Genomic DNA, 72089 nt, shown 5'->3' on the forward strand with positions numbered 1-72089 from the left:
TGTGGGTGGAGCAGTTGCCGTACCAAGAGGTGATACAGCCCGACAGGATGCTCTCGATTGTGCATCTGTAAAAGTGTGTGAGTGTTTTTGGTGACAAGCCAAATTTCTTCAGCCTCCTGAGGTTGAAGAGGTGCTGTTGCGCCTTCTTCACCACGCTGTCTGTGTGGGTGGACCATTTCAGTTTGTCCGTGATGTGTACGCCGAGGAACTTAAAACTTTCCACCTTCTCCACTACTGTCCCATCGATGTGGATAGGGGATAGGGGGGTGCTCCCTCTGTTCCCTGAAGTCCACGATCATCTCCATTGTTTTGTTGACATTGAGTGTGAGGTTATTTTCCTGACACCACACTCCGAGGGCCCTCACCTCCTCCCTGTAGGCCGTCTCGTCGTTGTTGGTAATCAAGCCTACCACTGTAGTGTCGTCTGCAAACTTGATGATTGAGTTGGAGGTGTGCATGGCCACGCAGTCATGGATGAACAGGAAGTACAGGAGAGGGCTGAGAACGCACCCTTTTGGGGCCCCAGTGTTGAGGATCAGCGAGGTGGAGATGTTGCTTCCTACCCTCACCACCTGGGGGCGTCCCGTCAGAAAGTCCAGGACCCAGTTGCACTGGGCGGGTTCGAGACCCAGGGTACTATGGTGTTAAATGCTGAGCTGTAGTCAATGAACAGCATTCTTACATAGGTATTCCTCTTGTCCAGATGGGTTAGGGTAGTGTGCAGTGTGATTGCGATTGCGTCGTCTGTGGACCTATTGGGGCGGTAAGCAAATTGGAGTGGGTCTAGGGTGTCAGGTAGGGTGGAGGTGATATGATCCTTAACTAGTCTCTCAAAGCACTTCATGATTACGGAAGTGAGAGCTACGGGGCGATAGTCATTTAGCTCAGTTACCTTAGCTTTCTTGGGAACAGGAACAATGGTGGCCCTCTTGAAGCATGTGGGAACAGCAGACTGGAATAGGGATTGATTGAATATGTCCGTAAACACACCAGCCAGGTGGTCTGCGCATGCTCTGAGGACGCAGCTAGGGATGCCGTCTGGGCCGGCAGCCTTGCAAGGGTTAACACGTTTAAATGTTTTACTCACGTTGTCTGCGGTGAAGGAGAGCCTGCAGGTTTTGGTAGCGGGCCGTGTCGGTAGCACTGTATTGTCCTCAAAGTGAGCAAAGAAGTTGTTTAGTTTGTCTGGGAGCAAGACATCGGGGTCCGCGACAGGGCTGGTTTTCTTTTTGTAGTCCGTGATTGACTGTAGACCCTGCCGCATACCTCTCGTGTCTGAGCCGTTGAATTGCGACTCTACTTTGTCTCTATACTGACGCTTAGCTTGTTTGATTGCCTTGCGGAGGGAATAGCTACACTGTTTGTATTCGGTCATGTTTCCGGTCGCCTTGCCCTGATTAAAAGCAGTGGTTCGCGCTTTCAGTTTTGCGTGAATGCTGCCATCAATCCACGGTTTCTGGTTGGGGAAGGTTAAGGCTAGAGGTTTTAATAGTCGCCGTGGGTACATCACCACCAATGCACTTGCTAATAAACTCACTCACTGAATCAGCGAATAGATCAACATTGTTGTTCTACGCTATCCGGAACATATCCCAGTCCACGTGATCGAAGCAATCTTGAAGCGTGGAATCAGATTTCAACGCTGGTCCGACCAGAGACCTGAGCATGGGCGTTTCCTGTTTTAGTTTCTGTCTATAGGCTGGGAGCAACAAAATGGAGTCGTGGCCAGATTTTCCGAAAGGAGGGCGAGGGAGGGCTGTGTATGCGTCGCGAAAGTTAGAGTAACAATGATCCAGAATTTTAACAGCCCGGGTCGTGCATTCGATATGCTGATCAAATTTAGGGAGCCTTGTTTTAAGATTAGCCTTGTTATAATCCCCAGCTACAATAAATGCAGCCTCAGGATATGTGGTTTCCAGTTTACATGGAGTCCAATGAAGTTCTTTCAGGGCCGTCGAGGTGTCTTGCTTGGGGGGGGGGGGGATATACATGACTGTGATTATAATCGAAGAGAATTCTCTTGATAGATAATGCGGTCGGCATTTGATTGTAAGGAATTCTAGGTCAGGTAAACAAAATGACTTGAGTTCCTGTATGTTGTTATGATCACACCACAACTCGTTAATCGTAAGGCATACACCCCCGGCCTTCTTCTTACCAGAGAGATGTTTGTTTCTGTCGGCATATCCCGAGTGAGCCATGTTTCCGTGAAACAGAGAATGTTACAATCTCTGATGTCTCTCTGGATTTCTGCTCGGATTTCATCTACCTTGTTGTCAAGAGACTGGACATTGGCGAGTAGTATACTCGGGAGCGGTGTGCGATGTGCCCGTCTATGGAGCCCGACCAGAAGACCGCTCGGTCTGCCCCTTCTGCGGCGCCGTTGTTTTGGGTCGCCTGCTGGGATCCGATCCATTGTCCTGGGTGGTGGACCAAACAGAGGATCCGCTTCGGGAAAGTCATATTCCTGGTCATAATGTTGGTAAGTTGCTCTTCCATCCAATAGTTCCTCCCAGCTGTATGTAATAAGACTTAAGATTTCCTGGGGTAACAGTGTAAGAAATAATACATAAAAAAACGAAATACTGCATAGTTTCCTAAGAACGCGAAGCGAGGCGGCCATCTCTGTTCTACAATGTAAAAAATAGTACAAATAAAAGAAAAACCCTGGAATGAGTAGGTGTGTCCAAACTTTTGACTGGTACAGTATATACTCTACATATACAGTATATTTATATTCTGGACTCTGACATTGCTTGTTCTGATATTTCTTAATTTCTTAATTTTTACTTTTTGGATTATGAGTGTATTGTTTTGTATTGTTAAGTGTTACTGTTGGAACTCAATACACAAGCATTTCGCCGCACCTGCAATAACATCTGCAAATCTGTGTACTCGACCAATAAACTTGGATTTTATCATTTTGCTGACGACACGACTGTAGTAGGCCTTATCACCGGCGACAATGAGACAGTCTACAGGGAGGAGGTCAGTGACCTGGCAGTGTGGTGCCAGAACAACAACCTCTCCCTCAACGTAAGAAAGACCAAGGAGCTGATCATGGACTACAGGAAGGGGGGGGGGGCGAGCACCCCCCCATCCACATCAATAGGGCTACAGCGAAGTGGGTCAAGAGCTTCAAGTTCCTCAGTGTCCAAATCACTAAAGACTTAAAATGGTCCAAACGCATGCAAAGTGTCGTGACGAAGGCACGACAGCGACACTTCCCCCTCAGGAGATTGAAAAGATTTGGCATGGGCCCTGAAATCCTCCAAAAGTTTTGAGAGCATCTTGACTGGCTGCATCACTGCTTGGTATGGCAACTGCACCACCCCGATGGCATGGAGCTACAGAGGGTGGTACGGACAGCCCAGTACATCACTGGAGCCGAGCTCCCTGCCATCCAGGACCTCTACAGTGCATTTGGAAAGTATTCAGGCCCCTTCCCTTTTCCACATTTTGTTACACTACAGCCTTGTTCTACATTTTTCCCCCCTCCTCAATCTACACACAATACCCCAAAATGATACCTCGAAAACAGATTGACATTTTAGCAAAAAAATATAATAATTAAAAAAAAAACGTATTTACATAAGTATTCAGACTCTTTGCTATGAGACTTGAAATTGAAATTGATCAGGTGCATCCTGTTTCCATTAATCATCCTTTAGATGTTTTTCTACAACTTGATTGAAGTCCACCTGTTGTAAATTCAATTGATTGAACATGATTTATGGGCTCCCAAGTGGTGCAGTGGTCTAACACACCACATTTCAATGCAAGAGGTGATACTGCAGTACCTGGATCGAATCCAGGCTGCATCACATCTGGCCGTGATTGGGAGTCCCATAGGGCGACGCACAATTGACCCAGCGTCGCCGGGGTAGGCTGTCATTGTAAATAAGAATTTGTTATTAACTGACTTGTCTAGTTAAATAAAGGTTACATTTTTAAATAGAATTGGGAAAGGAGCACAATGAGAACTTGTTCTCAACTGGCCTACCTGGTTAAATAAAGGTGAAATGTAAAATAAAACACACCTGTCTATACAGTGCACTTGGAAAGTATTCCAACTGGGGCGAAGGTTCACCTTCTAACAGAACAACGACCTTAAGCATACAGTCAAAACAATGCAGGAGTGGCTTCGTGATAAGTTTCTGAACGTCCTTGAGTGGCCCAGCCAGAGCCAGGACTTGAACCCGATTGAACATCTCTGGAGAGACCTGAAAATAGCTGTGCAGCAACTCTCCCCATCCAACCTGACAGAGCTTGAGAGGATAGAAACTCCCCAAATACAGGTGTGCCAACCTTGTAGCGTCATACCCAAGAAGACTTGAGGCTGTAATCGCGGCCAAAGGTGCTTCAACAAAGTACTGAATAAAGGGCCTGAATACTTATGTACAGTGGGGGGAAAAAGTATTTAGTCAGCCACCAATTGTGCAAGTTCTCCCACTTAAAAAGATGAGAGAGGCCTGTAATTTTCATCATAGGTACACGTCAACAATGACAGACAAAATTAGAAGAAAAAAATTCCAGAAAATCACATTGTAGGATTTTTTATGAATTTATTTGCAAATTATGGTGGAAAATAAGTATTTGGTCAATAACAAAAGTTTATCTCAATACTTTGTTATATACCCTTTGTTGGCAATGACACAGGTCAAACGTTTTCTGTAAGTCTTCACAAGGTTTTCACACACTGTTGCTGGTATTTTGGCCCATTCCTCCATGCAGATCTCCTCTAGAGCAGTGATGTTTTGGGGCTGTCGCTGGGCAACACAGACTTTCAACTCCCTCCAAAGATTTTCTATGGGGTTGAGATCTGGAGACTGGCTAGGCCACTCCAGGACCTTGAAATGCTTCTTACGAAGCCACTCCTTCATTGCCCGGGCGGTGTGTTTGGGATCATTGTCATGCTGAAAGACCCAGCCACATTTCATCTTCAATGCCCTTGCTGATGGAAGGGGGTTTTCACTCAAAATCTCACAATACATGGCCCCATTCATTCTTTCCTTTACACGGATCAGTCGTCCTGGTCCCTTTGCAGAAAAACAGCCCCAAAGCATGATGTTTCCACCCCCATGCTTCACAGTAGGTATGGTGTTCTTTGGATGCAACTCAGCATTCTTTGTCCTCCAAACACGACGAGTTGAGATTTTACCAAAAAGTTCTATTTTGGTTTCATCTGACATTCTCCCAATTCTCTTCTGGATCATCCAAATGCTCTCTAGCAAACTTCAGACGGGCCTGGACATGTACTGGCTTAAGCAGGGGGACACGTCTGGCACTGCAGGATTTGAGTCCCTGGCGGCATAGTGTGTTACTGATGGTAGGCTTTGTTACTTTGGTCCCAGCTCTCTGCAGGTCATTCACTAGGTCCCCCCGTGTGGTTCTGGGATTTTTGCTCACCGTTCTTGTGATCATTTTGACCCCACGGGGTGAGATCTTGCGTGGAGCCCCAGATCGAGGGAGATTATCAGTGGTCTTGTATGTCTTCCATTTCCTAATAATTGCTCCCACAGTTGATTTCTTCAAACCAAGCTGCTTACCTATTGCAGATTCAGTCTTCCCAGCCTGGTGCAGGTCTACAATTTTGTTTCTGGTGTCCTTTGACAGCTCTTTGGTATTGGCCATAGTGGAGTTTGTAGTGTGACTGTTTGAGGTTGTGGACAGGTGTCTTTTATACTGATAACAAGTTCAAACAGGTGCCATTAATACAGGTAACAAGTGGAGGACAGAGGAGCCTCTTAAAGAAGAAGTTACAGGTCTGTGAGAGCCAGAAATCTTGCTTGTTTGTAGGTGACCAAATACTTATTTTCCACCATAATTTGCAAATAAATTCATTAAAAATCCTACAATGTGATTTTCTGGAAAAAAAAATCTAATTTTGCCTGTCATAGTTGACATGTACCTATGACGAAAATTACAGGCCTCTCTCATCTTTTTAAGTGGGAGAACTTGCACAATTGGTGGCTGACTAAATACTTTTTTCCCCCACTGTAAATGTGATATTTCTGGGGGGGGGTTATACAACTGCACACATTTCTAAAAGCATTTGTCATTATTGGGTATTGTGTGTAGATTGATGCGGATAAAATCTATTTAATCAATTTTAGAATAAGGTTGTAAAGTAACCAAATGTGGAAACAGTCAAGGGGTCTGAATACTTTCAGAATGCATTGTATATCAAGCAGTGTGAAAGGAAGACCCAGAAAATTGTTAAAGACTCCAGCCACCCAAGCCATAGGCTGTTCTCTCTGCTTCCACACAGAAAGCCGTACCGGAGCATCAAGTCTGACACCAACAGGTTCCTGAACAGCTTCTATCCCGAAGCCATAAGACTGCTAAATAGCTAACAAAATGGCTACACAGACTATCTGCTTTGACCCTTCTATTTTATGTTTGCACTATCTCTATGCACACTCACTCTATGCACATGCTACACTCCAACACAAACACACATTTAATTTGCTCTCTCTCTCTCACACACACACACACACACACACACACACACACACACACACACACACACACACACACACACACACACACACACACACACACACACACACACACACACACACACACACACACCTACCTGCTACTCTGTTTATCATATATCTTGATGCCTAGTCATCTTACCCCTATACATATCTAACCCTACCACTCCAGTATCCCTACACATTGTAAAGATGGTACTGGAACTGACCCTGGAACTGACCCTGTATGTAGCTCACTTAATTTATCATGTTCTTCTATTTATTGTGTGTTTTGTTGTACTTGACTTTTTAATTAAATTTTTTTATAGTACTACTGCATTGTTGGGAAAGAGTAAACAAAAAGGCATTTCACTTTTTTAGTGCACGTGACAATAAAAACTTAACTTGTTGGACTGCTTTTCACTGCAAAGCAAGCCAGGATAGACTCGATTCACTTTGAAAATCAGCGCCTGCTAAAACTGAACAGCAAGTTCTGAGAAGTGAAGGCGTTTGAACAGAACTGCTTTGTTTTTCCTCAAGGATCACTACATAACCTAATGTAGTCTACATGTTTATCAATCTAATGCATCATCTATAGCCCTTTTTCTATTTTAGGTGGGTTTGCACATTCATTTTGTGTTTCCATGATGTTCACAGTACTTCTACTTGAGTCAGATAGAACAGTTTCCACCCCTGCCCATATTTATGAAGAGCCTCAGAGCGTTGATACAGGATCATTTTCACCTTTCATAAGAAATAATAATATATGAACAGGGGGATCTGATCCTAGATCTGCACTTCTACTCTGAGACGTTCTCGGATCAGAAAAGACAACACGCAGCAGAACACCTCTCTTAACTTTCTATGATTCACCATCCTCTTATCACAATTCTGCTCTTCGGTTTTCTCAAGGTCATATCGTGTGTTCACTAGAATTCATAATAGGAATAGTAACCATTTCTGAGTGCTTGGGGAGACTAAAATGTATGCATGTGTTATTGTGTTGAGTTATTAGTGTGACAGGGGGAGTCCATATACCATGTTAGAGAGGTTTTATGAGATACAGTGATAGCGAGGGGATTGGTACTGACCGAGGCATCTCGAGATAGACAATAATGAATGAGGACACAGGGAAATAACATTGCCTCACCGTATAATAACCCCTGGTCTGTTTCACACTTTTACCACATGAACTTTAATATCACATCTTTAATGGAGTGCTTACTTGCGAAGCTCTCAGTCAGACAGAATGTGGGGGGAAACTTTGTGAACTTCATAACTCATAATCAATTGCTTGCAAATCCTTCTTTCCTGGAAGGTCCTCAGTGAAATTGGATCCAGTCTTAAAAATGGCTTTTTAACCAAAACATCTCAGATTGGCTGTCGCGCCTCGTTTACACCCACACTGAAGCTGAGGCTCCAAGTTCCACCGCCTGTGTGTGTGTCTGTGTGAAGACGCTTTTCAGCTGCGCTGCTGTACTTCCCATCTTATTCCTCCATGTTAAACCAATCTCCCACACAGCTCCCAGCACAGATTGGATACAAGTACCAGCCTATTAAACTGTTTGGCAGGGAGAAACCTACATTGGCAATGGTAGTGAATTACATCATCTGGCAGGGTCAATGAGAGGGCTGGCCAATGCTTAGAAAGATTGACATCATAAAGACAAAGGCATTTTATAAAGTTATAGGCAAAATAAGATAATATTCTGTGTGTTGTTTATGCACCTTCAATATGAGTGGTGCAGCGGTCTAAGGCACTGCATCTCAGTGCTAGAGGCGTCACTACAGACCCTGGTTCGATTCCAGGCTGTATCACAACCGGCCGTGATTGGGAGTCTTACAGGGCGGCGAACAATTGGCCCAGCGTCGTCCGGGTTAGGGTTTGGCCGGGGTAGGCCGTCATTTTAAATAAGAATTTGTTCTTAACTGGCTTGCCTAGTTAAATAAAGGTTACATTTAAATACAAATAATAATATTAAGATGATAATTAGGGGAAATCTGATAACCCCCTACAACAAATCTTCAAGAAGGCAATTTGGCTAAAAAATGTACCATCCATCTTTATGTTAAAAGGTGATTTCTCCTTTTTACATTCTAGCATATGTAACCTTTATTTAACTAGGCAAGTCAGTTAAAAACAAATTCTTATTTACAATGACGGCCTACACCGACTAGACATAGCTAGTCTCTTTATTTATTGGTACAATGTTACAGGGAGAATTTAAATTAAAAAACACTTGAAAAGAAAAGTATGTGACTCAAGAGTGAACAAAGAGGTTAGAGTTTCAATTTGGAGCACAAAAATGCCAGTTCATTCTTGTAATCAGACTAACATTTCACTCTTTCAAAGTCTCTCTATTCAAGACCACTGAATAGGCAAACTAGATGACTGAGATAAATTACACCCATGCTTATTAAAACACATTTTATACATCTATTAAATCAACATAATATATGCACAATATCCTTTCAAATCTCATGGATATGGAACATAACAGAGTGGGACTAGTGGTCACGACTACCATAAATCTAAATAATAACCTTATACCACATACTGTAATTGCTATAGAGGTCACACACTATATACTTAACATTTCCTAATATTCACCTGTCCACACAGATTTTGCAAATTTGCATAACATTTCGATTTTGGTGTGGGCATGAGTACAATTTCTGTAATTACTACATTATTTAAACAGTAAACAATATTAAAGTAGCATTGTTTATGCAAATAGAAATGTTTGAGTACATAAAAGTTGACATTTTAAATATTTAATTGTTGTCCAACACCACTTCACAACTTCACAACTTTTCTAAAATGAAAGAGCAAAGTAAGCTGTTTTTCATTTCATATTTTCCTAATCACTCAAACAAAATATCAAAACAATTTCAAAAACAGGTGGGTTACAGTTAACCCTGAAAAATGAATGTTACAAAATGTACACAATTGTTACTGTACCTAAAGGATCATGCTTTATCAATTTCACTCAGGGGGAGGGTTTAGTATTATTCTTATTTTAGTCCAGGGCAGGGTCTTGCAATCTGTAACTGATTGTCGTATTGCTCAGGGTTTGAGAATTAGTTGCTTATTATAGTATCTCGATGTGTGCCCCTCATCCCTGATTCTCTGCTGGGTGAGCAATATCAAGTGTGCCTAGTGTGGTTTCAATCAAATGATCCATAGCCTATACTACAGGCTATATGAAGAGCATTCTGGGAGAAGCAAAAGGCAAAGTTATATTCCTAAGAAATGTTCTTCCTTCCCAAACATTTTTGTGCTGCTGGGATGGTGTATATAAAACTAGGCTACACTGCATTACACACCACAATGGAAAAGCGTTCCCAATCATGAGCACTGGCCTGCCCTGCTCTTGCTGATGTAAACCTTTTTGTGCTGCCTAACCTGACTGTGCTGTGTGCAGTGGCACTTCAGGAGGTGAGTCAAAGGCTTCTTCAAACAATACAAAAACTATTTGTCAAAGATATTTAATATCTGTGCGCACGGACTAGGCCTACTGATGTCCTGTCCAGTTTGAGAGGGACAGCGTGAAGATGGGAAGGAGGACCGGAGGTAAGCTTGCTACTGCTATAATTGATTTTAATAAACAATATGTTTCGTTGCCCATAATGAAGCTACTTATCAGAGTTATTGACCTCACAATAAGCCATATTCTAGTAATTTACATAACTGACATTACTATGAAGTGACAACTGCAGAGATGGACAGCGCATGGGTGCTTGGGAAGTAATGTTTGATTCTGTCACTATCAATTGGCGTTCGACATTTCAACAGGCTGTTAAACAACATACTAACTCTAAATCAGTCATGAGCAAGCCAGGAAGCCCAAGAAGGAACAAAAATGAATTATTTAGGCTATATTATTATTATTTCAAGGCTATAGCCTGACATTTAAGAAATCAATTGTGAAGCATTTGTGACACTACAGGCTGGCAGGAGCGCTCAGCATTTCAACAACACAACAGCCCCTCAACAACACACCTATACATTTCGCATTTGCCCTCTATATTTATATATTTTTTAAATAGTTAATTCGAATTAAATAATAATGAAACAAAAAATGCCTTACAGTCATTATATAGTGCCATTGAATTCACTTTTAGAAACACGAATTTGGCCAGTCTAGTTTGAACAGCATGCAGTGAGCTATGCATGCCTAGTTTGTTCATTTAGTCTAGCAGATGCTCTTATATTCCCATGCTCTTATCACAGTCAACACAAATACATTTTGTAACAACAATATCATGGAATAAAATCAATTTGAAAATTACAGTTTCCCAAATTCCAAAAAGTTACAAGTGTATGTAGGCCTACCTGATGATATGCGGCTGCTGTGTTAAACAACAAATGGCTTTTTCTCGAATTCAATGATGATCAGATGCTTCAGTTGTAACTGGTTCTGTTGTTCTACATTTTTACAGTTGATAGACAACTTCAGCACTGTTCCAAACTTAGACTATCCTCTTTTTTAACAATAGCCTGTAAAAAATCTAAACGTGTCCGGTGTTGCTCTGTTGTGGTATTAAAATACATTCTGCTTGTCTACAGTCATGTGAAATTATGTAGAATTGCATGAAATGCATTCATAAAAGGCTCGTTTTTTGCAGACTGCAAATAAGATGATAGATTCATGGAGTGCCTTTATTAAAATTGATATCTTTTCACCCCTACCATTGTCCGCAGTAGTGTGCGAATCCACAACTTTCTGGCTACTTTGCCATGTAATGCTTACGAAATGAATAACAATTTCTAAAATTGCATATCTAAGGCTCTGGTCTGTCTTAGGAGTGAGGGTAAACAGTAGGCATGTTCTCCGCTCTCCACTTTATGTTTCAATTATTATTTTGGGTATAGGGGAGGGTCTATCTTAATGCTACGTCATGCCAGACAAATTTCTGCCTGCTTCAACAGCATGAAAACATGAAAGGACCCAGGGAATCGATAGAACATCGCTCAGAGATGCACAAAAATAACCTAACATTCAAAATTGGTGAATCTTTACTTTAAGACATCTGATCAATGTTTCCCCTTCCTTAACCTCTACCGTGTGCGTCCCCAACAACCAGATATTCCAGTTTTCAGGGGAAATGTAAAGAGCCTATGGATGTTTTGGACGTTAACAAGGCGACACTCCATCTTAACTCCTCCTCCACAATTACTGGATTGGTTGAACAGCGTGGAAGAGGACCTCCCCTGACAGTTTTTTTTCTTCTCGTCAAGACCAGTATGTAGGTGATCTAGTTTCAGGCGTTTCTTTTACTCCTGCTACGTTAGCTTACCCCTTCCTCAACATAAATCTCCGGACTATGCATGGTCCCAGTTGGTTGGAATTATGCAACTTTGTAATCAGTAGCTCTATCTATCTATCCCCCTCCAACCCTTCATGCCTATCTAGGAGTAAACCGATTCTAAAGAGGGAGAATCAAACTTATTTCAGTGTTTATTAGTAAGAGAGTTTATTTAGTAGAAATCACTTTAGCATCATCAGTGGGTCAGATGGTGAGAGTCACAACAACATGGCTGAAAGTAACACAGTAACAGAGTACAGAAATGTATGCACTCACTACTGTAAGTCGCTCTGGATAAGAGTGTCTGCTAAATGACTAAAATGTAAATGTAATATTCAATGGTCCATCCATTCAGTCCTGTTTTAGATATTATGAAGCTGATATTATGAGACCGTATCAATGTTTTTACACTTGTTCATGACACCAGGGAATATTCCACACCTGAGAGGCACTTCACTGTTTTATCCATTCATCTCTCATAAAGGCTGAATAGGGAGAAATTACTGTGTAGCACAGCACTGAGACCATACAAGACATGATTCATCCTGTCCCAATTGTCAAGAGCAATTGTATTTCCATTAACAATACACACATGAAACTTAAAAGGGGAAAAAGGTCAGAAATCGCCAGATGAGGGGCATGATTCAATTAATGACATCAGACAAACAGATATTGTGAGTCATTATAAATCAGTCTGAATAAATATAAAATTACACAGTTGGAGAGAGAGTAGACTACACCCCTACGGTATATCTCTAGTCTAATGTGTTCTGGTCCTTAATATATTAGAAAAAGACAGAGGTGGTCAGAGAAAGAGAGGTAGATGTTGAAAACAGTATTTCTCTCCATCCATCATTCCATCTCTACTCCCATCGTTTCCTCCTACAGTGCGTGCCCCCCCTCCTCACACTACTAGTTGGATGGTGGTGGCTGCTGTTGAGCTACAGAAAATGTAGAAGTTACCCCTTAGTGCAGGTCTTGGACCAGATTTGTTGTTGTAACCCCTAGTGGTTAAGGTTAGGATTGTGATATGAAGCACTGATCCTAGACCAGCGCTAGGGCGGTAACCTCTGCCTCACCCCAGGTTCTACCTCACAGTTTGGCTTTGCCTGGCTGCAGCTGCAGACTCTGGAGCTTCATGGCCATTCCCATGTTCCCTGTGATCTTCAGCTTGCCCTGGAAGAACGCCTGAGGATCAGAAGAGAGAGTCAGTCATTAGAACCAGAACAGAGAGAGAGGGAGACACTTGCCCTGACAGTAAATCTCTGTAAGACAAAAATAATGGTGTTCCAAAAAAGGTCCAGTTGTCAGGACCACAAATACAAATTCCATTTAGACACCGTTGCCCTCGAGCACAGAAAAAACTATACAGTGCATTCAGAAAGTATTCAGACTCCTTAACATTTTACATTTACATTTTAGTCATTTAGCAGACGCTCTTATCCAGAGCGACTTACAAATTGGTGCATTCACCTATAATATCCAGTGGAACAACCACTTTACAATAGTGCATCTTTTTTCACATTTTGTAAAGTTACATCCTTATCCTAAAATGGATCAAATAGTTTTTTCCCCCTCATCAATACACACACAATACCCCATAATGACAAAGCAAAAACAGGTTGAGACATTCTTGCAAATGTATAAAAAAAAAAATGAAAAAAAAATGAAATATGACATTTACATAAGGATTCAGACCCTTTACTCAGTAATTTGTTGAAGCACCAGTGTGCGATTGCATCGTCTGTGGACCTGTTGGGGCGGTATGGAAACTGAAGTGGGTCTAGGGTGGCGGGTAAGGTCGGGGTGATATGATCCTTGACTAGTCTCTCAAAGCACTTCATGATGACAGAAGTGAGTGCTACGGGGCGGTAGTCATTTAGTTCAGTTATCTTTGCCTTCTTGGGTCGTGGAAAAATGGTAGCCATCTTGAAGCATGTGGGGACAACAGACTGGGATAGGGAGCAGTTGTATATGTGCATAAACACACCAGCCAGCTGGTCTGCACATACTCTTAGGACATGGCTAGGGATGTCGTCTGGGCCAGCAGCCTTGCGAGGGTTAACAGGAGGGGGGGGGGGGGGGGGGGGGGGGGCGCGCAGTCCTTGTTAGCGGACTGCGACGGTGGCACTGTATTATCCTCAAAGCAGGCAAAGAAGGTGTTTAGTTTGTCTGGAAGTGTGACGCTCGGTGTCCGTGACGTGGCTGGTTATCTTTTTGTAGTCTGTGATTTCCTGTAGACCCTGCCAAATGTATCAGAAATACAGCGTAGACATTGTTAATGTTGCAAATGACTATTGTAGCTGGAAACAGCAGATTTTTAGTGGAATATCTACATAGGCGTACAGAGGCCCAATATCAGCAACCATCACTCCTGTGTTCCAATGGCACATTGTGTTAGGTAATCCAAGTTTATCATTTTAAAAGGCTAATTGATCATTAGAAAACCCTTTTGAAATTATGTTAGCACAGCTGAAAACTGTTGTTCTGATTTAAGAAGCAATAAAACTGGCCTTCTTTAGACTAGTTGAGTATCTGGAGCATCAGCATTTGTGGGTTCGATTACAGGCTCAAAATGGCCAGAAACAAAGGACTTTCTTTTGAAACTCGTCAGTCTATTCTTGTTCTGAGAAACTGAAGATCTCGTACAACGCTGTGTACTACTCCCTTCACAGAACAGCGCAAACTGGCTCTAACCAGAATAGAAACAGGAGTGAGAGGACCCGGTGCTCAACTAGTCTAAAGAAGGGCAGTTTTATTGCTTATTTAATCAGAACTACAGTTTTCAGCTATGTCGGCCTTCCGCATCGGACCATGTCGGCCTTCTGCATCGGACCATGTCGGCCTTCCGCATCTGCGGTGGAAGGTGACTGAGCTACAGCGGTATTTGTCAGATCATGAGAGATCCTATCCGAACGGTTTGGCTTACAAACTAATATGAACACAATGGAAAGATGACTCTCACAAACCCGATGGTGTTCACCCACAAGTGTCACGGGACTCGTCTGATGGTAACCCATACAAATTAATGGAAATATGGAGGTAGTTTTGTGGCAACAAAAATAAGCGGTTAAATGTGTCCAAAAAAACAAAAATATTTCCTGAGCTTTCTTATATCTCCTACATATAGGACAGACACTTCAAAACATTATGATTTCTTTTAATAGTGTCGTTTTTGCCATTTATGAATGCGGTATTCAATGCATTTCTATGGGAACTTCAATACTTAAAAAATAAATATATATACAGTACCAGTCAACATTTTAGACACACTTACTCATTCAAGGGTTTTTCATTATTTTTACTATTTTCTACATTGTAGAATAATAGTGAAGACATCAAAACTATGAAATAACACATATGGAATCATGTAGTTAAATGAATCAAAATATATTTGAGATTCTTCAAAGTACACGCTTGGCATTCTCTCAACCAGCTTCATGAGGTAGTCACCTGGAATGCTTTTCCAACAGTCTTGAAGGAGTACCCACATATGCTGAGCACTTGTTGGCTGCTTTTCCTTCACTCTGCAGTCCAACTCATCCCAAACCATCTCAATTGGGTTGAGGTCGGGTGATTGTGGAGGCCAGGTCATCTGATGCAGCACCATCACTCTCCTTCTTAGTCAAATAGCCCTTACACAGGCTAGAGGTGTGTTTTTGGGTCATTGTCCTGCTGAAAAACAAATGATAGTCCCTCTAAGCGCAAACCAGACAGGGTGGCGTATCGCTGCAGAATGCTGTGGTAGCCATGCTGATTAAGTGTGCCTTGAATTCTAAATAAATCAGTGTCACCAGCAAAGCACCCCCACACCATCACACCTCCTCCATGCCTCACAGTGGGAACCACACATGCGGAGATCATCCGTTCACCTACTCTGCGTCTCACAAAGACACGGCGGTTGGAACTACTATCAAATTTGGACTTATCAGACCCAAAGACAGATTTTCATCGATCTAATGTTCATTGCTCGTGTTTCTTGGCCCAAGCATGTCTCTTATTATTGGTGTCCTTTAATAGTGGTTTCTTTGCAGCAATTCAACCATGAAGGCCTGATTCACGCAGTCTCTGAAAAGTTGATTTTGAGATGTGTCTGTTACTTGAACTCTGTGAAGCATTTATTCGGGCTGCAATCTAAGGTAAAGTTAAGTCTAATGAACAATTCCTCTGCAGCACAGGTAACTCTGGGTCTTCCTTTCCTGTGGCGGTCCTCATGAGAGTCAGTTTCACCACAGAGCTTGACGCTTTTTGCAACTGCACTTGAAGAAACTTTCAAAGTTATTGAAATTTTCCAGATTGACTGACCTTTATGTCTATAAGTAATGAGGGACTGTCGTTTCTCTTTGCTTATTTGAGCTGTTCTTGCGATAATATGGACTTGGTCTATTACCAAATAGGGCCATCTTCTGTATACCACCTCTACCTTCTCACAACACAACTGACTGGCTTAAACACATTAAGGAAAGAAATTCCACAAATTAACAAGGCACACCTGTTCATTGAAATGCATTCCAGGTGACTACCTCATGAAGCTGGTTGAGAGAATGCCAAGAGTGTGCAACGCTGTCGTCAAGGCAAAGGGTGGCTACATTGAAGAATCTCAATTATAAAATATATTTTGGTTTGTTTAACACTTTTGGTTACTACAAGATTCCTATTGCATTATTGCTTAGTTTTTATGTCTTCACTATTATTCTACAATGTAGAAAATAGTAAAAAAGAAAGAAAAACTCTGGAATGAGTAGGTGTGTCCAAACGTTTGACTGGGACTGTATATGTTATACCTAAAGGGGACCTAATATTCTAAATCAATTAGCTAAATGATCCAGGGTATGAACATTTAAAATAATTCATTATGTTAGCTTAGTAGAACTCCCCCAACGACTTACACAGAAAAAATATATACAGTTGAAGTCAGAAGTTTACATACACCTTAGCCAAATACAATAAACTCAGTTTTACACAATTCCTGACATTTAATCCTAGTAAAAATTCCCTGTCTTAGGTCAGTTAGGATCACCACTTTATTTTAAGAATGTGAAATGTCAGAATAATAGTAGAGAGAATCATTTATTTCAGCTTGTATTTCTTTCATCACATTCTCAGTGGGTCAGAAGTTTAAATACACTCAATTAGTATTTGGTAGCATTGCCTTTAAATTGTTTAACTTGGGTCAAATGTTTTGGGTAGCCTTCCACAAGCTTCCCACAATAAGTTGGGTGAATTTTGGCCCATTCCTCCTGACAGAGCTGGTGTAACTGAGTCAGGTTTGTACGCCTCCTTGCTCGCACACGCTTTTTCAGTTCTGCCCACAAATTGTCTATGTGTTTGAGGTCAGGGCTTTGTGATGGCCACTCCAATACCTTGACTTTGTTGTCCTTAAGCGAATTTGCCACAACTTTGGAAGTACGCTTGTAGTCATTGTCCATTTGGAAGACCCATTTGCGACCAAGCTTTAACTTCCTGACTGATGTCTTGAGATGTTGCTTCAATATATCCGCATAATTTTCCTTCCTCATGATGCCATCTATTTTGTGAAGTGCACCAGTACCTCCTGCAGCAAAGCACCCCAACAACATGATGCTGCCACCCCCATGCTTCACATTTGGGATGGTGTTCTTCGACTTGCAAGCGTAACCGATGTGAAATGGCTGGTTAGTTAGCGGTGGTGCGCGCTAATAGCGTTTCAATCGGGTGACGTCACTCGCTCTGAGACCTGAAGTAGTTCTTCACAAACACGAAATTTGTGGAGTAGTTGAAAAACAAGTTTTAATGACTCCAACCTAAGTGTATGTAAACTTTCAACTGTATCTTGCACACACAATTCATCTCTCCAAACTATTCTTTGTCAAAGTGCAGCCCCTTCGTCAAAGTGCAGCCCCTCCATTTTGTGGAAAGTAAATCCCCCTGCAGTCAACAAAGCAGGGAAATATTATTCTTGAGCTGGTTGGAAAACAACACGAATGGAAATGATTCCTGACCTGCTCTTCACTCCAGTAGTGTGTGCTCCTGCCTGGTTTAAAGAGTTAAAGTGGAGAGATTCATGTCAGAGTGGAAAGTGGGCCAGCAGGAGGAGGAGCAGGAAGAGGAGGCTCTACAGACCAGAGGGGCTTATAGGAGGGCTGGGGACTGTCATGTGTGGCAGGCGGCAGTGGCACAGTGACTCTGTCCCCTGCATTCCGCTTGTAGGACAGAAATTATGACTGAGTCTTTAAATTTGTATGAAAAGAAACTTAAGCGAGTACAGAACTCAACGGACACATGGTAACAAAAACCTTGGAGGTGTCCTTAGTTCCAAAGACACCTATCCTCTGTTATAAAAGAGGCTTTGTATAAACCGAGCGTAGAAGAAATAGACTCATGGTCAAAACAACCTTCTGGAAAAGAATAATACAGAATATTACTTCTAGTTATTAGGTCAACAAGTATTACATCATTGTACAATGAAGGTCACTATGAACTGACCATACATACAGCGCAAGGCAACACAAAATAAGAGCTGAGTTTGTATACTACAACATGGTAAAAGAAATTCCACTCAATAACACATACCTACACACCGAGCAAATTAAAAGTAAAATAACACGGACATTAACCAGACGTTGACCCCATTATTTTTTTATTACAGAAGATGTTCCAACTACCGAAACAATAAGGGTAATAGGCTCTTAAGTTGAGCACTTGTCAGGAGGCTAATGCCCTGTCTGTTCCTCTGGGAACCCAGTAGAACAGAGGGTGTTCTTTTGTGTCTTTGTATGCGGATGACTCAACACTATTCATGTCAGCTACTACACTTAAAGAGTTGCAGTTAGTTTCAGAGTGGACTGCAAGGAGTAAGTTAGTCCTAAATATTTCTAAAACTAAAGGTATTGTATTTGGGACAAACATTCACTAAACCATAAACCTGAACTAAATCTTCAAATAAATAATGTGGAAATTGAGCAAGTTGAGATGACTAAACTGCTTGGAGTAACCCTGGATTGTAAACTGTCATGGTCAAAACATATTGATTTAACAGTAGCTAAGGTGTGGAGAAGTGTGTCCATAATAAAGCGATGCTCTGCCTTCTTAACAACACTATCAACAAGGCAGGTCCTACAGGCCTTAGTTTTGTCGCACCTGGACTACCGTTCAGTCATGTGGTCAGGTGCCACAAAAAGGAATAAGGAAAATTGCAATTGGCTCAGAACAGGGCAGCGTGGCAGGCCCTTGGATGTACACAGAGAGCTAATATTAATAATATGCATGTCAATCTCTCCTGGCTGAAAGTGGAGGAGAGATTGACTTCATCACTGCTTGTATTTATGAGAGGTATTGACATGTTGAATGCACCGAGCTGTCTGTTTGAACTACTGGCGCACAGCTCGGACACCCATGCATACCCCACAAGAGGTCTCTTCACAGTCCCCAACTCGATGACAGACTATGGGAGTTCTATGCACAGTACTACATAGAGCCATGACTACATGGAACTCTATTCCACATCAAATAATCGATGCAATCAGTAGAATTAGATTTTTTAAAAACAGATAAAAGTACACCTTATGGAACAGCGGGGACTGTGAAGCAACACAAACATAGGCACAGACATATACAGACAAATACACACACGATAACATACGCACACATGGATTTTGTACTGTAGATATGTGGTAGTGGTGGAGTAGGGGCCTGAGGGCACACAGTGTGTTGTGAAATCTGTGAACGTAATGATTTAAAAATTGTATAAACTGCCTTAATTTTGCTGGACCCCAGGAAGAGTAGCTGCTGCCTTGGCAGGAACTAATGGGGATCCATAATAAATACCTTTGCGTTTCCCCCCCAGGTCCCTTTAATGGACGGACAAACAGGTGTGCATGGGGGCCAAGGAAGAAGGAAGCCACTTCTAAAGGAGCCATGAAGACTTAACCTGTTCCCAGATCTGTTTGTGCTGTCTGGCCAAGTCCTATATATGGTGGTTGTCATGACAAACAGCACAAGCAGGTCTGGGACCAGGATAATAAAGATCTGCTGGGCTCCATAGCAAGAGTCTAGGCTGTGTCGATGAAGTCAGTCAATCAGTGAAGCTTGTTACCTAGCATACCTTATTTCACAATTAACCATTGACTGACCTATGGTGGACTCCGAGTACACGAGAGAAAAAAAGCTACATTTCAGCACAATCATCCTAAATTGTCATAAGAAATGACGTGGTGTTTTTGGTCTAACAGTAGCCTAACATTATCTATGCTAATATATTTGGTTTGCTGTGTAGAATACTAATTAATCATTAAGTGATCTTATGAGACACCGCACCATTCTGAGAAGTGGCAGAGCGTCCCTCCGCTGCTCACCGGCAGCACTACACCCTTGTTTATAATGGTTGGATGACTTCGGGAGTTTCACGTTACCACAGCTCTACAAACTAAAATGGTGCATTCAGTTGACAACAAATGTTGTTTTTTTTACACCATCGCAGCAGAGCAAGTTTCGTGGCTGACCCAAAATCATTTGGGCTAAAGCCCCAAAAGTCAGGTCCTGGTGACGTCCATGTGTAAGGTTATAACCATGAGACTGACTGAAATACAGAGTATTAACTCCCTCAAATCAAGGCCAATACTTACTGTCTGTGGGTTCATTTTCCCCGTCATCAAGGCCAGCAGGTCTGCATCTGACATGGAAATGGTGCAGTCTGATTTCTTTGCTAGAAGGGGGTCGAAGGATAGGAAGGGTAGATGAAGGAAGAGAGAATTACAGCAAGAGAGAGAAAAAACACTTGTTTATTGATCATAAAATACTGTCAATTGAAAACCACAAAAATCATGATACAGCCTGTGAAAATACAACTAGATATTTTTCCCTCCACACGTTTCTTTGTGAATTCAGCTAATTTACATTCTCACTCTCAATGTGGACCAAACCGCTAATTCTGACCTGTCGTTGTGGATGCAGCCCTTGCTGTTCTTACCTGTGTCATTGTGAATGCAACCCTTGCCATTCTTCACGTCCACTATCCAGGTCGCTTCCTGACCATCCGGACCATCCTTCACCTTAAAGGAAAACACCCCTCCAATCTTCTTCACAAATGACTCCCCATCCTACAGAGAAATACAAGGTAGTACAAGGTAGTCATAACAATTAGGATAATAAGTACTGTGTTCATCAATAACAAAAGCTGTTTCTATTGTCATGTCCAAAGACGAAGAAAGGACATAAAATATTTTTCTTATTCACCTAAACAAAACATTTCACATCCAGTTAAACAATCTTGTTTATCCATGTGCTTTATAAAATCAATAAAATAACAAAGCATTCACTGAAACCACACTGAAAACACAAGACATGCTACTCTTACATTAACGATCAATTAGGCTACTGGACAACTATTTTCTGAACATGTCTAACAAGGAATTGCTTTTTATTTCCTGTAATATTGTATTATTCTGTGGATAATCAGATACATAGCAGTGGAATAACATAATACCAAAACACAGAGAGAGATCCTAATGGGAACCAGAGAGCACCGCTCCACTGCTGCCAGACAGACTTACACAAGGATGGAAAATCTAAAAGTAGGACAACAGAGGAAAACCTCCTTGAGTGGAGATGATGTCACACATCCAGAGTCAAAAGAGTTGCAGACTAGTTTAGTTACATTTAATTCTGTCTATATACAGTATCAGTCAAAAGTTGACACACCTACTCATTCAAGGGTTTTTCTTTATTTTTACTATTTTCTACATTGTAGAATAATAGTAAAGACATCAAAACTATGAAATAACACATATGGAATCATGTAGTAATCAAAAAAAGTGTTAAATAAATCTAAATATATTTGATATTCATCAAAGTAGCCACCATTTACTTGATGACAGCTTTGCACACTCTCGGTATTCTCTCAACCAGCTTCATGAGGTAGTCACCTGGAATGCATTTAAATTAACAGGTGTGCCTTGTTAGAAGTTAATATGTGGAATTTCTTTCCTTCTTAATGCGTTTGAGCCAATCAGTAGTGTTGTGACAAGGTATGGGTGGTACACAGAAGATAGCCCTATTTGGTAATAGACCAAGTCCATATTATGGCAAGAACAGCTCAAATAAGCAAACAAAAACAACAGTCCATCATTACTTTAAGACATGAAGGTCAGTCAATCTGGAAAATTTCAATAACTTTAAAAGTTTCTTCAAGTGCATTTGCAAAAACCAGCAAGCACTAAGAATGAAACTGGCTCTCATGAGGACCGCCACAGGAAAGGAAGACCCAGAGTTACGTCTGCTGCAGAGGAATTGTTCATTAGAGTTACCAGCCTCAGAAACTGCCAGCCAAATAAATGCTTCACACATCTCAACATCAACTGTTCAGAGGAGACTGTGTGAATCAGGCCTTCATGGTTGAATTGCTGCAAAGAAACTACTACTAAAGGACACCAATAATAAGAAGAGACTGGCTTAGGCCAAGAAACACGAGCAATGGACATTAGACCGGTGAAAATCAGTCCTTTGGTCTGATGAGTCGAAATGTGAGATTTTTGGATCCAACACCCGTGTCTTTGTGAGACGCAGAGTAGGTGAACGGATGATCTCCACATGTGTGGTTCCCACTGTGAAGCATGAAGGAGGTGGTGTGATGGTGTGGGGGTGCTGGTGACACTGTCTGTGATTTATTTAGAATTCAAGGCAATCTTAACCAGCATGGCTACCACAGCATTCTGCAGTGATACACCATCCGATCTGGTTTGCGCTTAGCGGGACTATCATTTGTCTTTCAACAGGACAATGACCCAAAACGCACCTCCAGGCTGTGTAAGGGCTATTTGACCAAGAAGGAGGGTGATGGAGTGCTGCATCAGATGACTTGGCCTCCACAATCACCTGACCTCAACCCAATGAGATGGTTTGGGATAAGTTGGACCGCCGAGTGAAAGAAAAGCAGCCAACAAGTGCTCAGCATATGTGGGAACTCCTTCAAGACTGTTGGAAAAGCATTCCAGATGACTACCTCATGAAGCTGGTTGAGAGAATGCAAAGCTGTTATCAAGGCAAAGGGGTGGCTACTTTGAAGAATCTCAAATATAAAATATATTTGGATTTGTTTAACACTTTTTTGGTTACTACATGATTCCATGTGTATAAGTAGGTGTGTCCAAACCTTTATCTGGTACTCTATGTATAATAGACATCTAGTTGTGTATTTTGGACCTAACAGACTGCTGTTCACTGCTGGCTAGGCTGAGTTAAGGTGAGAGAGAGAGAGTGACAAAGAGAGAGAGAAAGAGAAGAAAGAAAAAGAGAGAAAAGTGAAAGAGTGACAGAGGGAAAGAGAGTTCTGTCATCATCCAGCTTGTGATGTTTATAGTAGTGAGGTCAGAAGCAGAGCAGCTGCAAATGAACACACAACTTTAGAGTGCAGAACCATTTATCTGATTAATTCAAACAGCATAACAACTTATATCATGAGCTAGGTTTCCATCCAATTGGTGACAGATTGAGAGTATTCTAAAATCTGCAAAAAAACAATGTGCATTTTCCCACCAGAGATTTGTTTCCATCAAATTGACTTGTTGCAGATGAGACTGTGCTTGATGATGTAGTGCACATAAAAATACCTTTTGTGGGTAAACTCCCATGTACCGATTAAAAAAAGACTAGTTAAATGGGTTTCCATCACATTTTCAACTCTATGTTGCGTTTTATAGCAAGTGTGCCCACTCCGGTATTGGCATGTGCGTTCTAGCCAAGAGCGCTGTTGGCTAGAGCGCAAGTATAACATCCATGATGAGATTATTATGGACAAAAGAGCAATATTATTTTGTCATATGGCAGCCAAGCGTCGAAGATCATGTCACCAGAATAAGACCCTCGATATTTATTGGAAAGGAGTATCAAGCCCATCGCTTTGCACTTTATTTAAACATTGAGTCACCATTGAGACCAGGGTCTCTTTCTGCTGCAATCTGGTAAATGGTGTCACCATAATCAAGAACTGGCAGGAATGCTGACTGTACAATCTGCTTCCTGCTATTTATGGAGAGTAAAGATCCATTTCTAAAAAAGAAGGCCCCTTTAAATCTTATCTTGTTAACTAGCTCATCCATATGTTTTTAAACATTACCTTTGTCAATCTAAATGCCCAGATATTTGTAGGTGGGAACCTGATCAATGGGAGAACCATCCAATGAATAAATATGTAGTCCATCTGAAACAATTTAGCGATAGAAAATAAAAGTGAACTATACCTGACAACTATGAGTGGTTTAGGTTAATTTCTCATATTTTGTGGGCTCTGCCTGTCTAACAGCAGAAGGGCGCATTTGCCGTGGTACTGTTAGCTGATAATGTTTTCCTTCGCAATCTTCCGAAATCTCTGATGAAACAAGCTAAATGATGTTTGCTTAACTAGCTACATGTCAAACGGATAGGTACCTTCACATATCTGAAATTACATGATTATTGATGTTTACTGGTCATGAAAAGCATGTATATTGAACAAAAACATAAAAGCAACATGCAACAACTTCAAATATTTTACTAAGTTACGGTTCATAGAAGGAAATCATTCAATTGAAATAAATTAATTTGGCCCTAATCTTTGGATTTCACATGACTGGGATGGGGCGCAGCACTACTCCTTCTCAGACGATTCCTCAGGTGAAGAAGATGGATGTGGAGGTCCTGGGCTAAAGTGGTTACACGTGGTCTGCGGTTGTGAGGCCGGTTGGATGTACTGCCAAATTCTCTAAAATGACTTGAAAATGACATGTAGCTGGTCTACTTGCCCCCCAGCAGCCAAATTGAACGTATTGTGATGTTTTATTGAAAACAACCTATATAATTAACCCTCATTCTTTGGCTGTACTGTGGAGGAAATGGTTAGAGGTCACAATATGCACATTTTCTGTGAAAAGGATCAAAAAAGAGGTCTAAGCATTTTGATGTGAAAACAGGATGTGGGTTTGTAGCATAAACTGCAATACATGACACCTGAAACAGATAACACACAGTAATGAATGAAGATACCTCCTCCAACTTCTTGTTGATCTCCTGGAAGACTGCATGGGCCTTGAACCCCTCCAGGCTGCGCTCTACATTGGTGTTAACTGACTGGATCCTCTGAGAGCTGAGAGACACACACAGAGAAACCCCACACAATTGACAGCATAACAGGAGGCATGCCATATATAGCCTGTGAGGCACAACTATAACAAAACAATTAGGATTATTCAGCAGGAGAAATGAGAAATAGCATGATAGTCTTAAACACGACGCTAGGCAACAGACTAATAGGATGGGGGTAGATCACACAGGCTTACTAAGAGTCCTCATAAGGCTCTTGCCTCAGTCACAACATGATGGTGTTGTCTTTCAACTAGTCTAATTATCAGTGAGCGCAGTTCAAATGCAGAGAGCAGAAAGCATGTTTGGTGTAAATTGTAGAAAAGGGTTGGCTCTAATTTGATTACATAATTAGACTTATCTGAAGCTTTAGACATTAATTTGATGAACGTAATGCCAGTGTGTTAAAATGAATAACCTGCAAGCAAATGGATGAATAAAGATGTATTATATTCCTATTGAATCCATGTCAGTTTGGCAGGAGTTTCTCGGTCGGTGTCATTTTCCGGTAAGTATTGCACAAGTCAGGTGTTAGCACAGCAGTAAGTTAGCTGCTAACAGTTATGTCATTGTTTTGAATAAGCTGGCGATCAAGCTAACTTTACATCCTTGCATTTCACAAGGGTGACCAAACCCAGATGAATAATTCGAGGTAACGAGTGGTAATTAAAGGGCTGTGATAATTTTACTAACCCCAAGTATCTCACCTTACAACCTGCGATTCGCGCATTTTGTTATGTGAAACAACCATTGTTCAGAGGCCGAAACAGCTGGTGTGCAACTCTGAGTGCTGTTGTGAACATAGAGATAGATAGAGGACTCATTTTTGTGTCTGTGAAATCGTTGCCTCAATGGCGCTGGCAATCTCCATTTTATTTGGCTTTCTTCTTCACGATTAGCTGATCCCTGCTGATGACCCGGTTGGACATGACCCCACCAGGAGGGGTCAGCCAATGAAGTTGGAAGTCTCATCCGGTTAACTACATTAAAACGGCGGAAGCCCTCAATAGCGCTGCCCGTGCTAAAACGCCTTTTGGCCACTAGCGGCCTCTACCATTCTCTATGGTTGTGAAACCACTATATAGCTACCCGAAATTCCTTCTTTATGCTACTCCGCAAGACCCTACATGACGAGAGCAGAGAGGGTGATGATTTGATCTCTAGTGCAGCACTCTACAGTTCCTTGGAGGCAAAGATTTTTTTATCTACAAAAATTGGGCTATTCAAATCACACATGTTCAATATTATTCTGGCGTAAAGCCCTAATTTAACCAATGATAAGCCTTACTATGTTTAAGATAGATGCATTATTTATTTCACTATTGTGATGTGTCTGATGAACTAATGTATATTGTATCTGAATGTGTGCTTATTACAAAAGGCACCGATTTTTTTTAAATGTAACCTTTATTTGATCAGGGAGTCACATTGAGATTAAAACTCGATTTCACAAGAGAGCCCTGTACACAATAACAATTTTTTTTAAAGAATATTAAAACAACATACACGTGCATAAAACAATAATTCAGCACAATAAACAAAAATAAACATTTAATAAAAGCAACCACATTCATCTACATAGAGGTCCTCAATCAATAATTTTAACTGCCTGAGTGGCACCAGCACATCTAACTGCAGTGAACTCTGCAGATTGTTCCACAAATTAGGGGCAAAAAACTAAACGCAGATTTTCCAAAATCTCTAGTGTTATCCATTCTTGTGAACGGGTTTGGTAACTTATGACTCTTATCTTAATTAGTCATGTTACATATAGAGGGAGTTTCTGTAAGATTGCTTTGTAAATAAATAAAAGAGAATGCACCTCACCAAAAACACTCACAAACTTTTACAGATGCACAATCGAGAGCATCCTGTCGGGCTGTATCTCCGCCTGGTACGGCAGCTGCTCCGCCCATAACCCGGAAGGCTCTTCAGAGGGTAGTGAGGTCTGCACAACGCATCACCGGGTGCAAACTACCTGCCCCCCAGGACTCCTACACCACCCGATGTCACAAGAAGGCCAAAAAGATCATCAAGGACAGCAACCACCCGAGCCACTGCCTGTTTACCCCGCTAACATCCAGAAGGCGAGGTCAGTACACGTGCATCAAAGCTGGAACCGAGAGACTGAAAAACAGCTTCTATCTCAAGGCCATCAGACTGTTAAACAGCCATCACTAACATTGAGTGGCTGCTGCCAACATACTGACTCAACTCAAGCCACTTTAATAATGGGAAAATAGATGTAATCAATTTATCACTTGCCACTTTATATTATTTATATTAGATAATGTTTACATAACCTACATCATTAATCTCATATGTATATACTGTACGCCATACCATCTACTGCATCTTGCCATCTTGATGTAATTAGATGTATCACTAGCCACTTTAAACAATGCCACTTTATATAATATTTTCATAACCTACATTACTCATCTCATATGTATATACTGTACTCTATACCATCTACTGCATCTTGCCATCCTGATGTAATGTATCACTAGCCACCTTAAACAATGCTGCTTTATATGTTTCCATACCCTACAATACTCATCTCATATATACTGTACTCCATACCATCTATTACATCTTGCCTATGCCGTTCGGCCATCACTCATTTATATATTTTTATGTACATATTCATATTCATTCCTTTACACTTGTGTGTACAAGGTAGTTGTTGTGGAATTGGTAGATTACTTGTTAGATATTACTGCATGGTCGGAACTAGAAGCACAAGCATTTCGCTACACTTGCATTAACACCTGCTAACCATGTGTATGTGACAAATAAATTTGATTTGATTTGATCCCACATTTTTATACAGACTGCAATGATGAGTCCTAAAATTGTCCCCTGTGATAAAACGTATTGCTGGATGGTAGACTGTGTCCAAGGGTTTTAAAGCAGAGGTTGCCGCATGCATGTAAACAATATCACCAACATCCAATACAGGGAGAAGTGTTGTTTGAACAACCTTTCTCCTATTTGTATTACTAAGGCATGATTTATTTCTATATAAATAACAATCTTGGATCCTAGCTTCTTAGTCAGATTTTGTATGTGTTACGAAGGATAACTTGTCATCAGTCCAGACACCCAGGTACTTTGTGGTGGTTAATTTCTTTACTATCAAATAAGGAGAGACAAACTTTACACACAAGTCAGAGTTATACTTAAACTACATCTTTAATAATAAGAGCTTTGCAATAGCAATGACTTTCAACAATTCACTATTTCTAATGATCCGTTGAGTGGCAAAACAAAAGTACAGAGATCTTTTATAGCCAAGATACACCCCTTTCAACCTACATGACGAACAACAGATACATAGAATATGTCACAAGGTTAAGACTCCAAACTGGATAGCCATCTCTCCCTGGTACGGTATAGAACAAAACATTAACTCATGTTCTCTGGAATGTTCTTTAGGTTTTATCACCCAAAGACATCGTAAATCTCCTCTGTCAGTGTTATCTCATAGAGACCCATCCTCAGTAGAACACACACACACAATAGTTAACAGAATACTCTATTCTGTCGAATAAAACAACCATTATAATGCAATACAAGCATTATAACATAATCTTGCAATTTCCCTGACAACTTATATTGAGAAGCAAGCTCAATTTGGGCTCCATTTATAGCGCAAATATGCAGGTACTCAGGGTCAACATTTTGTGACCTAGAGAACAGCATGAGCTTGGTTTACTTGTATTTAACACTCATTTAAGATCTGTAAGTGATTTCGGAATTGAATCAAATTCATGCTGAAGTTCACGAATGGCCCGCTGCGCTGAGGTGGCACAGGAAAACAAAACTGTGTCATCTGTATAGACATGAATGTTACAAGTATTAACAGTGTTTCCTATGTCATGAATATACAAAGTGAACAATAATTTACCCAAAATCGAACCCTGAGGAATACCTTTTTGAATCTCAAGAAATTCAGATTAATCTGTCGAGATGGTCTGAGTTCTGTCGCTAAGATCATGTTGAAACCATAAACAGGCTGTATATTCCAGGTCTATTCTGGATAATTTCTTCACGCTTTTGACAGGTCAATGAACAAGGCAGCACAGCTCTTTTTAGCATCCAAGGCATTGACAAGATAATTAACAACTAGTGTGGTTGCTGTGGTAGTACTATGCGCAGGACTAAACTCTGATTGGTTTATATTAAGAATACAATTATCTGAAAAAAGGAACAAAATTGTACATTAACCAAGGTTTCAAGAATCTTACCAAAAGAAAATAGTCTTGAAATGGGGCGATGGTTGTCAACCTCATTTGTATCCCCCCAAGAAGTTCTGGAAAGTTAAAGACCTGGAGAATAAACCCTCCTCCTCACAGCTGCCCATGTCCCTTAATGTTGATGATCTGGTTGTTACTGACAATAAGCACATGGCTGAGCTCTTTAATCACCACTTCATTAAGTCAGGATTCCTATTTAACTCAGCCATGCCTCCTTGCCCGTCCAACATTTCCTCATCTCCCACCCCTTCTAATGCGACTATCCCCGATGCTTCTCCCTCTTTTTCCCCTGCCCCGCTTCAATGTTTCTCCCTGCAGGCAGTCACTGAGTCCGAGGTACTAAAGGAGCTCCTGAAACTTGACCCCAAAAAAACATCTGGGTCAGGTGGTTTAGACCCTTTCTTCTTTAAGGTTGCTGCCCCTATCATTGCCAAGCCTGTCTCTCCTTTCTGAGGAGGTTCCCATTGCTTGGAAGGCAGCCACGGTTCGTCCTTTATTTAAAAAGGGGGAGATCAAGCTGATCCTAACTGTTATAGGCCTATTTCTATTTTGCCCTGTTTATCAAAAGTGTTGGAAAAACTTGTCAATAATTAACTGACTGGCTTTCTTGATGTCTATAGTATTCTCTCTGGTATGCAATCTGGTTTCCACTTAGGTTATGGATGTGTCACTGCAACCTTAAAGGTCCTCAATGATGTCACCATTGCCCTTGATTCTATGCAATGTTGTGCTGCTATTTTTATTGACTTGGCCAAAGCTTTTGATACGGTAGACCATTCCATTCTTGTGGGCCGGCTAAGGAGTATTGGTTTCTCTGAGGGGTCTTTGGCCTGGTTTGATAACTACCTCTCTCAAAGAGTGCAGTGTATAAAGTCAGAAAATCTGCTGTCTCAGCCATTGCCTGTCATCAAGGGAGTACCCCAAGGCTCAATCCCAGGCCCCACACTCTTCTCAATTTACATCAACAACATAGATCAGGCAGTAGGAAGCTCTCTCATCCATTTATATGCAGATGATACAGTCTTATACTCAGCTGGCACCTCCCCGGATTTTGTGTGAAATGTTCTACAACAAAGCTTTCTTAGTGTCCAACAAGCTTTCTCTGCCCTTAACCTTGTTCGGAACACCTCCAAAACAAAGGTAATGTGGTTTGGTAAGAAGAATGCCCCTCTCCCCACAGGTGTGATTACTACCTCTGAGGGTTTAGAGCTTGAGGTAGTCACCTCATACAAGTACTTGGGAGTATGGCTAGACGGTACACTGTCCTTCTCTCAGCACATGTCAAAGCTGCAGGCTAAGGTCAAATCTAGACATGGTTTCCTGTATCGTAATCACTCCTCTTTCACCCCAGTTGCCAAACTAACCCTGATTCAGATGACCATCCTACCCATGCTAGATTACGGAGACATAATTTATAGATTGGCAGGTAAGGGTGCTCTTGAGCGGCTAGATGTTCTTTACAATTCGGCCATCAGATTTGCCACCAATACTCCTTATAGGACACATCACAACACTCTATAATCCTCTGTAAACTGGTCATCTCTGTATACCCGTCGCAAGACCCACTGGTTGATGCTTATTTTTTATTTTTTTTAACTCTTAGGCCTCACTCCCCCTTATCTGACATATCTACTGTAGCCCTCATCCTCCACATACAACACCCATTCTGCCAGTCACATTCGGTTAAAAGTCCCCAAAGCACACACATCCCTGGGTCACTCATCTTTTCAGTTTGCTGCAGCTAACGACTGGAATGAGCTGCAAAAAACATTAAAAATGGACAGTTTTATCTCAATCTCTTCATTCAAAAACTCAATCATGGGCACTCTTACTGAGTTGTGGCTGCTTTGCGTGATGTATTGTTGTCTCTACCTTCTTGCCATTGTGCTGTTGTCTGTGCCCAATAATGTTTGTACCATGTTTTGTGCTCCTACCATGTTGTGTTGCTACCATGTTGTTGTCATGTTGTGTTTCTACCATGCTGTGTTGTCATGTGTTGCTGCCTTGATATGTTGTTGTCTTAGGTCTCTCTTTATGTAGTGTTGTGTTGTCTCTAGTCGTGATGTGTGTTGTCCTATATTTATATTTATATACACCACCGTTCAAAAGTTTGGGGTCAATTAGAAATGTCCTTTCCTTGTTTTTGAAGTAAAAGCACATTTTTTATCCATTAAAATAACATGAAATGTATCAGAAATACAGTGTAGACATTGTTAATGTTGTAAATGACTATTGTAGCTGGAAACGGCTGATTTGTAATGGCATATCAACATATGCGTATAGAGGCCCATTATCAGCAACCATCACTCCTGTTTTCCAATGGCACGTTGTGTTAGCTAATCCAAATGTATCATTTTAAAAGGCTAATTGATCATTAAAAAACCCTTTTGCAATTATGTTAGCACAGCTGAAAACTGTTGATTTGATTAAAGAAGTAATAAAACTGGCCTTCTTTAGACTAGTTGAGTATCTGGAGCATCAGCATTTGTGGGTTTGATTACAGGCTCAAAATGGCCAGAAACAAATTACTTTCTTCTGACACTCGTCAGTCTATTCTTGTTCTGAGAAATTAAGGCTATTCCATGCGAGAAATTGCCAAGAAACTGAAGATCTCGTACAACGCTATGTACTACTCCCTTCACAGAACTGCGCAAACTGGCTCTAACCAGAATAGAAACAGGAGTGGGAGGACCCGGTGCACAACTGAGCAAGAGGACAAGTACATTAGAGTGTCTAGTTTCAGAAACACACGGCTCACAAGTCCTCAACTGGCAGCTTCATTAAATAGTACCCGCCAAACACCAGTCTCAACGTCAACAGTGAAGAGGCGACTCCGGGATGCTGGCTTCTAGGCAGAGTTCCTCTGTCCATTGTCTGTGTTCTTTTGCCCAGCTTAATCTTTTCTTCTTATTGGCCAGTCTGAGATATGACTTTTTCATTGTAACTCTGCCTAAAAGGCCAGCATCCCGGAGTCGCCAGATGGTTTTTGGGGGTCAAATTTAAAGAGATCCTTTAGCACTTCAGAGTCAGTGACTGCCTGCAGGGAGAAACTTTGTAGCGGGGCAGGGGAAAAAGAGATAGGAGCATCGGGGTTAGTCGCATTAGAAGGAATGGGAGATTAGGAAATGTTGGAAGGGCAATGAGGCATGGCTGACTCAAATAGGAATCCTATGGGAATAAACTAAAGAACCCTATATAGTTCTGCAGAGCACCTTTTTTCTAAGAGTGTTGGGATCGAGAGGCTATGTGAGAGTATGTGGGGGTGGGGGTGTTAGCAAATGACACTGCTGTTTATGCACAGGCCAGGCCGGGTCGACCCGTTTGCACTCTGCAGAATGGAGGCAAACATAACAGCAGAAAATCGCATCAGTCTAATGGGGGCTATGAACTGTCACACTCTGAGGGCAGGGAGCTAGGTTGAGGGATGGATCCAGGGAGGGGAAATTGATGGATGCTGTGGCTGCTGCTGGGGGCAGGTGGGGGAGGATTTAAGGCAGAGCGTCAAACTCAAGCTGGCTTGATTACTCTCTCGCCCAACAGAAATGATAGGCTAACAGTTTTCCAAGCCGAGGTAAGCCAGACAATGTTTTGCTACTGCCGACTGCTTACTGCTGCGAGTGACAGTCTGTTGTTTTAGATAGGGGAGCACAGCAGGACAGCATTGAGCGAACGCTTGCCGTGGCCAGACCAAACCATTCACTGATCAAGCATATGCTGCCCTCTTCTGGTATAGTATAAGTATTGTACTAAAACTGAACGTTGTCTTTTTTCGTTTCAGAAAATAGTAACAAAAAACATTTGTTTCAACCCTTTCTATTTGTCACATTGTGGTCAAGCAGAGATCTACAATATCCCCGAATTTTTTAAAAGAAAAACATATTATTATTATTAGGAAATAATCACCTTGAGTAGCAAACATGTACACTATTTATCATTATGTTGTGTGTGAGAGTAATCATGTATACGAAACTTACTTTGTCAAAGTACATTAAATGTAAACAGAGGTCTGCAGTGCGCCATAGGAAACAAACTATAGTGGGTAATGTTCCCCCGCTGACGTACCACAAAGTGTCAATATCCTGTAAAACACTTCCTCCTTCCGCTGTTACAAATTCTTGTCAATGTATTTCTGTCTGTCTCTATTGTCATCCTATTAGGCAGTAAGAGGGGAAGCTTTAGAAGAAGGACGTATCTACTGGGCAGTCGGGAGAGCTAACTTATTCATTGATTGAATAAGCTTGTAATCAAGGAAATTATAGAGCACTTAGCTGATAACAATTCCAATTTAATTGCCATACCCAGCTAGTTTAGCTATCTAGCAAGCAAGTAGGTCGGTCACTGCAAGTTCTCCCTATCCAAGCCTTCCCTTTCTGTGAGAATAGGAACTAAGATTACTAGTAGACATTATGGCGAATTTGCTCACCATGCAATTTTGTGCCACACTCAGAAAACCTGGGAATCTGAAGCCTCTGAGAAGCACTTCTACAGCACTAACAAGCAAACGAAGCTACAGCAGCGAAGATAGAGAGTACCTGCATAAAAGCATCGTGCCTACAATGCACTACCAGAAGAGTTTACCCAGGTATGTAAACAAATGTGAATTTCATTTATAGCATATTTTGGTTATTTAGTTACTTCTTACCTCCTAATACATTGTCAATCGTTGTTAGTATCACACCTTAGACAATATATTTTCTCTGAAATATATCAAGTGTGCTAAAACCAGTTCTAATTCTGTAAGTAGGTGACTGTTCATGGCACGAAAGGGAATGTAGGTGAAAGTGCACATAGATCTGAATGAGATACAGGATAGCCACTGGGGGGAGCTGTTTGTAAATATGTACCATGCACTGCCGTAGTTAAGCATTTATTTCAGATAAAATAACGATCCAAAATGCTACAGGCTACCAGTTCCAAAACTGGAGGATACAATCAAAAGGTATCTGGCTGCTCAGCGGCCTCTTCTCGATGACGACCAGTTCAGGTAAGCACCAGTCACCTTCCAGTTACTCACACTTAACACTTGAGGTGGTGCCTTGTAAATGATTTGTCACCCACACATTCAATATGTTTTTAGTACCACAGAGAAACTGGCCCGTGACTTTGAGAATGGCGTGGGGAAACAAATGCATGAGGAGCTGGTAGCGCAAGACAAGCGGAACAAGCACACCAGCTACATATCGGGTATGATTTTCCCATTTTAACAGAAACCTCACAATATTAACCTATGTAACTTTTGAAATAACCATTGTTCGTACATAGAACCCTGTATTTTCTAATGAAATTGTATTTGTCACATGCGCCGAATTCCAGTTGTGTAAACTGCTTAAGTAAAAATACCCCCAAAATACTACTTAAGTAGTACTTGAAAGTATCTGCTATTTAAATTTTTGATAACTTTTACTTCACAACATTCCTAAAGAAAATAGTGTACTTTTTACTCCATACATTTTCCCTGACACCCTAAAGTACTCGACAGGAAAATTGTCAAATTCACGCCCTTATCAAGAGAACATCCCTGGTCTACCCTACTGGCTCTCATCTGGCAGACTCACTAAATATAAATGCATTGTTTGTAAATTGTGTGTTTGTGTGCCCCTGGATATCCATTAAAACATTTTTTAAATGAAATTATTTATACTTTTACTTTTGATGCAAAAATATACCTATGTAATTACATTTACATTTTAGACTTAAGTATATTTAGACTTACTCAAGTAGTATTTTACTGGGTGACTTTCACTTTTACTTGAATCATTTTCTATTAAGGTATCTTTACTTTTACTCAAGTATGACAATTGGGTACTTTTTTTCACCACTGACGAACACAACAGGTGTAGACCTTACCGTGAATTGCTTACTTACAATCCCTTAACCAACAATGCAGTTAAGAAAATATTTACTAAATAAACTAAAGTTGAAGAAAAAAATTACACAAAATAACAATAACAAGGCTATATATACAGAGGTTACCGGTACCGAGTCAATGTGCGGGGGTACAGGTTAGTCGAGGTAATATGAGCATGTAGATAGGGGTAAAGTGACTTATGGCTTGGGGGTAGATGCTGTTAAGGAGCCTTTTGGACCTGGACTTGGCGCTCCCGTACCACTTGCCGTGCAGTATGACTAGGGTGGCTGGAGTCTTTGGCAATTTTTAGGGCCTTCCTATTTTAATTAGTCATCGCATCCTCCTAGCCCCATGGTTCGACATGTACCTGTCAGCGCGGGACTCCGTAGTGCTGAACTTCAACCCCTTCATGTCCTTCAACCCGGACCCCAAGACAGAGTACAACAACCAGCTAGTGCGAGCAACCAACATGGTGGCTTCCGCTGTGCGCTTCATGAAGACTCTCCGCGCTGGACTCCTGGAACCCGAGGTGTTCCACCTGAACCCAGCTAAGAGCGACACGGACAGCTTCAAGAAACTCATCCGCTGGGTCCCCTCCTCCCTGTCCTGGTAATGAAATGTACAGATAAAATGTAAATATTGTTCACATTGAATCATCAACAGCAAGATGCACCATCATGCTTTAGCTTGCACTAATATACAGCATCAGTTCCTAGATGGGCTTTACAATAAGTGAAAAAGGAGACCAAGAAAATACAGTACATATCTAATCCAAACATTACAAAATGGTTCACAAATGGTTACATTCTTGATGTTCTTTGATTTACAGGTATGGAGCCTTCATGGTGAATGCCTACCCTCTGGACATGTCTCAGTACTTCCGCCTCTTCAATGCGACCCGCATCCCCAAGCAAGGGAAAGACGAGCTCTTCACCGACCCAAAAGGACGCCACCTACTAGTTATGAGGGGAGGCAACATGTACGTGTTTGACGTGATGGACCGCGATGGGAACCTGGTTAAGCCAGCGGAGATCCAAGCCCACCTGAAGCACATCCTGTCAGACCCGACCCCGGCCGCGGCCCACCCCCTGGGGCTGCTGACCAGCGAGAACAGGGACACATGGGCCCGGCTGCGGGAGAAGCTCCTGGCCACTGGGAACGGAGAGGTAAATATTTTGATATCCTTCAAATGTTTGTCTTTTACCATTAAGGACCACTTTGGAAATATATATTTTTTCAAATTATGTCTTCTGGGATCTAATGCTTGTTGTTAATGTAATATTTTTTCAAAAAATATATATATATTCAATTCAGGTGCTAGGTCTGGTGGACAGTGCCCTCTTCTGTCTGTGTCTGGACGACGAGAGCATGAATGACCACATCCACATCTCCCACAACATGCTGCACGGGGACGGCACCAACCGCTGGTATGACAAGTCCTTCAGCATCATCATGGCCAAATGCGGAAACGCCGCCATCAACTTCGAGCACTCGTGGGGCGACGGCGTAGCTGTTCTCCGCTTCCAGAACGAGGTGTTCAAGGACTCTACGGAGAACCCACTGGTGAACCCTGGCTCTCAGCCTGCAGCCGTGGACTCAGCCTCAGCCGTGAGGAGACTCCAGTTCAACCTAGACGCAGAGCTGGAGAACGGGGTCATCAAGGCCAAAGAGAACTTCCACGCAGCTGTATCCAAGCTCACCATAGACGCCATGCAGTTCATGAAGGTAGATGGATCGTTTGCACTGAACCTGACCATTGTTGCAACCATTTTGCACTTTGATGTTTATTGTTGCTGTCACCCCCTGTCCTTTGTATGTTTTGGATATATTGCTGCTGCTGACAAATCAATTTTCCCTTGGGGATTAAGTTATCATCCATCTATCTAAGGGCGGGAAGGAGCAGTTGAAGAAGAAGAAGCTGAGTCCGGATGCCATTGCTCAGCTAGCGTTCCAGATGGGATTCCTGAGGCAGTATGGGCAGACAGTGGCCACATACGAGTCCTGCAGCACTGCAGCATTCAGACATGGTCGTACAGAGACCATCCGGCCTGCTACAATACACACACAGCGCTGTGCTCAGGCCTTCGTGCAACAGCCAGGAAAACACAGCGTTGAGCAACTGATAGGCATGCTCAGCGAATGCTCCAAATATCACGGGCAGCTCACCAAAGAGGCAGCTATGGGTCAGTCCACTTTATTTCTAGATTATATTATATTTTATCATTGAGTTGAATAGAATGTAGTTGAGTGAAATGTTTTTGTAATGGTCTCAAATTTGATCAGTCATTTCAAATATTACATTTTTGTGTTTTTCTGAATGTTTCCCCCACAAGCCCAAGGCTTTGACCGGCATCTGTTTGCCATGAAGTACTTGGCCAACTCAAAGGGCCAAGACCTACACAGCCTGTACCAGGACCCAGCCTACGCCGCCATCAACCACAACATCCTCTCCACCAGCACCCTCACCAGCCCTGCCGTTAACCTGGGAGGCTTTGCCCCTGTGGTGCCCGATGGATTCGGGGTGGGCTACGGTGTCCATGATGAGTGGATTGGCTGCAATGTGTCTAGTTATCCAGAGCGTAATGTTCATGAGTTCCTGCAGTGTGTTCATAAGTCTCTAGAGGACATTTTCTCTGTTCTGGAAGGAAAGCCTCTCAGCTAAAGAAAAGTTTTACCGCAAATCCTAACTTCCACTTCAGTTGAATTTTCACCGTCAGGCATTGACATCAAGTGAAAATTCTAAATTTGTTGTAGTTCGGCTGATTTCGACTACAGTTATATAGTACAGTGAGATGAATGTCGGCTTGAAAAGTCACATTTCCTGAGGTGTGGGTTGGAAGTACTGGTATAGGTTAATAAAGAGGGAATATCAAACAAGCTCTGCATGGTTCAGTAGAGGTCATATTCATATACTGTAAAGTAGCTAACTGACTACACAGATTCATAATGCCCAAGGAAATACCAAATACACTAGTGTCATGAAGGCAAAAACAATGAAAGCTTCAGGTGTTTGTTTGATCCAATGTTTGTTCCTTTTCTAACTAGCATTGCAATGTATTTATCTAGAGCCTAGTAAATTAAGTCTCACATTTTATAGTACTAACCTTTACAGATAAAGGCCAGTGCTTTTGAATGAATGTCCTCATGTAAAGGCCAGTTTGATAGGGAAATTAAATCTAGTAATATTGATATATTCAGAGTAGCACTTCATTTTTCGTTGCTGTAGCAAGCCTTGTATGACAATTTACAGATTGCTTCTTAAGCAAGAATTTTACTAGGACTGTCTTTGCGGGGTGGGGAAAATGGAAAATTTGCGGTGTATTAATCAAATTACCGCATTGGGGATATCACCATGGAAGGTCAAAACTCCATCCCACCAACAGGCTGAAATCCAGTCTTTTCAAACAGCGCTTACACTAAAAGGGCATTATCATTTTCACAGTATTATTCCAACTTCGATGTGGAAATATAAAACGCAGGACAATCCCATTTGACTGCACTGGGGCAGACTGTTTTCCTTCTGGAATGTTCACCTCACACACAGCTTTACTTAAGTAGTGTAAAGAACAAACTAAATGTGGCCTGGAATGATGAATATATTTTGCTCGACTAATTAACTTTGTTGATCTGTGTACTGAGTTGGGTGCTGGAATAAAATAGACTGACCTCTGTACGGAGAGACTCCTATTTCTTTGTCTCAAAACCGACAGGACTGAGTAGTGTAGTGTGCAATTCTCCAACCTTTTTCATACTATCAAAATGGACTAAACCACAGCTATGGCTTCAAGTAAGTAACACTTAAATGTATAGAAAAGCAAGGCTATTAAAACATTTGGAATTTTTCCAATCATTTATTTAAAATAAAAAAGACTGATCAATCAAAAGCAAATGTACATTTGTAATCATACATGAATCAAAAAATGAAATTAAAACATTTCCCAACAGAAAAAAAACATCCCCTCTTAGATGGGCTTGATCTTGAAGTGTAATCCAATGAGACTGAAGACGAGACATTTCAAATCCTGAACCAGGTAGTAGAACACACGGAGGCCTTCTGGGTCCCTGGAAAACACAATGGCATTTACTTTAGAAGCTGGCACCTAATTCCACCTCAACCTAACTATGCACTTGTGGAGATCTGAGTTCCATTGGGAACTTTGAGGGATATATACATTTGAGAGAGTATTATTGTACTTACTTTGACTGGTTGACGTCAATCAAGGAACCGATCTTGGAAGTTGTGAAGGAAATGTGCTCGTCGCCAATGACGATCTCCAGCTCCTAAAAGAGTTAAGAAGTTAAGACACTCCTCAGACACTATTAGTAATTCAAGCCATAAAAAAAAACGTTTACTAAATCATTGTAACTTTATGGGGTTGTGCCCGGAGTCCCGTCTTGTGCTGAAAGGGTCAGACTTGAACACTGGTTAAAATTCTTTCATTGGACAGATGTCTGATGTGGACAGCAGAGGTCACAACCCCTAGAAGACTACCATCACTAAGTAAACAATGGACTTGACTTTCATGGCCAGCCCTTCCCAAAAGCACAATAAGTTAGAGACTCGTTGCCTCAGTCAACCTCCATGCTTTGTAAGTTTCCGTATTTAGAAGTGGTGTGCACCAATATTGATAATTGGATAGAATATAATTTGATATCGATATGAGCAAGACATATCGGTTTATTTTTTCTGTTAATTGCAAGGACTAAGGTTAACTGAATTTGTTTATTTTAATTTTTTTAATAACTAATTGACCACCGTTGGTTCAATTATTTGAATTCCACTTTCAGTTTTTTTTCTTCCTGTCACTCAACACAGAAGCTCTTTAGAGATCTCTCTTCGGGACATGATATTTAACTACAATGACTAGAATCCATTGCACCTACAGCTGCCTGTTCTCATTGGTTCCTCCATCAGACAAACACAGAGAGGAAGAGCAGTTGCTACAGTCTCTACATCTAATTGATTGCTAGTTATTATTTAGCAATGTTAAAAGTATGCCTGATCTACTTTGAAGAACTACTGAAATAGTGATTGTTAGGCAGCTAGGCTAACCTGAAGGATGACTCTTTGGGGAGAACAGAGAGAATGCTGGCTGCTAATATTTGAGTAAATATGAGATGACTTGGAATGAAATAATACACAATTGAAATATTTTATTAAAGTGAATAAAGGATGGTTCATTAATAAGTGATACGCAGTAATAGGCAGTCACCAGTGTTGTCACAAATCAGGATTTTGACTTCGATACCACAAAGAAAAAGGCATATTAGCCAGTCACAGAATGGCACTTGATCCTGACAAACTCAGCTACTGCTCTGTTCAATAATTGGGCATCTTTTGAGTTCAAATTCATTACATTTGAGACATTTGATACAGTCATGTATGCATTAATTAATAAATTATACAACCAATTTGACTTTGGTAAAAACAAACTACAAAACATTATGGTAATCATTTATTTGAATGAAATCTCTACTGAAACTGGGTAAATCAAGATGTAGCCTAGGTCTATTCACCATACAGGTGAATGCATATTATTCAATAAGAGTGTGTGCATGTTATTGAACTTGTTTTAGCTGATTTCATGGGCTACAGATGACAAACAATCCCTTCCATTCAATAATTATTTTTATTGGCAACTGCTAGGAGAACATATTTTATATTAATGGATCAACATTTGCATAGAAGCAATCTCTTTTATAAAAGTGTGCACTGCCTCTAAGAAACTAATGACATTCACAAAGCAGAACGTAGCTGTGGAATCTGACTTTGTGGCTATGCAATCTAGAAACCAGACAGGAGGCAAGGGAGACGAAGAACAATACATTTTTGGTGGCGAGGGAGACAAAGTTAATTAATAATATTGTTGGTCACAAACAGTTTTGAAATCAGCATATTTTGAGTTACGGTTTGCTTATTATCACACAATGTACTAAGGTAGTGAATTATGCTGTAAGCTAGCTGGAAAGTTAGCCTACAATTAAAGCTGGAAACATCTGTGCAGCATGAGTGGGGAGCTAACAATGAACCCCAAACAGCTCTAGCAATGAATGAGTATGTGACACTTTGCGCTATCAAGGGGCTGCGCTGATACAGACTTGATCCTCTCATTCACGTGACACACATTTGACAGAAGTACCTAACATTACAAAATTTTTAGTAACAAACTTTTTTTTAAATCATCAAACAAGTACACAAGTTTCAGTAATCAGTATACCGTGCAGCAATAGCAGTCACCACCATCATTGGGGTTTAATTAAATAATGTCATCATCATACTAAAAACAAATATGTAATATACACAAGCAAAATATTGTATTTATGTAATGTGAATAAATGGTTAAAGCCTAATAAGTGATAGTAGTGGACTGTCCAGCATCTGTTTTATTATGCATTGTTACCGTATTGAACCCACATAAGGCATTTATTGTTAAAATATATATAAAAAATAATTGAAAACCGCAAATCGTTTATTTTTATTTTTATGAACCAGACCTCAAAAAGCAATAATCGCTAGGCACTAATTAACCTACAATATTCTGCAGGAGAAAAAAAAAGTTAAAGCATACATGGCTGTTCCTACTAGCACAAAACTTGAGTTAGCCTATTTAAATTCCTCCCGATGGACCATCAACTGGATGGACTTCCCATTGTATTCGAACTGGTTAGGTAGCTTTATGCTACCAGAACATTCACACCTTGCCCAATGGGCAATCTGCAAGCAGTTGTCTAGACTTCACAGAAAAGTGAACATTCACACAGTTGCAACTCATACACAGGAGGTACTAAAACTAACAGACCATCAGGCTGCTCAATAAGCACCACTAGTCAGCTTCCTGAAATCAAATCCAATGTATTTTCTACAAACCAATATGATATCAAATAGATTTTCCATATCGGTGTCCATCACTAGTATTTAGGTAGGTGTGAGTGGGTGAACCGACCTGTCTGCCCACTCTGTCTGGGGGCGGCCACAATGCATCATCTTCCTTGGTGATCTCACTGTCATCTATGATCCTCTTCAGTTCCTCCATCACACTCTTGTGTACATAGGCCTGTATTGGAGAACAATCACAATAAGGTTTCTATGGCATATTCAATTGCTGCAGCAGAATCTCACACAGAACTTGGATTGATGGGCAATACACAGATTGATGTAACAAAGTAGCCCTTTGTAAATTTGTAAAGTTACCTCTTTTCTGATCATGACGTCATTCTTGTAGTTGCTGTTGTTCGCGTACCTCAGTTTACCTGAAAATACAATCAATACATTCATTGTGTTATCTTCACGTTCGTTATGAATGTTGTTACATTGTTGACACACTGCACTGTTACACAGTAGTCTTTTCTTGTAGCTAGTTCACATTTAACCGTTTTAAAACCTGCTGTAAAACCTTCTAGGATATTTGTCAAAATCTGTTGGCTAACTAGTTAAAGAAATAGCTCCATAGCCAAGTTAGCTAGTTGTATAGCTAGTTAGCGCCTACCTAAGTTAGTACTGTAATTAACTAACGTTAGTTAGCTGGCCAGAATAGATGAATGAGGTTATGGTACAGAAATAAGCACTGACTAAGACGTAACGACGCAATTATAGTATTTCTGAGGCCATGATTTTATAACAGAAAACAAGACAAGCTATAAAAGCTAATTCCGCTAAAAGCAATGAGGAAATGCTGCTAGCAAGCCATCGTTTGCGTACTTTGCTAGCTAGCTAATGCTAATTGGCAGGCAAAAATTGCCGCCTAACTTACCGTCCGGTCTAAACTCGAATTCCAAGAACTCGTGTCCAAACTTGCCCTTGTGCCCGACATAATATCTCAAATAAAAGTCAGTTGTTGACATTATAAACCGCAAATGCAGTGTTTACGGAGTCTGTGAAAATCAGAATCAACGAAAGCACACCTCCAACTAAATCGTCTTTCGCACAACACGCATGCGTGCTGTGGCGCTTTTTTGTTATAGCATATGAATGGTCGCATTGCATTGATGTAAGAACAAACCGGCTGTGCTTTAGCGTGTATTTTAACCGGCAGATGTCAATAAAACACCATATTATTTAATGATTGGGTCCCAAAGATTGTGCCTCACTGATCTGTTCATATTACTTGCAATCCATTTATATGGTTTTCTCCATCTGTGAATCTTGTAAAGGAAACATTCACACAGCATACATAGTACAAAAACTTTATTTCCTTGTTTGATTGCAGATTGTTTGCATTATATTTACATTATAATACAATTATGAAGGCTCTTGTAGTCATATCCTGGTGTGTGTCAACCAGAAAATGAATCCCTACATAAAATAATATTACTATTTTATAATTCCAACTTTGAGGCAAAGCAGTTAGGTCATGGTTATCACAATTTGATGGGTAACTTGGTTTTCTGTTTTACTTGTGGTCTGGTAACAGTTTTGGTTAATCGTACTATTTCTTTCTCTCTTATCACAGGTCTCTTGTGTGCAAAAGTCATGTACAACAATGCCTGAGCTGTGTCAAAGGACTCATTCTTCACACATACTGTATAGCACATGACTATTTTCAAAGTTATAGTGTTCGCACTGACACTGTTGACATTACTTACTCATGGGTCCACTGTTACACCCTGATCATGGAACAAATGTAGTTCAGTAGCTAGCTAGCTCTTGCAAGTAAGTAACTCATATCATGTCATTGAGTTGAATTGCAAGACAAAACGTGTTTTATGTACAGCAGATTACATCACCAACATCGAAGCTAAATTTATACAATTATACACAAAGCAACATTTTAATTATTGAAATAAATACAGATAATCATCATCAACAGCCTTTGGATCATAATACATTTTGAGAAAAGGAATGCATTTGTTACTGAATGTTTGCAAGATGGCTGCCTATGATAGGCATTGCTTGACTGACTTTTTGAAGGCCGTTGAAATGAAAGGTCATGTACATTGAATTCAAGTTAGGACATTTCCTCTACATTTTAGACAGGCATGGTATTGCTAGTGTTCATGGTTATATTCATATTCAAAATCTCTCAAGTTCCTGAGCTGACATTTGAATGATCACTTTCTCTAGTTCTACATCTCACAAAGTAGATAGCCTAATCATGGAGTCAACATTCATGCCTTTATGTAAGGCAATTGCAGAAATCCCATTGTATGCTCATACAGTACTTTAGAAACCATTTCTCATTTCAATAATCGATCAATCCGAAGCCAATATACAAAGGGTATGATGATGCACGGATGGACTGCAGACGACACTCATGTGGCTGGCTGTCTCAACATTGTGACATGCCCATCATTGGCCCTCGAAATGTAAACAAAACTACAGTATACACTTTGCATACAGGTACCATAAAGAGGTAGGAAACATAGCACAGCAGTCAGGAGTTTTTTAGTACCTATATTTTTCTGAAAGCAAAACAATCTATTGTGATTGTAGGCTGCTACCCTATGCAATGCAGTACAACCTTGAGTATAACACTAATAGCATGTCATTCAGTGAGTGAATGTTAATAAGATCCTAATCTCACCCTTCTAATCAGCCTGGAAATATTGCAGTATATTTTTTATTTATGTGTATAAACAAACACATGGAGCAATTGACTGAGAATAAAACTATATTAATGACCGGAGAGCTTAATACCAATGGAAAATGTTCTGGGTACATGTTAAATTCATGCAAAATTGTAGAAAATAAGAATAGAAAGAAAATACCGTTTTAAATAGTTTTACATTGATGAACTACACTGTTTAATAGCAGCGGTAAAGAGCAATGAAAGATACTAATGCTTGAAGGGTGAATTGTTACTAACATAGAAAATAAGATGGAGATCATGTCCTATTTAAGTTAAAATTAATCTCAAATTAACCTGCAATTCAGAACAACCTACAGTATATATAGCCTTGGCCTAAACATTGCTATCAAATGTTAGATGTTCAAAAAGAGGCAGTTGCAGTGATCTCATCCTTCAAGAGCATTAGCTTTTATTAATGAAAAAAAGTTGAGATGGAACCACAAAGAATTCAATAGACATGGGGGCTTCACAAACTCCCCTGTCTAGGGCTTTAAAAGAAGGGCCATGGGCACAAGTACAAAACACTTCATTTTTTGGTGGGGTTGTCAGTCCCCATACACAAAACTGGCCGAGGTAAAGATTGATTGACGAAAAAGACAGTCTCAGTTTTGATGTTCTCAAATTCAGGTTGTTTGTTCAAGATGAATGGTAACAAGCAAATACTGTGAAACTCAAATGACTGAAAAAGAGCAACATCAATAGAGTAAATAATACTAAATACATTATGTACAAACTCTAAGAACACCATTTTCATTTGTAAAGTCAAGTAGTTCAGTATTTTTTTTAGATTGAGACAACAAAGTTGCATTGACCCACTGGATTGGTCAGCAAAGGCAGATAATCTGTGTAGGGCCTGAGAATATGTTCCCTTTCACTAACTCAATAAGAGCATGCTTGTAGCAAATAGCAGTTACTAACACTTCACCTCATACGGAGTATCTCTATGGTGCGTCAGAATGTGTATCGAGGGACTACAGTACCTTGACAAGTGATAAGATCTCTATCTATACATAGAGCAGGCTCAGTACTAGGTATGGCAGGCACCTGACCTGTATTTAGTTTTGCATCTTGGTTCTTGGATAGTTTCCAAAATAATGGTGTGTGTGTGTATGTGTGTGTGTGTGAGAGAGATAGTTCTCTCTGTAACATATCAAATCTGTCACGCATCCTCCCTTCCATTCCAATACAACAACAGTAAAGACAGACATGACAAATCAAAAATGCACTGACCACTGAACGCACACCAACGGCTCAAGCTCAACCCAGATGAACCATCTTCCTCCTTATTTATTCACATCTGTAAACTCAAATTTAACCCAGAAGTTCAAATAAAAATAGATAAATAAAATAACTGCTGCACCTTTGACCTGAAACAGTTCCAAAACAAACAGCTAATCCTCTTCCTCCCTTTTAAAAAATGTCATCCTCCAGTACAAAAAAAACTATATCAAATGAAGGTCTTGCAGCTTCTTGCTAGAGAAATAAATCATTCTCGTTTTTAAATACAGTGTTGCGGACAGGCAGTAGGTAGGTATGTACAGGTGAGCCCTCCTCTCCTCTACCATTGATCCCTCGCTCCCTGGCGCTGAGAGAGGGACGGTGCGGTCAGTGGGGCCGACTGCTGGACTCAGACACCTGCCGTTTACGGGGAGTACCGTAACCGTTAAGGCTGCTGTTCAGGCGTTTGGTCAGACCACCGTTCAGAATGTCCTGGATGTGCTGAACTATAAGGTTTATGGCAACTGTAAGGAGAGGGAAGAAAGCATTCAGAGGGCATTGAAGGATAATCTCAAAAGGTTTTCCATTCCGCTCTTATCCAGATAAAATGAAAGCAGAACAAGTTCCAGAATTTAAAAGCATCACAATTTCACTAATAAGGCCTGCAAATAAGTGAGAAATCTACAATTGACCTTGCCATTCCAAAACAGAGACAGTCAAACATTCCCAGGACAAAACAGTCAATCTAGTCTGATTTCCATAGCATGTCACACCATCTATCACACCATCTATCTCAGAACAGAAGAGCCATCACTTACAGTCACATCAGCCTTTAGTAAGTTTACTATCGTAGGGTAAGAGACTGCACTGATTACCAACGTAAATGACGGACTATGGGGAGCCGTGTTCCAATAATGAGTCAGTAGTGTTTGTCACATACCAGCATACTCGCTTGCTTACATAAGGTAGCCATCTTGAGAAACAAAGTCAAAAAGTCACCAAGATTATCTGCTCCTCTGGGAATGATCACGTCAGCGCACTTCTTGGTCTACAGATGGTGAAGAAATAAATATGATTAGCAATACGATCTGAACCAGGGCCAGGGGGTTCAATACCTTTCAAGAGGAGGTCCATCCGTGCAACAACTAACAATGACACAAATAGATTGATCCAAAGTTGTTAAAATATTTGTTGTGGCAGTATCATAGCTAGGTACTCACTGGCAGACAGAACTCCTCAAAGGCAGGCTTAACAAAGGTGATGTATTGCGTTAGCACCTGCTCCAGATCCCTACCTCGCTCGCCGATGTCTCTGAGCACTGGAGAGGGAACACAGAACAGGAGTGGAGCTGTCAGTATGATTTTTCCGGGATTCTTACAAAGCTAGTAGGCGTCTACATCTTTTGTCTGTAATGTCTTTTCAATATATGTTGGACCCCAGTAAGACTAGCTGTTGCCATTGGCGTCAGCTAATGAAGATTGTGATGAATCAAAATCATTCATGTCCTCCAGGCCCTATATTGGAAGTCCACTGCTGTCTTTTTACAATTCACAAGTGTCATGTTTGATGCATTTCACCCAATGAAATGGGAAATATATATGTCTAGCGTTTTACCTCTGCGTGAGAGCCTTGTGTCTGCATCTGTGTCCACAAACAGCTTCATCTGGAACAGGTCCCTGATCTCCTGAGAGTAGAACATCAAGATGCCCTCGAACAGCACCACGTCTGCTGGGTACACCATCACCACCTCCTCCTTCCTGATACACACACCCACCGGGGAGAGGACAATGTGTATGAGGTGTGTGTGTGTGTGTGGTGTGTGTGTCCGGACCACTAACCTGGAATGGGTGACAAAGTCATACACTGGGATTTGCACTGTTTTGCCCTCCAAGATGTCCCACAACGTTTTCACGATGAGCTCGTTGTCAAATGCATCTGAGAAGAGGACGAGAGAGGACAAAGGAACTCAGAACCATGGTGTGTCTGTGTCTCCATGTCTGCTGGTGCCACCGTGCCAGACCATAGGATATAGATCTAATCCCCACAAGGAGATGACATGTGGGATAGAATATATGCTTATATGGCTGGCAGATGCATGCTGGCCAGCCAACCCTTACACTATATGCCAGAATCAGAGCTAGCCAGCCAGCCCAGACTGGCTAAGATATATCACACACAGCCAGTCAGTCAGTCAGCCAACCAGTCAGTCAGCCCAGACTGACTAAGATATCACAGCCAGCCAAACACAAAGCCAGACTGCAATGACTAAGACGTAGGTTGTGTCCGAAATAGCAAACTATTCCCTATTTAGTGCACTGCTTTTGACCAGGGCCAGGGCCCATACAGTATCTACCACACTGTCTGAGACAGACTGCTGAGTATCTACTCTGAGACAGACTTTCAACACAGCAGTCTATCGCTGGCCATCAGGGGACGCAAGGCAGGACATTCAGAAACCTTTGGTTCTCCCCTGGAATTCTGATCATTCTACTTCTAAGAACTGGAAGGGAAAGCCAAACAGAAGTATTACACATTATGAAACTCATTTGAATAGAAACAAAATCATGCAACCATTTGTTTTCAATGAGAGAAGAGCAAGGGGAAGTGAGAGTGGAGTCATCTATTACACTGGAAACCAAGAGATACAGTACCAGTCAAAAGTTTGGACACACCTACTTATTCAAGGCTTTTGCGCTTAGCGGTCATCAAGGCAAAGAGTGGCTACTTTGAATAATCTCAAACCTGAAATATATTTTGATTTGTTTAACACTTTTTTGGTTACTACATGATTCCATATGTGTTATTTCATAGTTTTGATGTCTTCACTATTATTCTACAACGTAGAAAATAGTAAAAAATAAAGAAAAACCCTTGAATGAGCAGGTGTGTAAACTTTTGACTGGTGCTGTAGCTACATTTGATAGTTGGTAAAATATTCCGTACATAAAAAAAATAAAAGAAAGAGTAACTATTTAGCAACTGACACACTGTAATGTATCCAGATGTATAGATAAATAAATAGATGAGCTAAATACCTGGGTGGTCGAAGTTGAACTGTCCCTTCAGTGCCTTGGCCTTCTGGTCTGGTGTAAGGACCCTGTAGAAGCTGTCTTGGCTGAGGATAGCCACCTGGCGCTGGTGATGGTCAATCTTGTTCTGGCCAAGCAGCTCCATGATCTTACCGCAGACAGAACTCTGGCCGGGGGAGGAGGAGGATGAGGAGAAGAAACAGAGAGGATATCAAGTTATTAACAGTCTGTCTGGTTGTGATCTGAAGTAAGTGTGATGTGGTTTTGATGTGTTAATTGAGATCTGGAGATAAAAGCATGTCAAAAATATGAATGTGTCATATAACATACATTGATATACCAGACTATGACAGAGATGGATGCAGTATATTAGAAGACACATTTGCAGCTATGCACAATAGCTCAACGTGTGGTCACCTTGCCTGGTTGCCAGCTTACTACAATATGCACGGTTAAGACTGTAACATACATTTTAACACATGAAGTCCAAACCAGACATTAACATGTGTTTGCTTTGTAGTAATTTCTTGTAGATAAATGTAGAAAATTTGTGCAGATAAAAAAAAGCAGATAAGAAATTATTTAACTCTTTCACATGTAGAGCCTCTAGCCCTGCTCAAAATGCCTTAACCAACCATTTAGTTTCACATCCCACATATGCGGTGACATCACCTGGTTTAAACGTCTCTAGAGACAATATCTCTCTCATCATCACTCAATGCCTAGGTTTACCTCCAATGTACTCACATCCTACCATTACTTTGTCTGTACATTATGCCTTGAACCTATTCTATCACGCCCAGAAACCTGCTCCTTTTACTCTCTGTTCCGAACGTACTAGACGACCAGTTCTGTTAGCTTTTAGCCGTACCCTTACCCTACTCCTCCTCTGTTCCTCTGGTGATGTAGAGGTTAATCCAGGCCCTGCAGTGCCTAGCTCCACTCCTACTCCCCAGGTGCTCTCATTTGCTGACTTCTGTAACCGTAAAAGCCTTGGTTTCATGCATGTTAACATTAGAAGCCTCCTCCCTAAGTTTGTTTTATTCACTGCTTTAGCACACTCTGCCAACCCGGATGTCCTAGCCGTGTCTGAATCCTGGCTTAGGAAGACCACCAAAAACCCTGAAATTTCCATCCCTAACTACAACATCTTCCGACAAAATAGAACTGCCAAAGGGGACGGTGTTGCAATCTACTGCAGAGATAGCCTGCAGAGTTCTGTCTTACTATCCAGGGCTGTACCCAAACAATGAGCTTCTACTTTTAAAAGTTCACCTTTCCAGAAACAAGTCTCTCACCGATGCCGCTTGCTATAGACCACCCTCTGCCCCAGGTGTGCCCTGGACACCATATGTGAATTGATTGCCCCCCCATCTATCTTCAGACTTTGTGCTGCTAGGTGACCTAAACTGGGACATGCTTAATGCCCCGGCCATCCTACCATCTAAGCTTGATGCCCTCAATCTCACACAAATTATCAATGAACCCACTAGGTACAACCCCAAATCCGTAAACACGGGCACCCTCATAGATATCATCCTAACTAACTCGCCCTCCAAATACACCTCTGCTGTTTTCAACCAAGATCTCAGTGATCACTGCCTCATTGCCTGCATCCGTAATGGGTCTGTCGTCAAACGACCACCCCTCATCACTGTCAAACGCTCCCTAAAACACTTCAGCGAGCAGGCCTTTCTAATCAACCTGGCCCGGGTATCCTGGAAGGATATTGACCTCATCCTGTCAGTAGAGGATGCCTGGTTATTCTTTAAAAGTGCCTTCCTCACCATCTTAAATAAGCATGCCCCATTCCAAAAATGTTGAACCAGGAACAGATATAGCTCTTGGTTCTCTCCAGACCTGACTACCCTTGACCAGCACAAAAACATCCTGTGCGTTCTGCATTAGCATCGAATAGCCCCCGTGATATGCAACTTTTCAGGGAAGTCAGGAACCAATATACACAGGCAGTTAGGAAAGCTAAGGCTAGCTTTTTCAAGCAGAAATGTTCATCCTGTAGCACAAACTCAAAAGTTCTGGGACACTAAAGTCCATGGAGAATAAGAGCACCTCCTCCCAGCTGCACACTGCACTGAGACTAGGAAACACTGTCACCACCGATAAATCCACTATAATTGAGAATTTCAATAAGCATTTTTCTACGGCTTTCCACTTGGCTACCCTTACCCCGATCAACATCCCTGCACCCACCACAGCAACTTGCCCAAGCCTCCCCCATTTCTCCTTTACCCAAATCCAGATAGCTGATGTTCTGAAAGAGCTGCAAAATCTGGACCCCTACAAATCAGCCGGGCTAGACAATCTGGACCCTCTCTTTCTAAAATGATCTGCCGAAATTGTTGCAACCCCAATTACTAGCCTGTTCAACCTCTCTTTCGTATTGTCTGAGATTTGCAAAGATTGGAAAGCTGCCGCGGTAATCCCCCTCTTCAAAGGGGGAGACACTCTAGACCCAAACTGCTACAGACCTATATCTATTCTACCCTGCCTTTCTAAGGTCTTAGAAAGCCAAGTTAACAAACAGATTACCGACCATTTTGAATCCCACCGTACCTTCTCCTCTATCAAATCTGGTTTCAGAGCTGGTCATGGGTGCACCTCAGCCACGCTCAAGGTCCTAAATAATATCGTAACCGCAATCGATAAGCGACATTACTATGCAGTCGTATTCATCGACCTGGCCACCGCATTCTTATCGGCAGACTCAACAGCCTTGGTTTCTCAAATGATTGCCTCGCCTGGTTCACCAACTACATCTCTGATAGAGTTCAATGTGTCAAATCAGAGAGGCTTGATGTCCGGACCTCTGGCAGTCTATGGGGGTGCCACAGGGTTCAATTCTCGGGCCGACTCTCTTCTCTGGATACATCAATGATGTCGCTCTTGCTGCGGGTGACTCTCTGATCCACCTCTATGCAGACGACACCATTCTCTATACCTCTGGCCCTTCTTTGGACACTGTTAACTAACCTCCAGACGAGCTTCAATGCCATACAACTCTCCTTCCGTGGCCTCCAACTGCTCTTAAATGCAAGTAAAACTAAATGCATGCTATTCAACCGATCGTTTCCCGCACCTGCCCGCCCATCCAGCATCACTACTCTGGATGGTTCTGACTTAGAATACGTGGACAACTACAAATAACTAGGTGTCTGGTTAGACTGTAAACTCTCTTTCCAGACTCACTCTAAGCATCTCCAATCCAAAGTTAAATCTAGAATTGGCTTCCTATTTCGCAACAAAGCATCCTTCACTCATGCTGCCAAACATACCCTTGTAAAACTGACCATCCTACCAATCCTCGACTTTGGCGATGTCATTTACAAAATAGCCTCCAACATTCCACTCAACACATTGGATGCAGTCTATCACAGTGCCATCCGTTTTGTCACCAAAGCCCCATATACTACCCACCACTGCGACCTGTACGCTCTCGTTGGCTGGCCCTCGCTTTATACTCGCCGCCAAACCAACTGGCTCCAGGTCATCTACAAGTCTCTGCTAGGTAAAGCTCCCCCCTTATCTCAGCTCACTGGTCATCATAGCAGCACCCACCCGTAGCACGCTCTCCAGCAGGAATATCTCACTGGTCACCCCCAAAGCCAATTCTTCCTTTGGCCACCTTTCCTTCCAGTTCTCTGCTGCCAATGACTGGACCGAACTGCAAAAATCGCTGAAGCTGGAGACTCATATCTCCTTCACTAGCTTTAAGCACCAGCTGTCACAGCAGCTCATTGATCACTGCACCTGTACATAGCCCATCTGTAAATAGCCCATCCAACTACCTCCTCCCCATACTGTATTTATTTATTAATTTTGCTCCTTTGCACCCCAGTATCTCTACTTGCACATTCATCTTCTGCACATCTACCACTCCAGTGTTTAATTGCTATATTGTAATTACTTCGCCACCATGGCCTATTTATTGCCTTACCTCCCTTATCCTACCTCATTTGCACACACTGTATGTAGACTTTCTCTACTGTATTATTGACTGTATGTTTGTTTATTCCATGTGTAACTCTGTGTTGTTGTATGTGTCGAACTGCTTTGCTTTATCTTGGCCAGGTCGCAGTTGTAAATGAGAACTTGTTCTCAACTAGCCTACCTGGTTAAATAAAGGTGAAATAAAATAAACATCCTCTATGAAATGCTGTTCTGGAACATGAATTGTGGTCCACCTGACATTCCTTTGCATGTAATATTTATTGGTATCATACCCCACAACAAACGGAAGAGACTAAACTACCACTAGGGCCACCTGTTCATCAGACATTGTTTTTCTTGTTCTGACATTTTACATTTTAGTCATTTAGCAGACGCTCTTATCCAGAGCGACTTACAGGAGTGAATGCATACATTTCATTTCATGCATTTTTTTAATTCATTTTATTCATCTGACAAACTTTACAGTTGCAGTTTAGGCATTGTGTATGTGTGTATGGCTGTGTGCGTGCCAGCATGTGTGTGTCCATGAAGTCTGTAGGGCCCAGGCTGCGGATTATTAGTTAAATGGATGAGAGTATGACCAGGACTGGTGACAAGCATTTCAGCTGGCAGTCAGGGAGTAGAGCTCAGAGATGAGAAGAATGCTCAGTGTGGATTAAACATACAAAGAAGGCCAAGTATAGCCCCATCAAAGAAGGTATTGTTGCACGGCCATCTTGTGATACCCCTTCTTCTTTGACATCCTTGAACTATTCCCTCTGAATATAGAATAATGAATTAACTTGTATTGACTCTATAGACACATTTATTCTGCTTTATCTTCTTGAAAATATCTTTGCCCTGTCTGAGCTCTTTCCAAGGCGACACTTTTGTATTCTTCACTGATGGCTAGCATGCATTTTCCCCTTTGCTGCAATACATGCATTTTCCCTTATGCAGGTTCACCTGCATATTGTCTGTTGCCAGTTATCTCTGTTTTTCTGATCTCTGGTAGGCCTGAAGTAAGCAGTTAGATTATCATTGCAGTTGCCTGGTGGCCCGTGTAGGTTCAGTGGTCTATGAATAGTGCCTTGCTATTGACTGACTGACATCCTGTTGTCTTCTCTGGTGTGTCTCAGACTCAATCAGGGTCAGGGCCGCCTTAAAGGGACATTTCAAAAATGTTCATATTAATCATCTCCAGCACCACCCCAACATATGTGAAAATGGAAGATTTCTAGGTTTGTCGTAAAAATATGGAGGAAGTGTTTCCAATGACATCAACCAATTAGTAGGCAATTAGTCGTCAATGCCTCCTCATAATTGGTTAAAATCCCATGTCGCACACTGATGATGTCATTGGAAACACTTATCTTCCCCTTTGTAATTGGGGAAATGTTTGCATGACCCCGTTACAAACAGGCCCATTTTAAACACATTCTTGCCTGATATGCCTTTCATACCTCCCGTGGACATGCCAGCATGCTGGTGACGAGTGGTAGTAGTGGTGTGCAGATGTGGTTGGGCATTTATTTGAATAAATCCATTGAATATACACCATCAAAAATAAATCCATTATTAATTTGTTTGAGCAGGTCCTAAGAAATATTACAAGACTAATAAAATATTTTCAAAAGAATAGAAAAGCATATATAAAAATCATTAGTTTGTTATTTTGTTCATTACAACAGACAAGAAACACCTATTCAATCACAGTCAACACACATTATTTATTAAGAATATTTTGGAATATAAATATCCTAACACAACTTGTGTCACGTGAACATGTGGAACCGCTGTCATATAAAAAAAGTGATTTTTGAAACAGAGCCCAAGTCCATGCTTTTTTAATTCACGTTTCATCGCCTTTCTACCCTCACTCCACTTTGTTAGGGAGCAGGCATAGGGTTTTATCTTCTCTCAGGGAGACAGTGGAAAAACAAAACAGAACACAAGAAGTAACAGTAACTTCCTTCAGAGGGGCCGGGGGGGTTAACAACATTTCTGAACACCTGCCAAATGCCACCTGTCAAATGACTATGTAGTTTCAGTCAAATTAAGGTTAACTAAAAAATACATCCTAAAAATTGGTTAATGTAAATAAGCCTTGATGCATCTGAAAGGCCATAACAGTTTACCTGTTTACCTAACCAGACAGACAATTGTGAATATTGTCTAGACTAAGACAAAACAACCCAGTGGGCTAGATAATACAGATATCACTTTATAATTCATAGTATGACTTTGGCATGGTTGAATTCAGCCTACTGTGTCTTGGGAAAAAAAATAACATTTATTTATTGTACCATGACTAAAAGTAGACTACATTGGAAAAGAAGCAGTTGGCTGATGTAGGCCTAGCCTTTATTATATATAGAATATACTAGATGACTGACAGGGGGCGCTGTTTTGAAGTCACTGCATCCCCATTTTACTATTCCCCCACCATTGTAAAAAAGATTTTGAAAGCTATAAAATGCATTTATTAATGTCTACATTAGTTTTGCCACGTTTATTCAATTGCAGTCACCTTAATGCATATACTTTAAATTATGTCAGCTAAACATATGAATAAAAAATAAGAAAATAGAAAATACATTTTCCTTAAAGTAGATTTTGTTTAGAGAGTAGGCCTGCTAATGTAACTGTCCCCACTATAACAAAACCATTTCCCTTTTTCACCTTTAGGTTTTATGGGTATTATGACACCTCCACTGTGGGGCTCTATAGGAATTGATGGTATTCTACAGTATTTCATTTAGAGGTCAAACAGGGAAATGGTTCTAATCGTTTTTCCACCGTTCATTTTTCCCATAGGGGATTTTAGAAACACATAAAATAAGGGATGTGTTCTTTGTAGGGTTACCCTGGAGTGACATTTTGATAACCATGTAAATCTCTCTCGGACAAGGTGACTTTTATCAATATATTCGGCTCTATTTACTCTGATTCGAAAATGCTAAATAGCATCAAAGTAGACATTATGCAAGACTACAAATCCCTGCAAGCTCCTGCACCTCATCTCTAGCTGACACCTTTGCTAACAAGTATTGTGTCAATTTAAAACTTTCACAAGACAGTTCACAGAATTGTCAATTTAAATGTAGCCAATTTATTCATTACTACATTTAGCTAACATTAGATAGTTAATCCAGAGATTCTTACCTTTGCCTCGATTCGGCAGGCTCGTTCAGATCATCATGACATTTGTAGTTATTTATGATAGCCACATTAGCAGCTAATTAGCATTTCATTTGTTGGGGATTTATTATTTATTTACCCCTGACAACGCCGGGCCAATTGTGCTCCGCCCTATGGGACTCCAATCACAGCCGGTTGTAATACAGCCTGGACTCAAACCAGGGTGTCTGTAGTGACACATCTAGCACTGAGATGCAGTGCCTTAGACAGCTGCACCACTCAGGAGCCCATTGATAATATATTGATGAAATTCACCTTGTCCGTAAAAGATTCCCATGGTTAACAAAACATCACGCCAGGGTAAGTCTACACGAACATAGCCCTTATTTTAAGTGTTTCTAAAATCCCCTAAAGGAAAAATGAATGGTGGAAAAACAATTGGAACCATTTCCCTGTTTGACCGCTATGTTATGGGTATTATGACTACTGTGGTAATCTATGGAGGACTGAGTCTTCTTAGGAATACCAATATGGCAGACCGGAGGATTCAAAACCTCTCATTGGCCAATTCATAGCAACTGCAATCTAGTGTTTATATACATTATTGTCTGTTACACATTACTGTGCCACTGAACCATTCTAGTGTATTATGGCAAATATGCCGTGTTTTCACTGATCGACAGGCACAATCAGTTGGTCGTTGACGCAGTCAATAAACAATAACAATTGGTTGGATAACTGTATGGCTCCTATGAATAACAAACAATTAGTTCGTAACGGATTGTATGTGAATGTCACCGCCAAGATATTTGTCGGGAGAAGACACCGGCTTTGTCCTTCGATCGCTCACATAAACTGTTAAGATTTCCGTTAGATTTCCCCACCCCCACGATGGTCACGGTCTCCGCTAGAGTTATTAGAAACATTGCAGATACATTGTTGCTACTTGGATTTGTTTCTTGCTACATTATAGAGCGAGAATGACAGCCATCCAAGATTCCATCGGATGGAATGACCAGCAGCATTAGCCAGACAGCTGTGACATGCCTCCTAACAAAAGGTGCTGTAAGGCTGGGCTATATTTTAGATTGTACAATATTCAATAACTAATCGGCCAGACTACATTGACATGATATGTAAAGAGAATATATCCGAAAAGACAGGATAAAAGGGGCCATCTTTGTTAAGCAAAGTATTGATTTTCTGTCTGGGTTGTCATAAATACCCTTTCTGAATTTAAATATTCATAGTCAGAATAGATTAATCGTGAAATACATGTTTCAAGGAGGTTTGTGGAAATGTTGAATTATTTGTACACTATTTGATAGGGCTATTAGGACAGTTCTCTACAGTCACATAAGTGAGCAAAATTCTTGCCAAACAGTGGCCTATACCTATCATCTTAAACAATTCATGTTTTTCCTGAAATTATTAAAGAACAAACTAGCTTTGATGGAACAAATGTGACATTCATTCATTGGTCTATCATGAACCACGCGGTCAGTGCGTTCTCATATTTCAACCACGTTGACAATTCCATGTCACTGTTTACAGGCTAGAAAAACAGGACATTTCTAATTCATAGAAAATCTTAATGCCAACCTTGCCACTGGCAGTCCCTCCGGCTACCCCGATGAGGAAAGGTTGCCGTGTAACATTCTCGTTTTCGACTTGACTGTCCAGTCTTGTCTCGCTGTCGCCTGCCATGCTTGCTATAAGCGCATACTGACGCACGGAGGTGGTTTTGCTCTGACTGCGCTCCTCCCTTTTTTCAGTTGTGCATTTGCTTTGATGCTCTGAGTGTGCGTGGATATCAATCCAGCTTTTTGTAGCCTGCTTGAAATGCAGAGCGTTTACATAAGGTTTTACATGTTATTGAAATTATCAGAACTATTTATCAGATAGGCCTATTGTGGACTCGCTACATTTTGATTGTCAGCTCAGACAAATTTACAATAATTGTAGTGTGTGTGTGTGAGAGAGAGAGAGAGATTCCCTCCCACATATGCCCCCCTAGACACAACTGCGACAACATAACCAACAAAAACGTGTCACAACTCCTGCAGCTCTGTCCATGCTGGGTATGTACATAGTCAACGGTAGGCTTCGAGGGAACTCCTACCATAGGTACACCTATAGGTCATCCCTTGGCAGTAGTACTACTTCATCACTGACCTCAACCCAGAGTCTCTCTGAGCGTTCAGTCAGTCCACTGACACCCCCATCAGATCACAGCAAAATCACAGTCTACTTGAACAGAGCAATACTCATCCAAAAGGCATCAAAGCCAAAGGAACTGAATAATATTTAGAAATGCTATAGTTGGAAGGAAAGTAGTGTGGAAACCTACAAAAACAATCAATCAATTGGGCAACAACAAATGTAATCCCTTTTAGACAACTTCCTGGACAAAACATTTCGCTGTAATAGTGAAAACTTGGCAGTAGAAAACCTAAATCAAATCAAAGTTTATTTTTCACGTGCGCCGAATACAACAGGTGTAGACCTTACAGTGAAATGCTTACTTACAGGCTCTAACCAAGAGTGCAAAAAAGGTGTTAGGTGAACAATAGGTGAGTAAAGATATAAAACAACAGTAAAAAGACAGGCTATATACAGTAGCGAGGCTATAAAAGTAGCGAGGCTACATACAGACACCGGTTAGTCAGGCTGATTGAGGTAGTATGTACATGTAGATATGGTTAAAGTGACTATGCATAAATGATGAACAGAGAGTAGCAGTAGCGTAAAAGAGGGGTTGGCGGGTGGTGGGTGGCGGGTGGCGGGATACAATGCAGATAGCCCGGTTAGCCTTATTGCCGTGTAACATTCTCGTTTTCGACTTGACTGTCCAGTCTTGTCTCGCTGTCGCCTGCCATGCTTGCTAAAAGCGCATACACATCCCGTGTGGCTCAGTTGGTAGAGCATGGTGTTTGCAACGCCAAGGTTGTGGGTTCCATTCCCACGGGGGACCAGTACGGGGGGAAAAAATGTATGAAATGTATGCATTCACTACTTTAAGTCGCTCTGGATAAGAGCGTCTGCTAAATGACTAAAATGTAAATGTAATACTGACACACGGAGGTGGTTTGACGGTATATATGACCTCTCAGCTTCCCTATCAAATCTAAACAATTCAAGCAGACAACCTAAGAAAATGAACAACAATGACAAATGGTTTGATGAAGAATGCAAAAACCTAAGAAAGAAATTGAGAAATGTATCCAACCAAAAACATAGAGCCCAGAAAACCAGGGCCAACACCTTCACTATGGTGAAACACTAAAACAATACAGAAATACACTATGGAAAAAGAAGGAACAGCACATCAGAAATCAGCTCAATGTAATTGAAGAATCCATAGAATCTAACCACTTCTGGGGAAATTGGAACACACTAAACAAACAACAACAGGAAGTGTTATCTCTCCAAAACAGAGATGTATGGATAATTATTTTATAAACTAGGCAAGTCAGTTAAGAACAAATTCTTATTTACAATGACGGCCTACCGGGTTAACTGACTTGTTCAGAACGACAGACTTTTGCTTTGTCTGCTCGGGGATTCAATCCAGCAACCTTTCGGTTACTGGACCAATGCTCTAACCACTAGGCTACCTGCTGCCCTAAAGCACTTCTCCAATATTTGTGTCTCTATAACAAAGAACAAACAGCAAAAACATATACATGATCAAATACAAATCTTCAAATCAACTTTTAAAGATTACCAGAAACCACTGGATTCTCCAATTACATTGAATGAACTACAGGACAAAATAAAAATCCTCCAACCCGAAAAGGCCTGTGGCGTTGATGGTATCCTAAATGAAATTATAAAATATACAGACCACGAATTCCAATTGGCTATACTTAAACTCTTTAACATCATCCTCAGCTCTGGCGTTTTCCCCAATATTTGGAACCAAGGACTGATCACCCCAATCCACAAAAGTGGAGACTAATTTGACCCCAATAACTACCATGGGATATGCATCAACAGCAACTTTGGGGAAATCCTCTGCATTATCATTAACAGCAGACTTGTACATTTCTTCAGTGAAAACAATGTACTGAGCAAATGTCAAATTGGCTTTTTACCAAATTAATATACAACAGACCACGTATTCACCCTGCACACCCTAACTGACAAACAAACAAACCAAATCAAAGGCAATGTCTTCTCATGCTTTGTTGATTTCAAACAAGCTTTTCATTCAATTTGTCATGAGCGTCAGCTATACAAATTGATGGAAAGTGGTGTTGGGGGAAAAACATACAACATTATAAAATCCATGTACACAAATAACAAGTGTGCTGTTAAAATTGGCAAAAAACACACATTTCTTTCCACAGGGCCGTGGGGTGAGAGAGGGATGCAGTTTGAGCCCTACCCTCTTCAACATATACAGTGCATTCGGAAGGTATTCAGACCACTTGACTTTTTCCACATTTTGTTACATTACAGACTTATTCTAAAATGTATTAAATAAAATCAATTCCTCATCAATCTACACACAGTAGCCCATAATAACAAAGCAAAAACTGTTTTTTAGAAATTTTTGCAAATGTATAAAAATAATTTATAAAATAAATACCTTATTTACATAAGTATTCAGACCCTTTGCTATGAGACTTGAAATTGAGCTCAGGTGCATCCTGTTTCCATTTATCAACCTTGAGACATTTCTACAACTTGATTGGAGTCCACCTATGATAAATTTAATTGATTGGACATTATTTGGAAAGACACACCTGTCTATATAAGGTCCCACAGTTGACAGTGCATGTCAAAGCAAAAATCAAGCCATGAGGTTGAAGGAATTGTCCGTAGCGCTTTGAGACAGGATTATGTTGGGGCATATATTTGGGGAAGGGTACAAAAACATTTCTGCAGCATTGAAGGTCCCCAAGAACACAGTGGCCTCCATCCTTCTTAAATTGAAAAAGTTTGGAACCACCAAGACTCTTCCTAGAGCTGGCCGCTTAGGCCAAACTGAGCAAATCGGGGGACAAGGACCTTGGTCAGGGATGTGACCAAGAACCCGATGGTCACTCTGACAGAGCTCCAGAGTTCCTCTGTGGAGATGGGAGAACTTTCCAGAAGGACAACCATCTCTGCAGCACTCCACCAATCAGGCCTTTATGGTAGAATGGCTAGACGGAAGCCACTCTTCAGTAAAAGGCACATGACAGCCCGCTTGGAGTTTGCCAAAAAGCACCTAAAGGACTCCCAGACCATGAGAAACAAGATTGATTCTTTGGCCTGAATGCCAAGCGTCATGTGTGGAGGAAACTTGGCACCATCCCTATGGTGAAGCATCATGCTGTGGGGATGTTTTTCAACGGCAGGGACTGGGAGACTAGTCAGGATCGAGGGAAAGATGAACGGAGCAAGTAATGAGATCCTTGATGAAAACCTGTTCCAGAGCGCTCAGGACCTCAGACTGGGGGCGAAGGTTCACCTTCCAACAAGACAACAACCCTAAGCACACAGCCAAGACAAAGCAGGAGTGGCTTCGGGACAAGTCTCTGAATGTCTTTGAGTGAGCCAGCCTGAGCCCAGACTTGATCCCGATCGAACATCTCTGGAGAGACCTGAAAATAGCTGTGCGGGGACGCTCCCCATGCAACCTGACAGAGCTTGAGAGGATCTGTAGAGAAGAATGGGAGGAACTATGTTAATAAAGGTGTCCCAAGCTTGTAGCATCATACCCAAGAATACTCGAGGGTGTAATCACTGCCAAAGGTGCTTCAAAAAAGTACTGAGTAAAGGGTCTGAATACTTATGTAAATATGATATTTCAGTTTTAAATTTTTTTATACATTTGCAAACATTTCTAAAACCTGTTTTTGCTTTGTCATTATCGGGTATTGTGTGTAGATTGATGGTGGGATTAAAAAAAATCTATTTCAGAATAAGGCTGTAACCTACCAAAATGTTGAAAAAGTCAAGGGATATGAATACTTTCCGAATGCACTGCATGTCAAATAATTGGCGAGGGCACTAGAACAGTCTGCAGCCTCCCCCTACTAGAAGTCTGAAGACAAATGTCTGCTGTTCGCTGATGATATGGTGCTTCTGGCCCCAACCAAGGAGGGCCTACAGCAGCACCTAGATCTTCTGCACAAATTCTGTCAGACCTGGGAGAAACTGGCCCTGACAGTAAATCTCAGTAAGACAAAAATAATGGTGCTCCAAAAAAGGTCCAGTTGCCAGGACTGCAAATACAAATTCCATCTAGACACCGTTGCCCTAAAGCACACAAAAAACAATACATACCTCAGCGCCACAGGTAACTTCCACAAAGCTGTGAACGATCTGAGAGACAAGGCAAGAAGTGTTTTCTTATTTACATTTTTTTACCTCTTTTTCTCCCCAATTTCATGATATCCAATTGGTAATTACAGTCTTGTCCCATCACTGCAACTCCTGTACAGACTTGGGAGAGGTGAAGGTCAAGAGCCATGCATTCTCCGAAACACAACCCTGCCACAGGAGTCAATAGAATGTGACGGGACATCCCGGCCAGCCAAACCCTCCCCTAACCTGGAAGACACTGGGCCAATTGTGCATCGCCTCATGGGTCTCCTGGTCACGACTGGCTGCAACACAGCCCAGGATTGAACCCGGGCCTGTAGTGACACCTAAAGCACTGCGATGCAGTGCCTTAGACCTCTGCGCCACTCAGCAGGCCCAAGAAGGGCCTTCTACGCTAACAAAAGGAACATAAAACTCGAAATACCAATTTGGATCTGGCTAAAAATACTTGAATCAGTTATAGAACCCATTGCCCTTTATGGTTGTGTGTCACGATCGTCGTAAGAACTGGACCAAGGCGCAGCGTACGTAGAGTTCCACATGTTTAATCAATGAAACTCACAAAAAAACAATAAAGAATGAATGAAACGTGACGTCTGGAGTGCTCACAGGCAACTACACAAAAACAAGATCCCACAAAACACAGTGGGGAAATGGCTGCCTGAATATGATCCCAAATCAGTGACAACAATAAACAGCTGCCTCTGATTGGGAACCATACCAGGCCAACATAGAAATAAATAACCTAGTCTAGAACACCCCCCCTAGTCACACCCCGACCTAACCAAAATAGAGAATAAAAAGGCTCCTCCTATGGTCAGGGCGTGACATTGTGAGGTCTGGGGTTCGTTCACCAACCAAGAATTCACAAAATGGGACAAACACCAAATTGAGACTGCATGCAGAACTCTGCAAAAATATCCTCTGTGTACGACATAAAACACCAAATAATGATTGCAGAACTGAATTAGGCTGATAACCACTAATTATCAAAATCCAGAAAAGAGCAATTACAGTTGAAGTCGGAAGTTTACATACACCTTAGCCAAATACATTAAAACTCAGTTTTTCACAATTCCTGACATTTAATCCTAGTAAATATTCCCTGTCTTAGGTCAGTTAGGATCACCACTTTATTTTAAGAAAATGAAATGTCAGAATAACAGTAGAGAGAATGATTTATTTCAGCTTTTATTTCTTTCATCACATTCCCAGTGGGTCAGAAGTTTACAACCACTCAATTAGTATTTGGTAGCATTGACTTTAAATTGTTTAACTTGGGTCAAACGTTTCGGGTAGCCTTCCACAAGCTTCCCACAATAAGTTGGATGAATTTTGGCCCATTCCTCCTGACAGAGCTGGTGTAACTGAGTTAGGTTTGTAGGCCTCCTTGCTCGCACACGCTTTTTCAGTTCTGCCCACAAATTATATATAGGGTTGAGGTAAGGCTTTGTGATGGCCACTCCAATACCTTGGCTTTGTTTTAAGCCATTTTGCCACAACTTTGGAAGTATGCTTGGGGTCATTGTCCATTTGGAAGACCCATTTGCGATGAAGCTTTATCTTCCTGACTGATGTCTTGAGATATTGCTTCAATATATACACATCATTTTCCTTCCTCATGATGCCATCTATTTTGTGAAGTCCACCAGTCCCTCCTGCAGCAAAGCACCCCCACAACATGATGCTGCCACCCCTGTGCTTCACGGTTGGGATGGTGCTCTTCGGCTTGCAAGCCACCCTCTTTTTCCTCCAAACATAACGATGGTCATTATGGCCAAACAGTTCTATTTTTGTTATATCAGACCAAAGGACATTTCTCCGAAAAGTACAATATTTATCCCCATGTGCAATTGCAAACCATAGTCTGGCTTTATCAGGTTATGTCAATATAGGACTCGTTTTACTGTTGATATAGATACTTTTGTACCTATTTCCTCCAGCCTCTTCACAAGGTCCTTTGCTGTTGTTCTGGGATTGATTTGCACTTTTCGCACCAAAGTACGTTCATTTCTAGGAGACAGAACGCATCTCCTTCCTGAGCGGTATGACGGCTTCATCGTCCCATGGTGTTTATACTTGTGTACTATTGTTTGTACAGATGAACGTGGTACCTTCAGGCGTTTGGAAATTGCTCCCAAGGATGAACCAGACTTGTGGAGGTCTACAATAATTTTTCTGAGGTCTTGGCTGATTTCTTTTGATTTTCCCATGATGTCAAGCAAAGAGGCACTGAGTTTGAAGGTAGGCCTTGAAATACATCCACAGGTACACCTCCTATTGACTCAAACAATGTCAATTAGCCTATCAGAAGCGTCTAAAGCCATGACATCATTTTCTGGAATTTTCCAAGCTGTTTAAAGGCACAGTCAACTTAGTGTATGTAAACTTCTGACCCACTGGAATTGTGATACAGTAAATTATAAGTGAAATAATCTGTCTGTCAACAATTGTTGTAAAAATTACTTGTGTCATGCACAAAGTAGATGGCCTAACCGACTTGCTAAAACTATAGTTTGTTAACAAGAAATTTGTGGAGTGGTTGAAAAACGAGTTTTAATGACTCCAACCTAAGTGTATGTAAACTTCCGACTTCAACTGTACATTGTACAACCACCTAAAAGAAAGCAATTCCCAAACCTTCCAGAACAAAGGCATCACCTACAGAGAGAGGAACCTGGAGAAGAGTCCCCTAAGCAAGCTTGTCCTGGGGCTCTGTTCACAAGCACAACAATACCCCACAGAGCCCCAGGACAGCAACACAATTAGTCCCAACCAAATCATGAGAAAAAAAATATATATATAGTTAAATGACACATTGGAAAGAATTAACAAAAACACTGAGCAAACAAGAATGCTATTTGGCCCTAAACAGAGAGTACACAGTGGCAGATTACCTGACCACTGTGACTGACCAAAAATTAAGGAAAGGCCGCCGTAGGCAGACCTAGCTCTCAAGAGAAGACAGGCTACTTCCCACAAAAGTAGGTGGAAACTGAGCTGCACTTCCTAACCTCCTGCCAAATGTATGGACATATTAGAGACATATTTCCCCCAGATGTATTTATTTTCCCTTTTGTACTTGAACTATTTGCACATCATTACAACACTGTATATAGCAATAATATGACATTTGAAATGTCTCTATTCTTTTGGAACTTTTGTCAATCAATCAAATGTATTTCATAAAGCCCTTTTTACATCAGCCGATGTCACAAAGTGCTATACAGAAACCCAAGCTAAAACCCCAAACAGCAAGCAATAAAGATGTAGAAGCACGGTGAATAGGAAAAACTCCATAGAAAGGCAGGAACCTAAGAAGAAACCTAGAGAGGAACCAGGCTCTGAGGGGTGGCCAGTCCTCTTCTGGCTGTGCTAGGTGGAGATTATAACAGTATATGGCCAAGATGTTCAAATGTTCATAGATGACCAGCAGGGTCAAATAATAATAATCACAGTGGTTGTAGAGGGTATAACAGGTCAGAACCTCAGGAGTAAATGTCGGTTGGCTTTTCATAGTCGATCATTCAGAGTTAGAGACAGCAGGTGCGGTAGAGAGAGAGAGTCGAAAACAGCAGGTCCAGGACAAGGTAGCACTTCCGGTGAACAGGTCAGGGTTCCATAGCTGCAGGCAGAACAGTTGAAACTCCACGACCAGGTGGACTGGGGACAGCAAGGATTCATCAGGCCTGGTAGTCCTGATGCATGGTCCTAGGGTTCAGGTCCTCTGAGAGAAAGAGAAAGAGAAAGAAAGAGAGAGCGAGAGAAAGAAAGAGAGAGAGAATTAGAGGACAATTCACACAGGACACCGGATAAGACAGCAGAAGTACTCCAGATATAACAGACTGACCCTAGCCCCCCGACACATAAACTTTTGCAGCATAATTGCAGCTGCAAAATCTGGACCCCTACAAATCAGCCGGGCTAGACAATCTGGACCCTTTCTTTCTAAAATTATCTGCCGAAATTGTTGCAACCCCTATTACTAGCTTGTTCAACCTCTCTTTCGTGTCGTCTGAGATTCCCAAAGATTGGAAAGCAGCTGCGGTCATCCCCCTCTTCAAAGGGGGGGACACTCTTGACCCAAACTGCTACAGACCTATATCTATCCTACCCTGCCTTTCTAAAGTCTTCGAAAGCCAAGTCAACAAACAGATTACCGACCATTTCGAATCCTACCGCACCTTCTCCGCTATGCAATCTGGTTTCAGAGCTGGTCATGGGTGCACCTCAGCCACGCTCAAGGTCCTAAACGATATCGTAACCACCATCGATAAGAAACAATACTGTGCTGCCGTATTCATTGACCTGGCCAAGGCTTTCGACTCTGTCAATCACCACATCCTCATCGGCAGACTCAATAGCCTTGGTTTCTCAAATGATTGCCTCGCCTGGTTCACCAACCACTTCTCTGATAGAGTTCAATGTGTGAAATCGGATGGCCTGTTGTCCAGGCCTCTGGCAGTCTCTATGGGGGTCCCACAGGGTTCAATTCTTGGGCCATCTCTTTTCTCTGTATACATCAATGATGTCCCTCTTGCTGCTGGTGAGTCTCTGATCCACCTCTACGCAGACGATACCATTCTGTATACTTCTGGCCCTTCTTTGGACACTGTGTTAACTACCCTCCAGACGAGCTTCAATGCCATACAACTCTCCTTCCGTGGCCTCCAACTGCTCTTAAATACAAGTAAAACTAAATGCATGCTCTTCAACCGATCGCTGCCCGCACCTGCCCGCCCGTCCAGCATCACTACTCTGGATGGTTCTGACTTAGAATACGTGGACAACTACAAATACCTAGGTGTCTGGTTAGACTGTAAACTCTCCTTCCAGACTCACATCAAACATCTCCAATCCAAAGTTAAATCTAGAATAGGCTTCCTATTTCGCAACAAAGCATCCTTCACTCATGCTGCCAAACATACCCTCGTAAAACTGACCATCCTACCGATCCTCGACTTTGGCGATGTCATTTACAAAATAGCCTCCAATACCCTACTCAATAAACTGGATGCAGTCTATCACAGTGCCATCCGTTTTGTCACCAAAGCCCCATATACTATCCACCACTGCAACCTGTACGCTCTCGTTGGCTGGCCCTTGCTTCATATTCGTCGCCAAACCCACTGGCTCCAGGTCATCTACAAGACCCTGCTAGGTAAAGTCCCCCCTTATCTCAGCTCACTGGTCACCATAACAGCACCCACCTGTAGTACGCACTCCAGCAGGTATATCTCTCTGGTCACCCCCAAAGCCAATTCCTCCTTTGGCCGTCTCTCCTTCCAATTCTCTGCTTCCAATGACTGGAACGAACTACAAAAATCTCTGAAACTGGAAACACTTATCTCCCTCACTAGCTTTAAGCACCAGCTGTCAGAGCAGCTCACAGACCACTGCACCTGTACATAGCCCATCTATAATTTAGCCTAAACAACTACCCTCTTCCCCTACTGTATTTATTTATTTTGCTCCTTTGCAACCCATTATTTATATTTGTACTTTGCACTTTCTTCCACTACATATCTACCATTCCAGTGTTTTACTTGCTATATTGTATTTACTTTGCCACCGTGGCCTTTTTTGCCTTTACCTCCCTTATCTCACCTCATTTGCTCACATTGTATATAGAGTTATTTTTCTACTGTATTTTGACTGTATGTTTGTTTTACTCCATGTGTAACTCTGTGTTGTATGTGTCGAACTGCTTTGCTTCATCTTTGCCAGGTCGCAATTGTAAATGAGAACTTGTTCTCAACTTGCCTACCTGGTTAAATAAAGTTGAAATAAAAAAATAAAAAATAATTACTGGAGGCTGAGAAACGTAGGGTCGGGAGACACTGTGGCCCCGTCCGACTATACCCCCGGACAGGGCCAACCAGGCAGGATATAACCCCACCCCCTTTGCCAAGGCACAGCCCCCACACCACTAGATGGATATCTTCAACCACCAACTTACTACCCTGAGACAAGGCCAAGTATAGCCTACGAAGATTTCCCCCACAGCACGAACCCGAGGGGGGCGCCAAACTGGACAGGAAGATCACTCCAGAGACTCAACCCACTCAAGTGACGCACCCCTCCTAGGGATGGCATGGAAGAGCACCAGTAAGCCAGTGACTCAGCCCCCATAATAGGGTTAGAGACAGAGAATCCCAGTGGAGAGAGAGGAACTGGCCAGGCAGAGACAGCAAGGGTGGTTCGTCGCTCCAGTGCCTTTCCGTTCACCTTCACACCCCTGGGTCAGACTACACTCAATCATAGGACCTACTGAAGAGATGAGTCTTCAATAAAGACGTAAAGGTCGAGACTGAGTCTGTGTCTCTCACATGGGTAGGCAGACCATTCCATAAAAATGGAGCTCTATAGGGGAAAGCCATGCCTCCAGCTGTTTGCTTAGAAATTCTAGGGACAGTAAGGAGGCCTGCGTCTTGTCACCGTAGCGTACATGTAGGTATGTACGGCAGGACCAAATCGGAAAGATAGATAGGAGCAAGCCCATGTAATGCGTGGTAGGTAAGCAGTAAAACCTTGAAATCAGCCCTAGCCTTAACAGGAAGCCAGTGTAGAGAGGCTAGCACTGGAGTAATATGATCACATTTTTGGGTTCTAGTCAAGATTCTAGCAGCCGTGTTTAGCACTAACTGAAGTTTATTTTGTGCTTTATCCAGGTAGCCCGGAAAGTAGAGCATTGCAGTAGTCTAACCTAAAAGTGACAAAAGCATGGATTAATTTTTCCTGCATCATTTTTCGACAGAAAGTTTCAGATTTTTGCAATGTTACGTAGATGGAAAAAAGCTGTCCTTGAAACAGTCTTGATATGTTTGTCAAAAGAGAGATCAGGGGCCAGAGTAACGTTGAGGTCCTTTACAGTTTTATTTGAGACGACTGTACAACCATCAAGATTAATTGTCAGATCCAACAGAAGATCTCTGTTTCTTGGGACCTAGAACTAGCATCTCTGTTTTGTCCGAGTTCAAACGTTTTTTTTTTACAAGGGTAAGGTGACTAGGCATCAGGACATATGATAAACAGAGTAGCAGCAGGGTATATGATGAGTGTACAGTATGTGAGTGGGTATGTGTAGTGTCAGCTCTTTGGTCTTACTGATGTTGAAGGAGAGGGTTGTTGTTCCGGCCCCACATTGTCAGGTCACTGACCTCCTCCCAGTACGCTGTCTCATCATCGTCGGTGATCAGGCCTACCACCGTCGTGTCGTCAGCAAACTTGATGATGGTGTTGGAGTCGTGCGTGGCCACGCAGTCATGGGTGAATAGGGAGTACCACGCCTGTGGGGCACCCATGTTGAGGGTCAGCGGGGCGGAGGTGATGTTGCCTACCCTCACCACCTGGGGCCCATCAGGAAGTCCAAGATCCAGTTGCAGAGGGAGGTGTTCAGTCCCAGGGTCGTAAGCTTGGTGATGAGCTTGGAGGGGTCAATGGTGTTGAATACTGAGCTGTAGTCAATGAACAGCATTCTCACATAGGTATTCCTCTTATCTAGGTGGGTGAAGGCAGTGTGGAGTGCAATTGAGATTGCGTCGTCTATGGATCTGTTGGGGCGGTATGGAAATTGGAGTTGTCTAGGGTTTCTGGGATGATTCAGTTGATGTGTGCCATAACTAGTCTCTCAATGCACTTCATGATTACAGATGTGAGTGCTACAAGGCGGTAGTCATTGTGGCATGAAACCTTAGAGTTCTTGGGAACAAGAATTATGGTGGTCATCTTAAAACATGTGGGGATTACAGACTGGGACAAGGAGAGGTTGAAAATTACAGTGAATATACCGGCCACCTGTTCTGCGCATGCTCTGAAAAAGCACCCTGGAATACCATAAGGCCCCGTGGCCTTGCAGGTATTGACCTGATTAAAGACTTCTCACTTCGGCCTCGGAGAGCGAGATCACCCATACCCGGTACAATGGTGTTATTGTCAAAGCGTGCATAAATGCATTGAGTTCGTCTGGTAGAGTGGCTTCATTGGGCAGATCACAGCTGGGTCTTCCTTTGTAATCTGTAATGGACTGTAGCCCCTGCCACATGCGGCGGTCGTCGGAGCCTGTGTAATATGATTCCACCCTATTCCTATATTGTTATTTTGCTCGTTTGATGACTCTGCTGAGGTCATTGTGACACCTCTTGTACTTGTTCCTGTCCTCAGCCGTAACCTCAGGGTTGTCTGCAATAGCCCTGTGTGCGGTAGCCCTATCCTTTAGTTTAGTGCCAACTTTAGTGTTAATCCAGGGCTTTTGATTTGGGAAGCAGTGAATCTGTGGGGACAAGTCGCCGATGCATTTCCTAATAAAGCCAGTGACGGAGGTGGTTAGCTCTTCGATGTTATCCGCGGAGTCCCGAAACATATTCGAAACAGTTCTAGCAAAGCAGTCCTGTAGTATAATCTCTGATTCTGGAGCATTTCTCAAAGGACAAGTCACAAATAATTCCTGTTTGAGCTTCTACTTTTAAACAGTAGCAGGAGTATGTATGGAGTCATGATCTGATTTGCTGAATGGTGGACGAGAGAGGGCCTCGTATTCTTGCTTGTGGGTAGAATAACAGTGGTCTAAGACTTTATCGCCTCTACTGGCGAGGGAGATTTACATTACATTTACGTCATTTAGCAGACGCTCTTATCCAGAGCGACTTACAAATTGGTGCATTCACCTTATGATATCCAGTGGAACAACCACTTTACAATAGTGCATCTAAATCTTTTAAGGGGGGGGGGGGGGGGGGTTAGAAGGATTACTTTATCCTATCCTAGGTATTCCTTAAAGAGGTGGGGTTTCAGGTGTCTCCGGAAGGTGGTGATTGACTCCGCTGTCCTGGCGTCGTGAGGGAGCTTGTTCCACCATTGGGGTGCCAGAGCAGCGAACAGTTTTGACTGGGCTGAGCGGGATCTGTGCTTCCTCAGAGGTAGGGGGGCCAGCAGGCCAGAGGTGGATGAACGCAGTGCCCTTGTTTGGGTGTAGGGCCTGATCAGAGCCTGAAGGTATGGAGGTGCCGTTCCCTTCACAGCTCCGTAGGCAATCACCATGGTCTTGTAGCGGATGCGAGCTTCAACTGGAAGCCAGTGGAGAGAGCGGAGGAGCGGGGTGACGTGAGAGAACTTGGGAAGGTTGAACACCAGACGGGCTGCGGCGTTCTGGATGAGTTGTAGGGGTTTAATGGCACAGGCAGGGAGCCCAGCCAACAGCGAGTTGCAGTAATCCAGACGGGAGATGACAAGTGCCTGGATTAGGACCTGCGCCGCTTCCTGTGTGAGGCAGGGTCGTACTCTGCGAATGTTGTAGAGCATGAACCTACAGGATCGGGTCACCGCCTTGATGTTAGTGGAGAACGACAGGGTGTTGTCCAGGATCACGCCAAGGTTCTTAGCACTCTGGGAGGAGGACACAAGGGAGTTGTCAACCGTGATGGCGAGATCATGGAACGAGCAGTCCTTCCCCGGGAGGAAGAGCAGCTCCGTCTTGCCGAGGTTCAGCTTGAGGTGGTGATCCGTCATCCACACTGATATGTCTGACAGACATGCAGAGATGCGATTTGCCGCCTGGTTATCAGAAGGGGGAAAGGAGAACATTAATTGTGTGTCGTCTGCATAGCAATTATAGGAGAGACCATGTGAGGATATGACAGAGCCAAGTGACTTGGTGTATAGCGAGAATAGGAGAGGGCCTAGAACAGAGCCCTGGAGGACACCAGTGGTGAGAGCGCATGGTGCGGAGACCGATTCTCGCCACGCCACCTGGTAGGAGCGACCTGTCAGGTAGGACGCAATCCAAGCGTGGGCCGCGCCAGAGATGCCCAACTCGGAGAGGGTGGAGAGGAGGATCTGATGGTTCACAGTATCAAAGGCAGCAGATAGGTCTAGAAGGATGA

General features: G+C 41.9%; 4 protein-coding genes across 8 annotated transcripts; 1 reads left to right on the forward strand and 3 right to left on the reverse strand.

Annotated features, from left to right (window-relative positions):
- Positions 1 to 12618: 12618 nt before the first annotated feature.
- Positions 12619 to 25857, reverse strand: scp2b (sterol carrier protein 2b). The gene is made up of 5 exons (XM_014123322.3): positions 25589 to 25857; positions 24786 to 24885; positions 20737 to 20866; positions 20393 to 20472; positions 12619 to 12977 (listed from the first exon to the last, which is right to left on the reverse strand). Exons 1-5 carry the CDS (start codon positions 25630 to 25632, stop codon positions 12882 to 12884), a joined length of 450 nt encoding a protein of 149 aa, XP_013978797.1. The 5' UTR covers positions 25633 to 25857; the 3' UTR covers positions 12619 to 12881.
- A 7397-nt stretch (positions 25858 to 33254) lies between these two features.
- On the forward strand, positions 33255 to 37865 carry cpt2 (carnitine palmitoyltransferase 2). Its single transcript, XM_014123323.3, has 8 exons — positions 33255 to 33722; positions 34044 to 34124; positions 34218 to 34324; positions 35336 to 35597; positions 35818 to 36154; positions 36303 to 36713; positions 36877 to 37171; positions 37322 to 37865. Exons 1-8 carry the CDS (start codon positions 33547 to 33549, stop codon positions 37648 to 37650), a joined length of 1998 nt encoding a protein of 665 aa, XP_013978798.1. The 5' UTR covers positions 33255 to 33546; the 3' UTR covers positions 37651 to 37865.
- A 954-nt stretch (positions 37866 to 38819) lies between these two features.
- magoh (mago homolog, exon junction complex subunit) lies at positions 38820 to 42959 on the reverse strand. The gene is made up of 5 exons (XM_014123324.3): positions 42740 to 42959; positions 42181 to 42239; positions 41933 to 42043; positions 39187 to 39269; positions 38820 to 39050 (listed from the first exon to the last, which is right to left on the reverse strand). Exons 1-5 carry the CDS (start codon positions 42828 to 42830, stop codon positions 38951 to 38953), a joined length of 444 nt encoding a protein of 147 aa, XP_013978799.1. The 5' UTR covers positions 42831 to 42959; the 3' UTR covers positions 38820 to 38950.
- A 1981-nt stretch (positions 42960 to 44940) lies between these two features.
- Positions 44941 to 57665, reverse strand: LOC106560433 (uridine-cytidine kinase 2-A). 5 transcript variants are annotated; one of them, XM_014123326.3, is made up of 7 exons: positions 57493 to 57665; positions 48808 to 48967; positions 47611 to 47707; positions 47387 to 47529; positions 46993 to 47090; positions 46772 to 46820; positions 44941 to 46296 (listed from the first exon to the last, which is right to left on the reverse strand). In XM_014123326.3, the coding sequence occupies exons 1-7, from the start codon at positions 57595 to 57597 to the stop codon at positions 46160 to 46162; spliced, it is 789 nt and encodes a 262-aa protein (XP_013978801.1). In that variant the 5' UTR covers positions 57598 to 57665; the 3' UTR covers positions 44941 to 46159. The 5 variants fall into 5 exon arrangements, with proteins under 5 accessions (XP_013978801.1, XP_013978800.1, XP_045543728.1 ...); XM_014123325.3 differs by having other exon boundaries at positions 46733 to 46820; XM_045687772.2 differs by having other exon boundaries at positions 47387 to 47707.
- Between the last annotated feature and the right edge of the window lie 14424 nt (positions 57666 to 72089).

This window comes from Salmo salar, chromosome 10 (genome assembly GCF_965601325.2).
Source record: "Salmo salar chromosome 10, fSalSal1, whole genome shotgun sequence".
Lineage (NCBI taxonomy): Eukaryota > Metazoa > Chordata > Actinopteri > Salmoniformes > Salmonidae > Salmo > Salmo salar.

Excerpts from the sequence above, each read along its gene's own strand:
- scp2b (XM_014123322.3), bottom strand. The coding sequence starts at position 25,632 with ATGGTTGTTTCACATAACAAAATGCGCGAATCGCAGGTTGTAAG. Across the intron at positions 20,473-20,736 it reads TTGCATTCACAATGACACAG|CAAAGAAATCAGACTGCACC; the intron begins GTAAGAACAGCA and ends ACCCCCTTCTAG. Across the intron at positions 12,978-20,392 it reads GGAAAATGAACCCACAGACA|GCGTTCTTCCAGGGCAAGCT; the intron begins GTAAGTATTGGC and ends TCTGATCCTCAG.
- cpt2 (XM_014123323.3), top strand. The coding sequence starts at position 33,547 with ATGGCGAATTTGCTCACCATGCAATTTTGTGCCACACTCAGAAAACCT. Across the intron at positions 33,723-34,043 it reads TACCAGAAGAGTTTACCCAG|GCTACCAGTTCCAAAACTGG; the intron begins GTATGTAAACAA and ends AAAATGCTACAG. Across the intron at positions 34,125-34,217 it reads CTCGATGACGACCAGTTCAG|TACCACAGAGAAACTGGCCC; the intron begins GTAAGCACCAGT and ends ATATGTTTTTAG.
- magoh (XM_014123324.3), bottom strand. The coding sequence starts at position 42,830 with ATGTCAACAACTGACTTTTATTTGAGATATTATGTCGGGCACAAGGGC. Across the intron at positions 42,240-42,739 it reads ATTCGAGTTTAGACCGGACG|GTAAACTGAGGTACGCGAAC; the intron begins GTAAGTTAGGCG and ends TTGTATTTTCAG. Across the intron at positions 42,044-42,180 it reads ACGTCATGATCAGAAAAGAG|GCCTATGTACACAAGAGTGT; the intron begins GTAACTTTACAA and ends TCTCCAATACAG.
- LOC106560433 (XM_045687771.2), bottom strand. The coding sequence starts at position 57,597 with ATGGCAGGCGACAGCGAGACAAGACTGGACAGTCAAGTCGAAAACGAG. Across the intron at positions 48,968-57,492 it reads GAGGGACTGCCAGTGGCAAG|AGTTCTGTCTGCGGTAAGAT; the intron begins GTTGGCATTAAG and ends TCCCCCGGCCAG. Across the intron at positions 47,091-47,386 it reads CACAAGGCTCTCACGCAGAG|TGCTCAGAGACATCGGCGAG; the intron begins GTAAAACGCTAG and ends TTCCCTCTCCAG.